At 41.2% G+C, this 70,922-nt stretch overlaps 5 protein-coding genes across 6 annotated transcripts in view; 4 read left to right on the forward strand and 1 right to left on the reverse strand.

Annotated features, from left to right (window-relative positions):
• The first annotated feature begins 1,633 nt into the window (after positions 1-1,633).
• pus3 (pseudouridylate synthase 3) lies at positions 1,634-4,508 on the forward strand. Its single transcript, XM_079333844.1, has 7 exons — positions 1,634-1,763; positions 2,080-2,507; positions 2,633-2,910; positions 2,986-3,169; positions 3,326-3,435; positions 3,533-3,705; positions 4,133-4,508. The coding sequence occupies exons 2-7, from the start codon at positions 2,088-2,090 to the stop codon at positions 4,390-4,392; spliced, it is 1,425 nt and encodes a 474-aa protein (XP_079189970.1). The 5' UTR covers positions 1,634-1,763; positions 2,080-2,087; the 3' UTR covers positions 4,393-4,508.
• Positions 4,509-4,854: 346 nt separating this feature from the next.
• On the forward strand, positions 4,855-9,686 carry dcakd (dephospho-CoA kinase domain containing). The gene is made up of 5 exons (XM_079372308.1): positions 4,855-5,168; positions 6,218-6,349; positions 7,100-7,303; positions 8,072-8,159; positions 8,444-9,686. The coding sequence occupies exons 2-5, from the start codon at positions 6,238-6,240 to the stop codon at positions 8,727-8,729; spliced, it is 690 nt and encodes a 229-aa protein (XP_079228434.1). The 5' UTR covers positions 4,855-5,168; positions 6,218-6,237; the 3' UTR covers positions 8,730-9,686.
• Positions 9,687-17,936: 8,250 nt separating this feature from the next.
• On the reverse strand, positions 17,937-23,382 carry LOC306817340 (C1q-related factor-like). Its single transcript, XM_079334140.1, has 2 exons — positions 22,612-23,382; positions 17,937-19,458 (listed from the first exon to the last, which is right to left on the reverse strand). The coding sequence occupies exons 1-2, from the start codon at positions 23,245-23,247 to the stop codon at positions 19,279-19,281; spliced, it is 816 nt and encodes a 271-aa protein (XP_079190266.1). The 5' UTR covers positions 23,248-23,382; the 3' UTR covers positions 17,937-19,278.
• A 5,706-nt stretch (positions 23,383-29,088) lies between these two features.
• LOC306842308 (vinculin) lies at positions 29,089-54,785 on the forward strand. The gene is made up of 21 exons (XM_079372479.1): positions 29,089-29,462; positions 39,539-39,609; positions 41,998-42,148; positions 43,870-43,978; positions 44,412-44,534; positions 44,662-44,822; positions 47,373-47,463; positions 47,553-47,700; positions 48,042-48,195; positions 48,280-48,455; positions 49,064-49,254; positions 50,308-50,507; positions 51,076-51,204; positions 51,315-51,464; positions 51,625-51,733; positions 51,825-52,127; positions 52,218-52,342; positions 52,460-52,642; positions 52,727-52,930; positions 53,043-53,147; positions 53,267-54,785. Exons 1-21 carry the CDS (start codon positions 29,295-29,297, stop codon positions 53,411-53,413), a joined length of 3,198 nt encoding a protein of 1,065 aa, XP_079228605.1. The 5' UTR covers positions 29,089-29,294; the 3' UTR covers positions 53,414-54,785.
• A 2,397-nt stretch (positions 54,786-57,182) lies between these two features.
• adkb (adenosine kinase b) overlaps positions 57,183-70,922 on the forward strand; it is a 111,929-nt gene continuing 98,189 nt past the window's right edge. The window contains exons 1-4 of one of the 2 annotated variants that reach the window (XM_079372790.1): positions 58,374-58,436; positions 59,231-59,493; positions 60,233-60,307; positions 60,420-60,473. In XM_079372790.1, the coding sequence (XP_079228916.1) occupies positions 59,465-59,493; positions 60,233-60,307; positions 60,420-60,473 (158 nt within the window). In that variant the 5' untranslated portion in view covers positions 58,374-58,436; positions 59,231-59,464. Of the gene's footprint in view, positions 57,325-58,373; positions 58,437-59,230; positions 59,494-60,232; positions 60,308-60,419; positions 60,474-70,922 lie in introns of those variants that run through there. The other variant, XM_079372789.1, reaches the window with a different exon arrangement.

Raw genomic sequence — 70,922 nt, forward strand, 5'->3', positions numbered from 1 at the left:
CAGACACCATGATTAGTGCACAGGTGTACCTTATACTGCCCACAATAAAAGGCCACTCTGAAATGTGCAGTTTTGTCTCACAGCAAAATGCCACAGATGGCGCAAGCATTGAGGGAGCGTGCAATTGGCATGCTGACAGCAGGAATGTCAACCAGATCTGTTGCTCGGGCATTGAATGTTCATTTCTCCACCATAAGCCGTCTCCAAAGGCGTTTCAGAGAATATGGCAGTACATCCAACCGGCCTCACAACCGCAGACCACGTGTAACCACACCAGCCCAGGACCTCCACATCCAGCAGGTTCACCTCCAAGATCGTCTGAGACCAGCTACTCAGACAGCTGCTGAAACAATTGGTTTGCATAACCAAAGAATTTCTGCACAAACTGTCAGAAACCGTCTCAGGGAAGCTCAACTGCATGCTCGTCGTCCTCATCGGGGTCTTAACCTGACTCCAGATCGTCGCCGTAACAGACTTGAGTGGGCAAATGCTCACATTCGATGGCGTCTGGCACGTTGGAGAGGTGTTCTCTTCACGGATGAATCTCGGTTTACATTGTTCAGGGCAGATGGCAGACAGCGTGTGTGGCGTCGTGTGGGTGAGCGCTTTGCTGATGTCAATGTTGTGGATCGAGTGGCCCGTGGTGGTGGGGTTATGGTATGGGCAGGCATCTGTTATGGACGAAGAACACAGGTGCATTTTATTGATGGCATTTTGAATGCACAGAGATACCGTGATGAGATCCTGAGGCCCATTGTTGTGCCATACATCCATGAACATCACCTCATGTTTCAGCAAGATAATGCACGGCCCCATGTTGCAAGGATCTGTACACAATTCTTGGAAGCTGAAAATGTCCCAGTTCTTGCATGGCCAGCATACTCACCGGACATGTCACCCATTGAGCATGTTTGGGATGTGCTTGACCGGCGTATACGACAGCGCGTACCAGTTCCCACTAATATCCAGCAACTTCGCACAGCCATTGAAGAGGAGTGGACCAACATTCCACAGGCCACAATTGACAATCTGATAAACTCTATGCGAAGAAGATGTGTTGCACTGCATGAGGCAAATGGTGGTCACACCAGATACTGACTGGTTCTGAGTCCCCAGACCCTCAATAAAGCAAAAACTGCACATTTCAGGGTGGCCTTTTATTGTGGACAGTCTAAGGTACACCTATGCACTAATCATGGTGTCTGATGAGCATCTTGATGTGGCACACCTGTGAGGTGGGATGGATTGTCTCAGCAAAGCAAAAGTGCTCACTATCACACATTTAGACAGATTTATGAACAATGTTTGAGAGAAATGGTAATATTGTGTATCTGGAATGAATTTTAGATCTTTGAGTCCATCTCATGACAAATGGGAGCAAAAACAAAAGTGTTGCGTTTATATTTTTGTTGAGTATATATATATATATGATAGAAGATGTTATTCCATATATATATATATATATATATATATATGTGTGTGTATTAAGATTCTCTTATCTATTTAGAAATGCTAAATAACGCCTTATTAGCGGTGAGCCGTTTAAAAATATCTAAAACAAGTTTAAAGTTTCGGAAACTTGTCGTGAGGCAATCTAAGGTTAAAAACTACATTCCCCATTGTCCTGATACGGGAAATGTGTCCGTCCTTAAAATGAGTCCGACGTCAACTAAACTTTAGACTAGAGGAACGTGTGCGTTAGCAACTCTGAAAACGTACGACAAACGACAAATATATCAGCAACACTGAGACTTAAAACAAAGGTAAAACAAGGTTTTATCAGAATTGTATTTAAGTATACATCCTTTCTTAACTGTGCTGTTTAGACGAGCTAACAGCGAGCGTGTTTTTAGCATGTAGCCTGTAAACGTGACACAGTTCAGATAGTTGAATGACTGTATATAGTGGAAAAGAGCACATTTGAATGGTTAAGCAATATGGTTAAGCAATATGAGTCTTGCTTAACCAATATTTAAAAAATAAAATTGAAGATAGCTAATTCCATGTTTTGTGTAAACTTATATTTGTATTATTTACTTAGGTTATTAAGTCATTCTGTGTCTCTTCTCGTTCATTCAGCAAGCAGCATGTCAGAGACTTTAATCCAGCGTATAAAGCAGCTGGAGGCAGAGCTGGAGAAGCTCAAGTCGCAACTGAAGGAAAACAGTAAAGCCGGAGATGACACAGACCTGATGGCCAGTCTTTCTGCTGATGCACAGTCAGACTGCAGATCTGATTGTAACACCAACACTAGCAAGAAAATAGGTAAGAAAAGTGGCAAAGAGCGTCCCTTCGACTTCTCTGCTCATCCCCGGCGCCATGTGGCTTTGCGACTGGCTTACCTGGGGTGGTCCTACCAAGGGTTTGCAGTCCAAGACAACACAGACAACACTGTGGAGGCCAGACTCTTTGAAGCTATGCTAAAGACGCGTCTGATTCAGGACCGACAGAGCTCCAACTATCATCGGTGTGGTCGCACCGATAAGGGAGTCAGTGCTTTTTCCCAGGTCAGATCTGTGAGACTGAAATTGGGCTGTATTATCTCCATATAAGGGATGGTGATTCAAAACAAACATACAAAATATCTAACAGGTCTATTCCCCTTTCTCTTAATCGTGTCTCCTCTCCACAGGTCATAACTATCGATTTGCGCTCCACACATTTTAGTGAAGGACTGGGCATCACACTCCCTGAAAATGTAGATGTCACGACCAAAAACAAGGCTTCTGGCTCTGAGCTTCCATACGTGAAGATGCTTAACAGAGTCCTGCCCCAGGACATCAGGATCTTGGACTGGGCACCAGCAGCAGAGGGCTTCAGTGCACGCTTTGACTGCCAGTCCCGCACCTATCGATATTACTTCCCCCGGGGATGCTTGGATGTTGCGTTGATGGCAGATGCTGCAAAAAGGTGGGTGGAGATATTAAATAGCATACCGATGTAAATCCCAGTTTTCGACTTACAGACACATTGAACACCCAACAGATATGAAGGCACTCATGATTTTCGCAACATATGCAAAATGGATGTGGGAAATGGAGTCCTGCAGTTTGAGAGGAGCATCTTGTCGGCATCAGTGAAACCTGCACAGCCTCTGCATGTCTCAAGCACGGACCAATATGACATCTTTATATTTGAGATTAAAGGACTGGCCTTCCTTTACCACCAGGTAACAAAAGACCGACATTTGAAATCTCTGATTAATATATAATTTGATATATTTTGCCTTTTTTCATTGCTATTCAAACACAATCTCTTGTGGAGTTTTGATGTTATTAGTAAAGTCTCTAACTAAATTGAATTTCCTTATATTGTTGTGCTGTAGGTACGGTGCATGATGGCGTTGCTTCTCCTAATAGGACAGAAACTGGAAGCCCCAGAGATCATTGATAAGCTGCTGGATGTTCAGAGTAACCCAAGAAAACCACAGTACAGGTGCATTCACAAGAAATGAAATTGAGTATTGTGTCAAACATTGTAGATAATGTAAACTGTAAGAATCTTTCCTAAACCTCTCTCATCTTGTCTCTAGCATGGCAGTTGACTATCCGCTGGTTCTATATGACTGCCACTTTGAAGGTTTGAGCTGGAAGCAGGAAAACGAAGAGGTGAATCATGTCCTGTCTGCGCTTACACAACACTGGACCATGAGTGCAGTCAAGGCTCACGTCCTCCATGGCATGATCCAGGGTTTGGAGAACATAGGTGAGAAATCAAATCAGATGAAAAGGACCTAAAGAGAGTTCTAAAATTCTCTGTTCACTAGTTAGTCTGTTAAATCTCAAATAAATTAGATTATACCAAGCAAGCATTTGTGACAATGGCAAGAAAATACAAACATCTGCCCATTGCCCGAAAACATGTTAATTATTTGAACCATTTCAGTGTGCTTTGTTGTGCTCTAAAGCTGCAGAATATCACTTACAGTAGAAAAATCTGACTTTATTCAATATTCTAGTTATATTTTCATGCACATATGAAAAAAAGCATATGAGCGTATGAAAATATAATGCATCTCCACATAGGGGGACATACCAAATCAAGTATTCCTTTCAATATTTTGCTTTACAGCAATATATGATGCACATCAAAGATCATCTGTGTGTTTCTGTTCCTTTCTCTCTGTCCATAGGTGGAGTTCCCTCTAATCACTGCTGTCTGATAGAGGGCAGCAGGCAGAAAAACTACCGGCCCCTCCTGGAGCGTCCATGCTGTGAAAGTCTGGAGTCCAGGATAAATCATTTTGTCAAAAGAGGCAGACTGGAGCGAGAAGAAGGGGAGAATGGAGGCGAAATGGTCCACAGAGGAAAAAAGTCCAAACACTCCCACACTTCGTGTAGTCAGCCTGTTCCTTTGGAAATACCTTCATCAAAACAAACTGCAGAAGATTAGTGTTTTCTGACAGGAGAATGGACTTGAAAAGTTGTATTTACTTTAAAAAATACTTGATTTATATTTTTTTAATGTAAATATTCAGTTTACTTTGAAATAAATACATTTCGGAGAAAGTGGACCCCTCTATTTATTTTAAATTAGGCTGGAGGGTTGATTATGTTCTTCATAAGTGAACAATTATTTGGTCTGTGAAATGTTTGTAAATGTAGAAAACATCTGATGATTCCCAAAGCAAAAGATTCAGTCCTGCACTTTTTCGCTTAGTCACAGAGGAGCAAGGGAACTTGGAAATGTGTCATTTAGAAATAAATAACCGTGATTTCCTTTAGTTTAATAGTTAACAGTAATGCTGTCAAATAATTGAGCTGTAGTTTGAGAACTTTTGATTTTTGGGCCTCAAGATGAAATAGGAACTTGAAAGAAGTGAGGCGGAACCAATGTTAAGTTAAGACAAAAATCGGATGGTTTTTGAAGTGACGCTAAGAAGCTCGGTCGTTAGCAGTAGACCAGTATAAAAGTCAAGAGTGACAGACAGATAGAGTCGGTATTAAAAGTGCCTCTCTCTTAGTGTCGTCTGACTGATTATCAGACTGGACGCAGCAGAAACAATGGATGCGGCTTCGTGTGTTTGTACGTTTGTGGTCGCTCTGACTCGAACCTGAACAAGACCTGTGCTAAGGTTAGCCTGTTAGCACGCCTGCTTGTTTACTGTCAGCCTGCACGGATCTCCACTGTGAACACAGCTGATTTAAGGAGTGTCACTTGTTTACAAGGTAAATAAAAACATGCACAAAACAAAGTAGAGTAAGAGTATAGGAACAACCTGTGTTCACAAGCATGACTGTTCTTAAAGATAGTAAGTGTAGTCTGGGTTTATTTTGGTGTGTGGTCAAAAAATAACTTTAATGGGGACATATACCCTTTTTTTAAAAAAACATCTTTTCAAACAAGCCCCCCTGTGCTCTAAATGAAACATCAGTGCTGTGCTTTGGTCCATATATAACATGAATCAATCAGCAGAGGTTTGTGACCCTGTAGAAACTAGATCTCTCAGAACGTTCTATTTTGGTGTGTGTCTCTTTAAATACAATGACCCCGCCCCCTGAGTTTCCCCGTAGACATCACTCCTTTGTAGAGACAATAAAAATGGCAGACCTGCACAAAAGTTTTGCTCTAGGCTGGGTGGAGTCCATAGGTGGAGATACCATGGGAGGGGAGGGGATTTTCTTTTTACCAGAATCCAACTTGTGATGTCACAAACTGAGAAAATTTGAGACTGAGCATTTTCTCTGTGTGGTAAGACTTATGCTGACCATAAACAAATGACTGGATGGATGTATTTCACATTTTGTGGGTCGATAGACGCTCTGGCTACCTAAATAAATGTTCAATGTTTAACACTGTAGAAGAGGATTTTTCATAATATGTCCCCTTTAAAGCTGATTCAGGTCTGTCAGATTCTCAGGGTAGTTCAACACCTCAACAGCAGGGGGCATCAAAACTTGGGGTCATCTTTTATTAAAGAGCATTATAGAAGTTCATGTTAACTATTAATCATCCAAGAGGACTTTTCTCAATCAAAACAAGCCAAAGCTTTGTTTTGTTTGTTTTAATTTACTTCCTGTTTACACTCATGCTAATTAAAAAAGTCTGTTCTTTTGTCAGCTCCATTTTCTCCAAGTGTGTTTTTTTACTTATAGTAAGAGATGCTGTAGCATTTCTAAACTTTGCATTTACTCGTGATCCATCCATTATTATTCATTGTCTTTGAGTTATAATACACAGTGCCAGTATAATGACGATTCTGACTTTTATCTTTCAGTGTTTTTTTTCTTCTCTAAGATGTTCTTGGTGGGGCTAACAGGAGGTATAGCCTCGGGGAAGAGCACTGTGTCGACCATGCTGCGAGAGCTCGGCTGCCCTATTATTGACGCTGATGTCGTGGCCAGGAAAGGTGGGTGAAACTCTTCCAATCTCAAATGACATTTTGAGATTTTTTTTTGTTTTATTGGCCAGATATGTTTAACACAAGGAATTTAACTTCGGTAGATTGTGCTCTCTCTGTACAATGTAAACATTAAATATTAACATTTAACTTAACAATATAAACAAGTTATTAAAGACTCATATTTACAAGATTAAATAATATAATAAAATACAATTACCGGATAAGAACTCCACACTAGCATGAGCTGTTCTGCGTGAGAAAAATGCCCAAGGTGGGCAGATTTGGGGAAATGTGCTTTCACCGCTATGTCCCACCTTATTAGCCACTGGTGTGGATTTGTTTATTGACGCTCCGCCTGGAGGAAGTTCATTAAGACGATGGTTTGGAGGGCGAGCATGAATCATTTCAGTCATCTGTGCTGACTGCAGGGACAGTGTTTGAGCAGTGTGCAGAAGATTAAAAGGTCACAGAAGTAGGTGCGTGTGCAAGAGAGTATAAGACGCATTGGTAATGACTTTAAGGTACTTTATTTATTGAAGGATTTTCTGGACCATCTTTTCCCCTTCTATATATCTTTTGCCGCCCTTCATATTGACCTTTTTGCACTATCAGGTGTTTTCCTGTCACTGTATGAGCTCACGGATACAACTGAATTATTCAAATAGAAATTGTAAGAGTTGACTCACTTGTTTTATTAAGAGAGAGGGGGAAAAAAAGGAGTTTTGTGGAAAATCTCAAATTCTACTTCCTCCTCAGTTGTGGAGCCACACACCCCCGCCTACACCCGCATCGTCTACCACTTCGGGCCAGAGATCCTCCTGGAGAACGGGGAGATCGACCGCCAGAAGCTGGGCCAGCTCATCTTCACCAACGAGGAGAAAAGGAAGCTTCTGAACTCCATCACCCACCCGGAGATCCATAAAGCGATGCTCAAAGAGATCCTGTTCTACTTTCTCAGGGGTGAGTATTTGGCTCGGTTATCTGTTTAACAGTGAAACCGAGGATACGCCACTGAAAGGGAGCCAACGCTGTTTGGCAGCGCAGCAATGGGCTTTAGGGGTCTTAGGCTGCGTCTCACAAAGCACTCTGTGAGCCAAGCAGTGAACGATTTGAGAATATGCCGAACACTTTGGAAGGTAAGAGGTGATAAAGGGAGTAAAAAGTTTCTGCAGAAAGGACTTTTTCTTTAAATCATTCAAATCACAAGTTGAAAAAGTATGCTGCAACATCCAAGACTCGCACTCATTATCGCACATTTCTTCACAAAACATCATATAGAGAGTACACCACTCGTAAAGATGTTGAAATACCTTTTGATATCAATGTGACTTGAGAAGCCTCTTAAATTATACACACATTCTGACTGCTGACAAAGAGCTGGATGGGTACCCGTGCATTGATGTGGTATGATTGCTGTCACTGTTGCAAGATCTGGCTCAGTTCACTGAAGCTAGCCTAGCATAGGTGAGCTAACAGTGGCAGCAGGTTGATGTGCAGCCCATCCTGATATCCTACGTCTGCAGAAGAGTGGAAGAGAAACCCTGTTTTTCTTTTTTTTCCCTTCTTTGAATTTAAAAAAAGCCGTGCAGTTTGGATTTCTGAAAGCCAATTGTTTTTTTTTTTCTACATTTACACTCAGAGTCATATGGAGTGATTATCTATCGATCGATCGAAGAATGCGTACTGGACTTTAATGTGATAACATGTCGTCCTCTTCTGTCTCACTAGGGTACCGCTATGTGGTGCTGGACGTGCCCCTTCTCTTTGAAACCAGGCGTCTCACTCAGTTTCTAAATCACACAGTCGTAGTTTACTGGTAAGACCACAGCTCTGTTTAACACATCTTTGATTTCAACTGTTGGACAGTTTGTTTGAAAGTTACTTATTTTAAAAGCGTGAGATATTTTGATGCTTGTTTTTTTGACGACAACAACAACAGGACATCAGGCCCCGTTTGTTTGGGGTGTTTTTTTACTCATGCGTTACCTCTCTCCAGCTTTTTCATCTGTCCCTATTTTAGCATGACTCACCGCCCCTGGATTTTTTAACAAGACACTCCGACTGTTCCATAAATATCTCCCATTGTCTGTTCCTTTTCAGTGACCCTGCCACTCAGCTGCTGCGTCTGATGCAGAGGGACGACCTGACCCAGGAGCAGGCCGAGCAGCGCGTGGCTGCGCAGATGCCGCTCAATGAAAAGCGCGGCTTGGCCAATCACGTTATCGAGAACTCCAGCAGCCGAGAAGATACTCATCGGCAGGTCCTGCGGCTGCACACAAAGCTGGAGGACTCCATGGACTTCCTCTTAGTGAGGGTCATAGCTATTGCAGCCACTGCTGGTCTGGGTGGGATGCTGCTGTATGCGGCTAAGATACTTCTGTCCTAACAGAGAACAGATGAGGTTTTAGAAGAGGTCCAGGATATGTGGTCCAGGGATGAGGGCGTGAATAGACGCAGGCAAAGGCACATTCAATTTACTGTGAGATTAGTTTCGCAGCACCCGCCTCGACAGCTCGGAGGTGTGACGTGCTCTGTTGGCAGTAAACGCGGACTTACATTATCGACACGCAATGACACGTGGTTTGGTGTGAAGGGTTTCTATGTGCAATTCATCAGGTTTTACTCAGACACCTTAAAACATGAAGGCAGTACCTTCGAAACTCAGCTGATGTACGAGCTCCTGAATGTTCTCTACAGAATTCACTCTTAAGGGCCTTAAAGTGGCTGAGTCCTTCGATTTGATTCAGCAGGCAACATTCAGTAAAAAAAAAAAAAAAGTCAAAACCTAAAATTGTAAAAAGCAAAGAGATTTATTTTGATATAACCTAACCCATTATAAAGTGATAGATGTTAGGTGCTGCATCGAGGATGAAAAATGTACTAAAAGCAGAGGTGAACATCTGTACTTTACATTGATTTCTGCATTCATTATTTACCTGGTACAACTGCTACCTTTTATTTCTAGAATGAAAACACTCGACATATCTATACGGTTAGTTCTTATATTGGATGGAGTGTTCCACATTGGTAGAGATTTAAAAAGCGCAAAGATATGACCTTAATATATTGACTGTATGTGAATGACCTGTGTAATGAAGATTAGTAGCTGAATGTATATGACAGTCCATGTTTAATGGGAACAGGGTGAACTTCCATGAATTAACAGACTTTCTATTTATCACTGTATTTTCTTACACTTGAAGCTGACCTATGTAAATACCTGATTCTCTCTGACGTTTCGTTTTGTTCGTCACTCTCACTTTGAACCCAAATTCAAAACGTGTAACATTAGCTGCTCAGCTGAACTATAAAGGATCAAACATTACTGTTTTAAAGGAACAAACATTGTCAAAGGGTGTCATTTTTTTTGTCATGGTTTATTAGATGAGTTGTAGTTTTATTTTGTGATTTAGGTTTATTCCCTTACATATTTTATCTTCTTTGGACACCAGATATGAAGACAGTTCTCATGTTCCTGGTGAAATATTAGCTCTGCGTTTAGATCCGACTTTAAGGTATTTGAGCTGGAGTTTGTGTTATTACAACCAACCATGAAAATCTTAAATTTAAAACATGTTGAGTAAACTTTTGAGTTGGAAAGGATTCTCTATTCTCAAATTATTACATTGAAAAAAGAATTGTATATCAATAGTTATCAAGATTCTGGCTTTTTCAATAAGGGAGGAGGAATATTTCATTAAAAAAAAATATGTCCACAAATCATATCAAACCAACAAAAAATGGGGAGCTTTGAACGACTTATCTTCTTTCGTCAAGACATTACTTAAATGATGAATAAAAAAAGTTGAGGTAAAGGTGCAACCTAGCAAAACATTAGCCTTAAGAGGAACGTTTAGAGAGATTTTAGAATTGAAAGCCAAAATATCCTGACTTTTTATTCATATTCTAAAAACACTGGACCCTAAATATTGCATAATGCAACTTGGTTATAGCTATACAATAAATAGATTGGTACATTACTATTCAAGAGTAACCTTGATAGATCTATATTTATCCCAAAATTGAAGAATAAATACAAATATATTGGCTGCTTTTCAGTGCATCATTTTGCAACTTAGCATTGTTGGTCAATCCACTGAAACAAAAAAATCCCACACAGAAATGTAAACAAAGAAAATAATGAACTTGAATTACTTGTCTGCTGGGATGTCCTTGCTCTTGTCCACATTAAATCTTGTGCATAAAAACTTGGGCCCACGGGGCACGCGTGGTGACATCATCCTGGCACTAAAGTCCCACTAGCCTGTGTGGCTGACTTGGCCCCGCCTGACGCCCCTACTGGTCCGTTCTTTGTTTTCATCAAGCAACAGCAGAATTAATGCAAAGTGACTCAGGCTGCGGTGGGCGGAGGGAGGGGGGTCAGTGAACCAAAGCGTTTGGATGCATATTTCATACACAAATCAAAGGCACAAACAATCCAGTCCTTTACACACACATACTGTACATTTGATTGATGCATACAATCACACTGCATTATAATGAATCCACGGTCGCCAATCTGCCACATATATCAAGAATAACACCATTGTATTCTTGGGTTTCTTTTTTTGAAACACAGCTCCACAGGGATTCAGGAGGGTACCACGCTTTATTGGGCAGCCAGCTGTTCAGCAGAGATTTCCAAGTGTGCCTTTTGTCAGTCTCTTCCTGTGACACAGACAGAGGCCAGATGCAAAGCATGGAAGGAGGACTATATCTGTACCAGAAAGTGTGAATGCCCACTGGCAGAGAAGGGTGGCGAAGTCTCCGTCTGAATATAAATTGAGTTTAATTTCTGACTGTGTCAAGCTAAAAGGTGAAAGTCTTAAGTTGCCTTGTTACACTTTGTTAGAGTTCATGGATGCAGGCACAACCCAGCCGCTTTATTGTGTCTTGTGGGTCCTCTCTGGCAGCAGCGCAAATAATTTTCTGATGGCAGGGGGTAAAGACTTCTATAATCTCACCATCATGTTCAGAGAGCTGGCCTACGGCACCGCACTGTGTCGACATTTTGGAATCTCCTGTCTGAGTGGTTTTTCATCATTTACTCCTCCTACAGCCGATAGGGAAGGTAAAACAGCTCGAGCAAAGGCAGGGAAAATAAACAGCTTTGCATCAAACTCTGCCCTTCACTCTGGATAATTGATTGCTAACCTAGTTTTTAGTCTGAATTGTTTACTTTTTTTCCCCCCACAGTTAAAGTACATCCCATCCTAGAGGGCATAAGGCTTTATGAATTCATTACAGGTTGTAAAAAGCAATTCTGTCGTGCCATTTAAGCTAATTATATTCTCATGCAAAGCGATACACAGTTAAATCTGCACTTAAGTATTTCAGTTTAGGAGTATGCAAGTGTTAAGAGGAACAATGATATCTCAAGTCTAATTTGGATCTACATATTAAGCCTTCATTTCTCTGTTTAATGTGCATTATGGGTTATATGTTGTGACATTTTGGTAAGTGCAACTCTGCTTAGATGTTTATATTTATATATATTTATTCCTACATTGACAACAAGGGGTATTGTAACATATCGTGATATCAATTCAAAAAACGTTATTTGTCCCCGGAGGGCAATTCATATGTGACGTAATGTATCGTATCATATAATATTATATGCTATTGTATCATATCGTATCGCATCGTAATGTATCTTATGACTTCGTATAGTAATGTATCCTATCCTATTGTATCGCAGTGTATCGTATCCTTACTGTATTCTATTCTATTGTATTGTATCATAGATGGTGAAATTGTTTATTATCGAATTATATTATATTAGGACTCAGGCTTTTCCCTTGGAAAGAAATGAAAATTCTGAGACACATTAAACAGAGGAAATGTTAATTTAATTAAGACTTAATATTCTTGAAAAAAAAAATCTCTTGACATTTAGACATTTAACATGAGAATTTGTGAGTTTTTTGCCAAAGAGGACAATTTATTAATGCTGGAGCGATTTTGATCATAAGCCGAAAAAGCCCAAATTGATATGAAGTGGAATGATAAAAACATCTCACACAGCCACTAGTGTCATCCACGCTATCTTAACACACACGTGACACCAGGTCACATATGCATCTGAACACTAACGGGTAAAAATAAAAGCCTGAGCAACTGTACCCACTGTAGTGCTCTTGAACTCTGGCATCTGGTGTCACGCTGAGGAAGGGGCAATCGCAGCTCCTCCGTAGCCCCTTGTCAGGCTGCATCCACGAGACTGCGGTGAGGTGAAGAGACAGGCAGCACGCCAGCGGAGCGTCCCCGGCCACATGACTCAACCTGTCCCTACATGTTAGCCTGGGCTCAGTCAGGGCCATGAGGGAACAAGGGCGATGGAATTGAGTCACTGACACACTGGACAGACCCCAGATCAAATGGGGAAGGAGGTATAGAGAGGGCATGTTGTCATGTTCTCCTAAGGAGTGCCAGGACGAGGGGTAGACGCAAAGACAGCATTATCCACTGTAATGCAAAATCACAGTCTCTGTCCCACATCCACCATTGAGTCTGCCACACTAGCTAGATCTGTCCACTGAATTAGAAATGAACCAGATATACAGGTACTTTGTAAGAAAATCATTGACCCACTTGTAAAAATGGCTGCTTTGTGCTGCAACAGGCCACAACTTGTGAGCAACCTTTAATATATATATTTTTTTTCACTCTGGTTCTGCTCTTTTCGTGACCTAAGAATAAAAAACAACATTAGAGCCCTAAACAGAAAATATATTTATAAACAGGCTCCAATCTACTTAATTTAGTGTTGTATATTTATTGGGGCTGTATTCAATGTTAACGTACATAAAAGTGGTCCAAGTGCATAGTTAAAACATCAATGCATATCTTTGTTATATATCCATGACCAGAGAGCAATATTCTTTATTGTATTACATGATGGGATCAGTTCTACATTTTGGCCTGTCAGGATAAACTACAAATAGCAGTGGGCTTGTGTTCTACAAGTTGAGTCTACCTCAAGTATACTACTCAGAAAAAAGGGACATATTAACACATAAAGAAAGGCTGATAAAGAGCTGACAGCCTCTAACTTCATAGAATCTAAAGTGAGTACACCATGGATGTTACTGCCTGGCATTCCTGTCCTATATTGAACTAATATAATCATTGTGTAGTTCTGGAATTTCCATTCCTCTCACTTAAAAAAAAGAAAATGTGTAAACTTGTTTTACTTTATGTATTTTGCTTTACCTTATTGATTAACAAGTAGGAACATAGTTTAAGGAATTGTCCTTTTCTTAAAAGACATGTTGTCAAACAACACCTTATGTTATCCTCAGATAAGCTCTCTTAGTTTGGGGTAGCTTATCATCACTGTGAAAATAAAAACCATAATAATGGTTCAGGTTTAAAAGAAAATTACTGTTGTTCCATTGTTCCAACCATTTACCTCAAACGTTTTGTGTCCCTCTGCTGTAGAGTTTTGCATTTGTATGTTGTGTAATCGTCTGGCAAATCATATTAAATCACCTCTCAAACATTAGCAGAACAACTTAATGACAGTTAAAACAGCACTCACGAATACCGTATTGCCCCTCTAGATTTGTTGGCTAATCCACCATACAGCAGAGCAAACTGAGGGTAAAGCAGTGGAAACTGATTAGACTATTGTCCTTTTAACAATACAACAGAATTGACGGTCTTACAAAGCTACAGTTAACTTCCTTATAATCATGCCTTAATTGTATTGCACACTGTAGGCCGACATGTTTCCATGTCAACAGAGCTCTCCTTCAAAGGCATGACAGGACTGCCGACTTGTTGTTGCATAAAAAGGAAGATTCCTACCTAACACAATGATGCATAAACATGCAACAGCCGACCGTGAATTCACACTGTCACAAACAATGACATCTTTTCAAACCCTTGATATAATTGTCACTAAAATTTCAGCAGAGGCTAGAAGAATGCTGGATTTCAGTTTGTAGCCTCAAGGAGTAGTTCAGCAAGAATGCACACAGCACTGTTTTTTTTAGTTTTTTTTTTTACTGTAGGAGTCCAAGTGATACATACAGACTTGTGTTGCTTAAGAGGAAAAGCAGACAAGCAGGACATATTCTGTTCATTGATTTTAAGCTATGCTACTAGAATATCTATAAGGAAGGTGCAAGCAGTCCTTCATGGATTGCCATGATATCTTTGTAAAGCCTTGAAAGAGTAGATGTTCAAAAAGGAGTAACCACAAGGAACAATCACAAGAGGCCAAAGCGGAGAGGTAAGACAATGAAATCCCAACAAGATGGAAGGTACACAGACACAGGAGCTAATCAGGTGTGAGAAACAAGACACAGGTGAAACTAAAAGGCAATCAGTCAAAGTGGAGGAAAAACACAAAGGGAGGAGGTAAAAGTAGTCTGGGGAAAAGAACTACAAAATAAAACAGGACACACTAAAGACCAACAGAGAACTCAGTAATATAACAGTAACACACAGGAAGTGAGACACACAAGGAACTAAAGATAGACAAAATAAAACTTAACACAAATTAAACTCAGGGCTATGACTTAAAAAATGAAAAGTCTTAAATTCAAGAAATGTGACAGAGGGAAATATATCTAGCTGTACCTTAATAGGCAAAGAAACAATGTTTAAGAGACAATTTTTGCTCCAGGACAATTGATACTGGTCTACGTGAAGAGGTTAACATTTTTAGTTTTGGATTGAATGCTATTTGGTAAACAAATTCTTGTCCCCAAAGAGGGTTCATTTCAGTAACAACCTCTCCTACAGTTAAGTATTCATCTTAAAATACTAATTAAAACATGATGAACTTGAGTCTTCTAAATATCTGCATATTAGCATGATACTACGCATGTTAGCATCACTGCTAACATTCTCAGAAAGATAGCATGGCAGTAAGCTCTTGGTCTTATATTTCTTTCTTTGGTTTATGTTTGCTTTAAGCACCATAAAATGGTCTAAAAATTACTTAATTAGGACACGTGGCACTAGTTTTACAGCCAAGTTGTTGTTGTCTTTGTGTTACAGTCGAAGAAAACATCTTCTTAAGTGCATGCTTACAAAAGTAAAAGCGCTTGTGCAAGCTTGTGTGGGCAGGTGGCTATACTTTCGTAGGAGGAAATGAACAGGAGCACAAAGGGCAATTTAGCTTAACACTTGAAGCATCTATCTCTAATTTGGATCTCCCCTGTTGAGCTAAGTGGCGCTGTTCAAGATAACATCACCAAGGGTTCATTAACATCGCATAAGACTTTTCAGGGGAGGGTTCTCTGCACAAGCCAAGTGTTCTTCTGTATATTCGAGTCTAAACACATGCAGGGGAACACAAACCAAATCTCACACACACATACGGACCTACAATCACACACTAGCATTCTGTTGTAGCCTGATAAGCCTCACGTCTCACCAATTGGCCCCTGCAAATGTCAAGCTGAAGCCATCTCAGTTTAGTGATAGGGAGTGGGAGCGAGTGAGTGAATCTAAATTTCCTTCAGTTACGTTTGAATTCAGTGGAGATTACCTAATTAAAACAAGTCTGCAGCTGAGACATAATCTTTTAAATCCCTCTACTTAAACATGATAAAAAAGAGGTACAGTAGAAAATCTTAAAATATCCCCACACAGCCAAGTCCAAAAGACGAAGCTTACGTCAACAAAAAGCAGCTTACAGCACTTGAACGCTTATCTTCAAACCCTGAACCTGCTTAAAGTCAGGGACAACTTGAGATGAAAGAGTATAAAGGTTCCCTCATTGCATACTGCCCAGATGCTGTTTCAACATTTTAATAAAACACCAGTGTCCTGTTGGGTAGGTTGTTCAGCTAAAGTCACGATCCAAACCAGACAGCCCTGAGGAGGGGGGGATTGTGCCGCTTACACAAGCACAATAGCATGAGCTAAGATCACCCAGTTTTTCAGGATGAGGCAAACATGGTGCCTGCGAAGATTATTTCTCTGCACAGAGGTTTCCACAGATGGTTTTTGGGTGAACCCCCCCGTTGCCTTTGACCTTGGTAAAAAAAAAAAAAAAAAAAGTAGATATAAGGGGTTCCCATTCAAAATGATGCAATAGCTAGCATTTGTTGCTTACACTACATGACTGCATGACTAAATTAACTTTTTTCTTGGGGAAAAAAAGGCAGGTCATGCTTTTTTCCTACTGCTTTACTTATTTATTTTGATGGTAAAGAATGTTGAACTTGTGGCTTAAGGTCTAAAGCTTATTTCCCTGTATATATGGAGTGCTTTTGTTGTGTTTGTGTTTCTCCTTGAGGATGTAAAGAAGAGTCCAGATGTTGCAGCCTCTCATGCAATGTACGGCTCCAGTAGTTTCAGCAGTGAAAGCCTTTTCTAGCAGACCGGAGGCATTTGTCTTTGACATTGTGGCATGAGGTCTCTAATTTGACGATGTGCTCATACGCCCTGCAAGGAGGAAAAAGCCTGTGCGAATGTTCAGCTGCCCTGAGGCTTTGGTGACCTCTGCTAAGGCACGGACCCTCTGTCTTAATTGTATCTGGAGGGATTCTGCTGCATAAGTTTAGACCAGAGGGCTTCATGGCCTTCACTGTACAAAACGCTTAAACAGACAACAGGATGCTCTTACCCTGTACAGACATTTCAATGGACTATTACACCAGTTCAAAAGAAAATGTTAGATTTAATTGAGATTCATGTGGCATTTCAGGATGTGAAATTGGGCTCATACTCAGTTTTTGTAACCTTCAGTGGGTGACTCAATGTGCCTTTTGACATCGTTTCCATGTCAATATTTTCAGCACGCAACACTATTGCTCTTGAACTTGTTTTTTTTTTTTTTCCAAACTAACTAAACAGTTCACCCCCTATGTGCTCCACGTCAAAGAGGAATTGTGTCCAAAGAATTTAATGTTACTAAAGTGAGCTTTTAAGACAACAGAAAATATGTATCTCTTTTTACAGTTTAGGCCTTGAAGCTACTGTCTTGTCTCTGACACTTGTGCCGTCGTCACAACAGAGCCTAATTTGCCCTGGATTACTTTCTGACACTGATCTAAGCTTTGTCATAATATGTTCTAACACCAATCCGCTGACTTTTTTTCCACGCTGTTTCTGAGCATCGCTTCACCAATTAGAGGGTAAAAAGCACAGCTCTCCTATGATTGTGAGACACAATCATCTTTCGCTACATTTGGCATTTAACACAGCTGTGATTTCCTGTCCTTTTCCCTAAGTGATCATCTCCTCATTGATTGCCTCTCGCTGGCTCTCTTGGGAGTAACATGAGCAGGACTAATTGCTTGTTTTACTGGAAAATTGAGGGATAAAACTACCTGATCAAGGAAGAAATAAGGTGAGCGACATCAAGCATACATAACGTGTGAGGAAATACAAAAAAAAAGTTTTTAATGAAAAGTCATGGACATTTAAAGTAAAAGAAACACCAATAGATGCTCTTTAAGCCCATGAGCACACTCTGCACACACTGTTTAAAATCACTGTATTTCTCTTTAACATTGGTGGAAACACACAGAACATTTTAACAAGTGTTGCATGCATTACTTTAATGAATGAAAGTCTTTACAAATGAGCACATAACACAATTAACTACAGACTACAGCTAACCTCATTAAAAGACACACAATATGGTGTTTGTACAATACTTTGACTGTGATTAGACACAAATCCAATACTAAACTTACAGTATATACACAAGCATAACTGTTAAAATGACATGTTATTCCAAAGCTTCACACGGAGACACAATACACTTTAGGACAGCTGCCATCCAAAAAAGCATCATCTTAATTTGGTGTCAAATATTTGCCAAATTTCCGATTTTTAGGTTGAAATATGTCTTTTGAAGCACAACATCTTATCTACAGAAGCCCAAAGCAGATATGCACTCATACATTTCATTTACTCCATTTCTTGTGACAACGACTCATTTCTGGCTGTTTTCTGAAGATCTTAACTTGTTCATTCCCTCAGCACGAGATGACTGCTGGTTTTCCTGTGTAAGTTTGTTTCAGTTGTTTTATCTGAGGGAACAAGACTTGGATTGTAGTTACAGTTTTCCTGCAAACTAACAATAGACTGGTCGTCACTATGACAGGCCGAACCATTACAAGCCATGCTGCCATTAACCAAACTGATGGAATAAGTAAGGCCTTGTTAGAGCCCGAAATATAACAACTACCCAAAATGTTATTTTAAAAAAAGCAACAAAACCCAAAATGTAATAACTGGTCGATAATATAACAAAATGCTGAACCCAAAACGTTGTAACTTTTTGCCCAAAACGTAACAAATTGCTAGATTATTCTGAGAAAAACGTTTTGCCTGCCCCATAATGTAATAGCTATATTTTGGGCCCATCAGGCCTATCTCTATACTTGTTTTGTGCTTTTCTAACTCTGGGGGACACAAGATAAATAAGTTCAGAGATCGACCAAGTTATCACCAAAAAACAGAGATGCATATCAATTATGGCTTCTGTACTTATCATACAAACAGCATGAGATCATTTTTTTTAACGTTAACATTTAACCTCAACATTTACTTTTACATACACTGCAGTCACCACAGCTGTTAGATTCCCATACTTGAAATTGACATGGCAGTTTAAAAATGATGGTGAGGCTTCTGCACTGTCAGGACTGCTACTGCACCACAACATGACACACGAAGATGACTGTCACTGTTTCACTGCTCACATCCATCACCCTTGCAGCATAGGCACCCTGTTTACAATGGAACGTATGGATGAGGTGGATTGTTACCGCTAACCACAGGTCCACAGCATTAGTCACAATATCAATGCTGACCTATAGCATCTGTAAAAAAAAAAAACAATCTGACGGTGGATCAGTGGCTAAGGGCAACATCAACCTTACAGCGAGAGCTGTGCGAAAGTCAGGAAGTGAATGTCCTCTGGCGTTGACCTTCCACCTTTCAGCCCACGTCTTGTCCGCTCATCAGTCGGCATATAGGATGAACCCTGAGAAGGTGCTATATTTGTTGCTGTTGCCCCCGTGAGCTTTGCCCCCATCCAGTTTTATGAAAACCTCATCGCCTGCATCTAAATGAAGGATGGCACTGTTACTGGCGTAGTCATAACTCTGGTCCTGGTCTTGGGCAATGGCGCTGGCTCTGACCTGGAATATGACACACAGGGAAGAGGATAAAGTAAAAAAGATATGCTTGATGCTAATAGACATGCATTCATACATTTAATGTATTAAATTTTCCTGTGATAAGGAGTAATATCCAGCTGTCTCATCAGTATCTACATTTATGAATTTCTTATCCCCAGAGTTGCAAAAGCACAAAAATGACATAGAAATAAGCCGATAAGAAAATCAATCTGTTATAATGGAAAAACAAGCTTTGCTACTCAAGAAACCAACTGAAATTTGCCGGTTGCCACTGATAAAACCAGTGTTGTTTTCTCGAGAGAAACAGGATGAATAAGATATTCAGAAAGCAATGACTGGTTATAACGTGAAAATGGAGTACATAACACGCATGGATGCATGCCCGTTTAAGGCTTCCATAGATATGAAATGCATTCACTCGTAGGATATACAGTAATATAAAACACAAGAAAAAATAATTGACGTACACAACAAAATGAGGCGCTGCCTCACTTCTTCCGTGTGTGAGTTGATGGAACACACTTTATATCAAGGGAATATTTGTAAGCACTTTGGACTGTATCTGAGACTTTTTGTGGAATGTGTGTCCCCTGTGACGAATATTGTGTTTTTCTCTCATGACTCAACTGAAAGGGTCAGGATGGTGTCAGTCTGCCTCTGAGGAAGGATGGCCGGGCATGCAATCCCTTTGCCTTGTGTTCCACATTTACTTTTTTTTTTTTTTGGGTGAAACACTAAGAATACCACATTATCGCATATATGACTCATCGTGTCAACATAAAGTAATTACAGAAGATGTTAGAAGTTCATTTGCATGTACAGCTAGAAGGCAGAAACTCCCTCTAAGCTTTACTGATGTATATTGATCTGGGTTGCCAGTTTTAATTTTACACTGTTACTTACCCAGACACTCCATGCAGTGTTAACCCAGCTTTAACCAACAGGTGGATAGCTTTTCTTAACAAGGTAAAACTCTTTATCATTAAGGAAAGAAGAGTTCTAATTAGTGAATGGGGGTTAAATTGGTCACCTATGAGGCTGCAGGGTTCAAAAGACTGAGCGAGAGATGACAACATGATGATGGATTTGTGACACTTGAGGGCAACGCAGCTTTATTTCTCATCCCTCCCTGTGTCTAAACTCAGCTCTACTAGAGCAGCAAGATCTGACAATGACCGAAAACAGCAATACACTTTAACTGTATCCTCGTTTGTGCATAATGTTAAAAATAGGGTCTATCTCTTATCACTTCTTTGGTCATTCCAACTAGGAAAGCGCTGAGTTAGTGGCTAAAGCCGATGGATTCCACTTTTCCCGGTTTGGTTTAATGTGTAATGAGGATTTATCCTAGTGTAGGTGATTTATCAGCAGTGCTTTTGTTCTTAATTGGTCCTTACAAACCAAGTAGGGACTCTTCTTCTGTTTTTTGTGTTTCGTGCACTGTTTTGTTCTTAACTTTGGTTATCTGTATGAGGATTTAGAAAACTTTTGTGGCGTTTACATTTTCTTTAGCAGAATTAAATACCAAGAAATCCATTCCCTTTTGATTTTGTCATGTTTGTCAAACTCAAAGTTGCTTAAAAAAAAAAAATATATATATATATATATATATATATATATATATATACACACATACATATATATAGCGATAAATAAGATACATTTGTATAAGCTTTTTACATGTAGGATTTATAGACAGCAGCAGAAAAGTGAAGTGGAGGAAGGCACATCAAAATAGTCCCCATAATGCAACAGTCAGCCAACTTATGATTCACAGTAATTAAAGTATCAAGTAAACAGATGTGTCTTAAGTAGACTGTTAATTAGAGTACCACTCATTTATGCCCTTTCATTATATTGTCATTAGTGTATTAGCTGTAAAATGAAATATGACATTATTTTACACTTTTGTTGATATGAGTGTCATTGCATCTTTGATTGCAGTACAAGTTATTTTGTTCCCTGCTGACGATACAAAAGCAACAGCAATTTGAAGCTTTTAAAACACGAAACATCAAAATGTGTTAGTGTAATATGTTGTTTACTGAGTGGCCCTTGTATTGGATTAAAAAATAATTTGCAGGTGTTTGTGTCTGTTTCCAGCCTGTTGCCGCCTGTCTGAGATGTTTGCAGGGAAATATCAAGGTTCAGGTTTCCATGGTGCTTGATCAGTGTCATCACCTTGGGCCTTGAAGACATTACAAATTATCCATGAATATGGCAAAAGTCCTGATTTGAGAGTGAAACGCCTGAGCCTGACAGGCAGTCTGATAACGCACACTAGCACATCATGACTCCATGAAGTTTGTTGTATTTCAAAGGGCACCAGCTTTGAACTAGCCACTACCCCGGGCTGTGTTCTGATGTGTGCAGAGTTGAGATAGCGCTGCACTTCTTCCACTCACTTCAACATGTACATCATCAGATGTGTAATATACACAGATACACAATCTGGCAGCATGCCACTATGAATTGTCATTATGCTGGACTATAAAACCAGACCAAGACAGACCTAAAATCACTATCCACATGAATGCATGACTACTCAATTTATCCTGCCTGCTCCCTGAGCATTTTCATGTGGATTCTTTTAAAGTATTATTCACAGTTTATCTCTCATAATGTCAATAGTCTTCAATGACTTATTATTTGTAGTTTAAGATTTCTTGTTATGTGTTTCCATTTTCTCCATGCACTGGAGTCATTCGTATATACATACCAGTCTAAGTCTTTTCCCCAGATGACCTGTGCAGTATCTGGTTTTAGTGTGTATGCCAGTCAATGCTCTGTTATGATACCATAACCAATCCACCCCCAAAATGAACTGATTTCAGGTAAATTATCCTGTGACGAATAACAAACAACGGTGCAATGCCAGCAGAAAATGTAATTCTGTTTGTCAAATGCCAAAGTTAGCAAGTGTTCGCCCCAGATCCTTTTTGACAAATATGTATAGTTTTTATATCACACTAGAAACAGAGGTGTACTATATATTGCCCACTCCTCTAGTCTATCAGTATCAGAATCTGTATTGAAGAGGAAAAAATGGCATATGGAACACCACAATAAACTGTAAATTGTAAAAAAAAAAAGAAAAAAAAAAAAGTGAAACTCGGTTTGTGAAGGTGTCTTAAGATTTAAAGTGTTACCCACCAGACCATTCTTGATCAGGTCAGCCCACATACTGGTTCCATCTCCTCCCCTCATCAGCACATTGTAGATGAAAAAGTATGTTCCAGGAATCTTACAGGTGAACTTGCCTGTTGCCCCTTCATAGTTCCCTCCAATGTTAGTCACCACGTCATCAAATCGTAGAATATCGTAACCTTCTTGAGGGTTTCGAAGTCCTGCATAAAAAGCCACCCGAGGGGAGGTGTTGTAGGTGGTTGTACTGACTGACCCTTTTCCCCCTAAACCTAATATACCTGTCCGTACAATGTCGACACCATCTCCTGGGGGGCCTTTAGGTCCTGGTGGGCCTGGCTCTCCAGGTGGTCCTGGGGGTCCAGGCTTGCCCGGCCGCCCTGGTTTTCCTTGGGGGCCGTGAGCACTGTAAGTAGGCAGGGGTGGGCCTATGCTGTGGTCGCTCAAATCTGCATCGTTGTCCACCTGTAGGCCTGTGGTTGCTGTATCTAATCCTGTGCCTGCTGTGCCCGTGCTGGAGAAGGGGTCACAAACCATGCGGCAGGTACCCAGCATCTCAAAGTGGCTTGCGCTGTCATCTGCTCCACCCGTGCCAACAGAGCTGACCAGCACAGGTATGAGAACTACCAGAATCAGGACCAGCATGACCCCCACGGCAGCTGCCACCAGGGTCTTACGCCCGATGCTCAGCCGGGGAAGGGGCTGCGCAGCCACCGTGGAACTCTCCGGGGTGGAAATGGTGACTGAGGGGAGTGCGTCCACCTGGCAAAACGTAGACACACTGAGGATCTTGGATGGTGGAGATGGAGAGCTGGTATGAGTGAGTGACAGAGCGGTGTAGGAGTAAAGGAGAGTGGAGCAAAGGACTGAAGTGATCAAAAGGAGAGAGGGATTGAGAGAGTGAGGAGAGAGAGTCAGAGGAAAGGAGGAGGGAGAGAGTAAGACTGCTTATGAGAAGAAGAAAAAAAGAAAAGACGCAAGGGGAGGAGAGAGTGAGCAACATACACTCACCAACAATCTGAGTCAGGGCTGAGGAGGGCACTTTCCTACTGGCAGCCAGGGTAGACATTAAGAAGGAGTGTGATATTTAGGGCACAGAACATGCAACGAAAATGATTTGGAGGAAATATCTAGATGAAAGGATCTCTGTTTATTTTTTAAACACCATTGTCATGCAAACATTTTGATCAAATTAAATTAGTTGGCAATTAAATTTTGTATACCAAAAATATTTTGAGTACTTTAAATTAATCCAAAATCTTTAAGAATCACTGATATAATTATTTAAAATATAATGTTTGTGTTGTTTAATTGATTGTTTCACAATACAAAACACATTTTATTTTGCATTAGTAATCGTAGTAAATACTTGTAATCCATTGGCTTTGATAGGATATTAACCCTAACCTTTGGTTGTGACAACAAAATAAAACCGACACAAGCAGAGAAGTCTGGCAGAAGATGTTCACAAAAAAGATATTTAGCAATTCTAAACTCAAAAGGGATTGCTAAAATGTTATTTAAGACGCTGACCATCGTAACTATATTTTGCTGTGGTAATATACTTGTGCTTTAGCCACCTACTTTTAAATGCCATAATGTTTCCTTTCTGTTGCAAAGATTTGTTTTAATACTTTGTTGTAATACAGCTAGAACTGCAAACTAGAGTAGTTAACATGGCCAACTAGTTTACAGCTATGTAACACCTTTAGCAGTCATGTAACACTTTTCTGCCAGTCGTGCTTCTTTTTTTACCATTTCATTCGGAAGTTAACGTCAGCTAGAAATACTGTTTTTTTAAAGAATTAAAGTTGGATCTACCACATTTTTATACAGATAGCTTTACTCTCCAGATGAAGTAGTTGCTGCTGAAGCTAAAATAAATGTTGTTGGTCCAAATGCTTGTGTACTAGTTAGCATGAGCTACTGTTTATCTAAAGTTTAACTGTTTAAGACAACAACTTAACATTTACTGTTGATTTTTCTTTACTTATGCTGCTCATTTAAAAAAAAAAAACATCATAATCATCATCGTAAGATTATTTTGATACTACGTTTAAGTTTCTAGCACTTGTTTCAGCGAATTATCATTTAATAGGTCTTCTGCTCAAAAAAATGCTGTATCTCTGAGATGGAAAATTGGCCACAATTTCGGATACATTTTTGGTTCAGTTTTTAAAATTTGTCATTCTTTTAATGTTTGGAGATGGCTTGTTCCCATATTTCGTATATACACTAAAATTGTGTTTGTTTCTGTAACAAATACAGTGAAGGCATTTACTGTTTCCCCTCTCCATGGCTTAGTGCACTCTCATTGGAAATCATCACAAAGTTTAAAAATTAAATATCACTTTAGCCATATTCTGTATCAACTCAAATGATTCCACATATATAATTCCACTTGAGTTGGCTGAATACACTCATACTCGTTGAATCTCAGTTTGTTGGCAGGGAGGCTTCTGCTCGATTTGCCAGTTCTCTGTACAGTCAACATTTTATAAACTCCACTGAGTTGAAGTACTGATTTTAAGTAGGTTTCTCGATGTTTCCATTGGGGATGCATGTGTCATGTAAATGGAAAAGGTCACACATAAAAGATTTTTTTTTTTTTTAATTTCTGTTTTCACAAGGCAGTGTGTAGTATATTTAAAACATGATTGATTATTTGTCAAATAGTGTTCGTCTGTCAAACACACACTGTACAACTTGCAAATTCTCCCTCCTACCAATCAAACAACATCCAAAAAACAAAGTCATATTGAAGCCAGTTGCTTAAACTTGGCTCATTGGAATCATCCAGTTATATTTGATTTTCATGAGTAGTATAAGCAGGCAGTAGATTTTGTGACTATTCTCCACATTTTTAATGCTGCTGTTGTCATAGGACACGACAATAGTACTGAGTCAGACACCTCAAGCGCTGCTTTCTTGCTGAGTATTTCTAGATGATGACATATACCAAATTAGAAGGACAACAAAAAATTCAGAGGACATATTTCATATTTTCTAATCATTTAATGTCAAATAGATTCTTCATGTGATACATATGATTACCAATTTTTCCATTTCAAACAAATACAGGCTAAGGTATTTCACTTCAGGGCCTGCATGCAATGTGAACCTCTCTTTCTACACAGAGAAACATATGATAAAAAATTGGACAGAAAATTAGATGTGTACTCACATATTCAATTCATGTGTGTTTTAACACTTGAAGCATTTAAATAATCTGAAAACAGTTGTCAGTCTTCTCTGTAGTACAAATACTTTATTTGTTGCATTTAGTGCCCTCTTGTGGTTCTCAAATATATCCCAAAATAAATGAGCGATATCAATTCACCCAGCATTTTTATTCCTTTCTAAGATCCAAAGTTATACTAAAGCTTAACACATTTTCAATAATGTTTCTGGGCCTCAGTTGGACCTTTTGGCCTTTACTTGGATAAATAAAGAAGTTAAAAACAGTAAAGTGATTGATAAGAATTAATGAAATTCACAAAAGGCAAAGACAAAAAAGAAGCACTGGATCAAAGAAACCATCCCAAGAAGAGGGTCCTGTAGAGCTGGCTAGCAGCTCCAAGAGGAAATGATCCAATTCTGTAGTGCTTTGAGCAGTGATTTAAAAATAAATATGTCCTTACAGGTGAGATTTATTTAAAAAGCTGTTGTTGCAAGAAGAGAGCTAATAAGAGAATAAGAACAAGACAGCAATCACCTCAAAACACATACAATTTAAATTAAAAGCCAGCTTCTCCTAACTTTAGTCTATGAAATTAACCTGCATCTATGGAACCAGCATCAATAAGAGGTGATAAGTGAAATGCCCTTTATTTGTCACATAATACAGCGCAAGTTTATTTAAGAAAAAACATGGTAGAAAACCAAATTATCCAAATGTTGCTGGTTGTTGTAAAAGAAACTTACATAAAAAAGTAATAATAATCCAATGACTTCTATGTGTAAACATAAACAAATATATACATTGTACAAAGGAATAAAACAAAAATTGAAAACTAAAGTGAAGTATAAATTGTGATTATTGTTCATGAGCCATCCTTCATTAGTCTGTAATGACGGTATTATTTCTAGACATGACTCTCTCTCTCCCTGATTTCTGACTCTATCCACTGTCTTATCTCTAAATAAAGTTATGCAAGCATCATGTCCTTTAAACAATGAAATATGGGTGACTAAATCAGTGAAGTCTGGTTAAGCCTGGATCTCAAATGGACTCTTTGAAATTCTTTAAAAAGTCATTATCAGACCACTTAATGACTGCATGATTTTAGGGGTTTCATAGGATTGAGCATTGAAATAAGGAAAATCAGTGTAACAGTAAAAGATAACCTCTTTTTTTTAATCTTTGCTGATTTGTCCATCTCTTTAAAGGAAAATCCTACAATTAGAAAAAGTGGCTTGTAGCAAAAAGTTATTTTGAGAAATAAAATGTATGCGTGGTCCAGTTTAACTTATGTCTCACAGACTGCATTTACTTTCCTAATCCAGATGATGGCGCTAATTTCTTGTTTTTGCCGAGATGGTTTAGAAAATGAAAAGAAAGGCACGTTGGAGAAACTAAACTGGGCTCAGTCATTATGAGATTTGAGAATGCACCAAAGAAGAGCAAAAGACTCTTGTGCACTTTAAATATGAAACTTCTGGTTTCGAGAGAATCGGGACAATATGCTGTCTTTGTGCAGCAGCAGAAACTTGTCTTATCAACCCGGGGAAGGTGTAGACCACCCATCTTGAGCAGTCCTGCTCACATTCCAGAATAGAAACAGGGGACTGCCCTGTCAGTAACTCAAGAACGGGCTGTCTTTGATGTCTATATCCAGGATGAACTCTGCTGGAGAGTGTATTTATCTGTCTTTTGGGGGAATGTAAGGTGATATACTTTTTGCCCTTGTGTTTATTTATTGGATATTTTTCATTCAAAAGAAATATAACATTACATTCCTTGACAATTAAATAACAATAAAACCTTTTGAACTGGTATAATAACCCCTTGTGTAAAGGGAAAGCATATCAGCTCCTTGTGTGTTTACACAAGGGTTCAAACAGAGTAACTTCCTTGATTCTTTCTATTTGGATTCTTCCTTTTTAGGCAATAGGCCGTTGCCTTGCAGTCCCTCTTGGGATTCTGTGGGAATTCCTTAGCTGGTATGCTTGGCCATTGGTTTTCATTCCTTAAATATTGTTTTTTGAGGATATGAGAATAGGATGGAGACAGAACTGATAACGGGTGCGAAAATGGAATTGAATAAAATGTTGCAACATGTTGCCTTGGGGTAATCTTGACCATGCTCTGACTTGAGTTTGTAAACAATTGTTTGTGGGCGTGGTTTTGTTATTACAGCTCAAATTACAAAGTAATCTAGTTTCAAGACTGCAGACAACAATGACAAACAGGCATCCACATCACAATGATTCACATTTGATTTCACATATTGCTCAGCTTGTTTATATAAATTGCAACAGCCTGACTGACACATGTGTTTGTATATATTAGATGTATTTTTGAATTTACCTCAGGATCATTAAGTAGCTATAAATCATCTATTCATCTGGGAGCCCTGGGCAGAAAAAGCAGCTTATCATTCCCAGGCTGGCCCTTGAACATTTTACATAAAACACCTTAAGGTTTAATAATACAGGCTGATTTTTCAGTGTTAATAAAATTGACTAAAAACACATTTTAAATGCAAATGTTGCCAAGTTTAAGGGGTTTACATTATTCAGTTATAGATCATTATTTTTATCAGAAGTTGACATAGCCAATTCATTAATCATATATATTATTAGGTGGAGGAAGTTTAGGGGAATTTAACATATAAATAAAAAAGTTCATGAATAAGTGTGTTTATGTAAACCACAAAGAGAAACCCTCCTCTTTTAAAATGTAAAGTTGCCTTGTTGACACAGTCAAATTGTTAGCTTTACAGGTCAAATACTTTGTAAATGTTAATGCCTTTGTTACTTCACTTTTTAAAAGACAAATTAAATATATATATATATTTTTTAAAAGGCCTGGTATAGAATGTAACATACTATTTTGTGATAAGATGGTTTCAAAAATACCCAGGAAAAATGTATTATACTCTTTATTGAAGATTAAAGGGATCAATTTGTAGTATCTTGTAAATGTTTCTAATCTATTGGTGTATGAAGAACGCTTTTCCATAAGTTACAGCTATGTCTGTGCTTGCAGTGCCAAAAGTATGTCTGACTAGTTTACCTACAGTCCCTGGAATCTACTTCTCACAAACAGTAGACACATATTTCCCTTTTTAGGGCATGACAATCTATTACGTAATTTAGGGAGCGCTTGGATCTCTGGCGAACTGCAGTAGGCGAACTGGCTTGGGTTGAAGTGGGAGGTGCTGATGATGCAGAGCGGCAGCCCAATCTACCAATCAAACGATGAGGGAAGTTTCCTTTTAGCGCACTGATTGGCCACAGAGGCGGATAACGTTGGTGACTCTCTGAGTGGGAGTTTTTTTTTTTTTTTTACGTTGAAGGTTTCACGGGAGTAGTTGTAGTCTTCATACAGGACGGTAGTACTGTCCTGAAAAAACGGCCTGTCGGGATTGTTTAACACGCGTGTAGCAGGAGTTTGGGGGATAACTGCCTTTAGGTGGTTGGATATTTTGTTTCGTTTCTCTTTTGGATAGTGGTCTAAAGTTGTCAACATGCCGGTTTTCCACACGAAGACGATAGAAAGTATCCTGGAGCCGGTGGCTCAGCAGATATCCCATCTGGTCATAATGCACGAAGAAGGTGAAGTTGACGGGAAAGCTATTCCAGATCTTACTGCGCCTGTGGCTGCCGTGCAGGCGGCTGTAAGCAACCTTGTTCGGGTGAGTTAACCCTTTCAGAAAACTGTACCAGGTAAAGTCTACCCAAAGTCGGTGTCTGCTGCAGGATACCTGTCGCTCTTTGTCCCACACCGTCCGCCCCCACACAGCCTATACTTGGACTTTGATTCGCACCTACATGTACATTAAAACACCTTAAACTTACTCTGTTCTATAAGTAAGGCATGGAGGACTGCTTTATAAGTTATTTAAAGTTGTTTGAGTCGGGGCAAAGTGCAGTGACGCCCTTTTCCCCTTGAAAATACGCCCTGCCTCCTCTGCTGCCGACGTGCCTGACGTAGGCACTGCTGCTGCTGTGCCAAAAGCAGGCTCTGAATCATCTATATTTTCATCAATGCAATTCATTAAACTTCATTCTCAAATCTGGCTGTGAATGAACAAACTTTAAATACAAGAAGCTTGAGTTTAGACACCTCGGTTAACTGACCCAACATAAGAGGGAATTTCATTTGAAATTTTTAAAAGAAGTCTGTTTTAGAATAAACTCCTAAAGCCTACTAATTTCATATCAGATTTATTGGCATGCTTATAATATTGTAGTGCTGCCTTCACTGACCAATCAGATTGTTTGATTTGACTTGGAATCCCAGCTCGATACACCTTTCCTGTTAAATTCTTTCTCTTTGCCCTTATACCTTATGGTGATGGCAAATCTGTAGCTCTTAATAAAAAGTGAAGGTGTGTTTGCTCCTCTGTGATTATCAAATAATTAGATCGTAAGAAATATCAGGACATGCACAAAATTGAACATGCATAATCATAGTTTCTATTTATACAGGTTCAAACCCCAAATCCTAGATCCACAACATTTGACCTAAAATGTTTAAATATTGTTTAAAGAACCAGTGTACTGGAAAAAACCCATTCACTTTAACTTTGCAAACTAAACCTAAAACTTCTCTCCTGTAATTTGACTCATTTTTGATGCAAAATGGCAACAACTCATACATTTTCATACCTTCTTAGTGCCCTTGATTTCTACCCACACTGCAATTAAAATGTCTCTTTGGGGCTATTAATTATGTATTTACAGACTGTTCTTAAAAACATTACATTACATGCACCCTGATGACCCGCTGCAGCTGTGGTTTCATTTATATTTAGAATTTAAAAGGAACCCAACAACACTGATGTTCTTCTCAGTGACTATCAGGGTAAGGAAGTAAAAGAAACGACAATGTTGTTTCCTCTAATTTTAGCCTGAACCACAAACCAATACAAGAAAAGTTTCTTCGAAGGAAAAAAGAAGGATATGAGGTGGCTGTCAGATATAGTGGCTTGAAATGAGAGGAGGAAGGGATAAGAGAGACTAATTTAAGGCAGACTCGGATCCTGTGTGTCATTCTGCTCAGGCCCAGAGCCCCTGACAGTTGGTGGGAGATAAATTTGGACAATTGCTCTGGTGTCTCCTGTCAGCAATGATACTCCTTAAAATTTTAGCTGCAGTGTATTCAGAAGGGTTTATGCTCGAGAGCACGGATTCTCTACTGGGGGGTCGGGACCAAATAGTGGGTCGCGGAGACGTTTTAAGTGGGTTGCAAACGGGGAATGTGACGGGGGGGTGGGGGGGTGGTGGGGGGGAGTGTCAGAAAGTCTATGAATTACTCTTAAAAGATGCTGCTTTTGTTCCTTCTCTTTATTCCGTCACGTGTTGTGTACGGTCTGAGTTACAAACTGCACTTTTTTTAGATTCAATAAATCTGATTGGTTGAAAAAAAACCATACAAATTTGATGTCAATTTTCCTGAACAAGTTGGTGTTGGGTCGTTCAGCTCGACCAGTGGAGAACCACTGACCTCGAGCAGCTCGTTCCAGTTTCAGCCGTCCGATCTTTAAAGAAGGTCTGCACCCCATTGTGTTCAAGTCTACACCCATAAAACTTCCTTCCTCTCAGGAGCATTATAAAGGGGCCTTTTGGCGACTTGTTGTTTGTGTCTGATGTCATAGCGGCTAACTGGTGAAGAAAGTCGAATATGGCCACTAAAGAGCAAAAGAAAAATAGCCACTGCATGGGATGCATTAATATTGAGAATGAGTTGCTTGATAAGTTGTAAATGTCAGCGAACGCATCTATAATAGTCAGTGCCATTTTGATTAAAAGTTCTTCTGCTGCCACAAAATTCTGCTCTAAAAATACTTAACTTAGCATTTTTTGGATGATTAATTACACGTGAATGCAACGTTGTCAGCATTTCCCTTACACATGAAATGGCCTGTGTAACTTCATCAAGCTGTGTGTGTGTGTGTGTGTGTGTGTGTGTGTGTGTGTGTGTGTGTGTGTGTCTGTGTGTGTGTGTGTGTGTGTGTGGGGGGGGTGTTCTGATTGGGATCAGATTTTTCCAACAGTGGTCTGAATGAATGGATAGGCCTGTAATTATTTCCAGTTACCGTAGCAACATTACAACATGGACAGTGTTGTGACTTCATAGAAGTTAAGGATCAGATGTTCTTCTGGTTTCGGTCCTGTGAGTCATACAAAGCTCGTATGAGTAAATGCATGCACTGCATGGCCCTTGTCTTTGACTTCTGATTTGTTACTTGTTGGTACAATTTATTCATTGTTTTAAACAACAGACTTTAAAGGGAGGCTCATTGTCGGAAAAAGCCAGGGATGAGGCTGTCTGTTACCATTAGCTTGGACGTTTACGAAGCTTGGTTGTGTCAAAGAAAAGCTCTTTAATCCACCTCATTGACTGTGTGATCCAGAAAACCACATGTTGCACAGAGGTCGCCCCCCTCCTTCCTGATTTCTCTTCAAAAAACTCTCGAGCCAGGAGCTGGAACTCAGTTCATCAAGTTCGCCTTTGAATGGGAACTTCTCATAAACTCAGATGGAAGAAAGAGGATGTCTAATGAGATCTGCTGTACTCCCTGTGATACATATGCAGACCTTTTAAATTATTCATTTGAAAGGGCCCTAATCGTATTATTCCAGATGCATGGAGATAAAAGTTATACTGACCCAGATCTTTTAGCTTAGCTTTACCACAAATCACTGTGCAGTCAAATATATCTGTTATACCCAAAATCCTTCACTTGAGCGCAGCATCTTTGACTTTTGGTGTTTTCTGATGGCAGAACTGCAATTAGAAATGCATTTTAGGAATGTGAAGAATTCCCTGCAAGCAGGAATGCATCTGCTCAGTGGGGGGTTAAGCTGACCCTTTCAATGAACATTTTTTGCTGAAGAGTTGAGCATGATTATGAATTAAGAAAGCTGCAGAGAAGGCGGTAACACCACTGTTTGTCAGCTTGACCTCCGTCTGTGATATCTGTGCAGCTTGGACTTGTCTTAACCAATAGAATGTTGCTAACCGGCCTTGTGGGTTGACTTGGGTCACTAGTGTAAAAAAACAACAACAATGTTCAATGTCTTTGCAAGACGTCCTTGCAAAAGCTATGTATGCAATAAACGGGCATGTTCTTGCACAAGTGGCTTGTGCAATGCTGACGTACACTCAAGAAAAACCCTCACTTGGCAACACTAGCAAATAGCAAGGCTTAACATCTGTTTTCCATATCAAGACACTGACAACCTGCGACGCTCCTACGGGATGCTAATCGCCCACTGGGCCGGTTTACATCCGAGCAGTAGAGCGGGGAGATCTGGCTCATTACTGGAGCTTTAGCCCAGCTTCTGCCCCTCGATTTGGACCTGGGTGGAATCCACTTTTAGTGAAGTAGACGTGCATGTAGAGTGGTTGCAGCTCAGGCACAACATTCAACATGCATTTGTTGGTCTTAATCGTTGAAAATCGGAATAATAATTAGTAAGACACGAGTGTATTTCTGGGGCCATCTTGCAGGACTGACATTTTATGAATAGTTTAATCGACTAATTTTTGCAGATCCCTCTTTAAAATCTGATGGAGAAGTGTTCAGTGTTTGCGCTGCCGCTTTTAGTGGCAGGTTTAAAGAGTGTTTGAATTCAAATCAAACCAGCTAACCCTAACCCTATTCAGTGTAAGGAAATACAAGCTAAGTCGACACACGACTGTTTATCTATTATAAGTGAATCTGAGAGTTTAAATGGATTTCCTTCAGGGTTTAATAGAAGAACAACACGCCTCTTTGTTGTCAGCATTCTTTTGAGTTGACTGAATGGAGCCCTTTCTTTTTTTTTTTATTTTTTTATTTCAGGCCTGTTGTACTTCATTATTTTTACAGCTCCTTTTTTTTATAGGCGTGGGATAATGAGAAGAATGCCAGGGATGTACGCTCCTGGAGCAGATAAAGTCCTGTCAGACTTCCTGTTTGCACACATTACAGGGCTCACATGCTGTACAGTTGATCTTAGTATTAGAGAGAAGAGCCAGCGTCTTCAGTGTTTTTAAACTTACAGTGTACCGCTGTATGCAACAATACCATCACTGCGAGGAAGTTGTTCCCTTGAGTATAGTGACATTTCTCAATCACCCGCCACTTGAATCTTTTATAAATGGGAAGTGAATTAGTTCATTAACTGAGGCGCTTAAGGCAAACAGAAGAACACCTGGTGCTCCAGCTTCCTGCGACTCTTCCGAGGGAAATCGATTCCTGCAGCTCACACTAAGCTTCTGAAGTCTTCGCAACAACATGAGACCAGCAGACGCTGAAATGATTTCCAGTGCAAAGAGAGAATCCAGTCTTTTTGACCCTCCTTCATATTGCACCTGTAGACCTTTTTTGGTCATCCGTCAGAATGAAAACGGTCAGGATAGGAGGAGGGGGGGGGGGGGGGGCGGAGGAGTGTTGACTTGATGAGGAAACGCAGGAAGCCAAGTCAGGAAGACCCCGGCAGCTGTCGGCCCTGCTCAGGAAGTGTGGTGTGAGCCAGAGAAGGGAAACCCCTCGCTCTTTGCGGTGACGTGTACGATGCACTGGAGAAGGGCTGCCACCTATTCAAGAGTTCTCAGGATGAAATGACTGGCAACAAACAATTTGTTCACAACTGTTGTTTTCATTTCTATTCCTGAAGAACTGAATGTTTAAAGTGAGGTCCAAAAAACACATTATCACCATTGCTGCTGCAAAACGGTCGATGACAGTTGTAATATTTCAAATGCAACTTGATAGTGCCGCAGTGCACTGAGGGATGTAGATCCCTTGCTTTATGGTCCATTAGATCTCCTCATAGCATCACTGGGTGTAATGTTCCTCCTTTCTCCTCAGCAGAAGTAAAATAATCTATTGTTAGCGGTTTCTTTAGCAATCCTTGTTCTGGTGAAAAACATCAAATCGCTTGTGACAGTGACGGGCCTTGTGTTCGCTCACTGTTATTTTCAACAGAAGGATTCTCACCGATGACTGCCGCTCCCCCAGTAACACTGCATTTGCTGCTAAGCCCGTGTAACACGAGCTGGGTAGCTGTGATATATCTTCTCTGGTGGCTAGAGAATGTTTAGTCAGAGCCAAGCGGGCCGTTTGATTTGTGACTTTCATCACCTTGGCAACCCCATGTAGAGCGACTTCCTAAACAAGATGAATAAACCATGTCGGTCACCACTTGACAGATATACGATAAAGGCCTTGACCTTTGGTTCCGACCTTTCTGCTGAGCCTCTGAGTCATTATTAGTCAAAAGTCATTTGATATGTGAGAGCGCAGCACTCACTGGTTCTGGGAGTATTGATCACGAGGAGCTAATGGAGTGCTGTGCCATCACTTTGTGTGAGCGCGTCTCATCAGATTGAAATACAAAGTCACTTAATGCTGGAATCTGTGTCAGAGTTGCACCTCTGCGCTGAATGTCTTAATTCACTTGTAGGTCATTGCTAAGGGCAGCAGTCCGAGCGCTTGTCAGAATTTTTCCGACGGAGAATCCTGGTGGTCACCGTTAGCAGTGCAGCGTTGTGCTGAGACTGCCCAACATGTGAAAGGCAGGCAGTGTCTCGGCGGCCTCGAGCCTGTCAGAGTGGCCTTTCTTCTCCCAGCAGAGCGATGGGCTGCTGTCAACAAAGCTGAGTTTGTTCCGAAAGGAGCAGCCACTTTATCAAGCGACTTCACAACACAGGGTTTCCACACAGCGCTCTCGGGGTGGTAAAAGGAGTGTCAGTGTTTCCACTCTCGCCAGAAACGGTAAACGAGACAAGTCGGCTTAGTAGAGTGCTGTGCGGAAAGCTTGGAAGAAGATGAAACTGAATCGGTCAAAGATGGTGAAAAGATGGTGGAAGTGAAAAGTGCCCCTCCTTTTAGGGGTTTGTCAGAATCTATTTAAGGAAGCGGATATTATGTGTTTTAGTTTGACCCCTGGGAGTCGACGCTGATGAAGAATGAGTTGACACTGACTGATCCTTTTGAGCGTGAGAAAGAACTGATCAACTTAAGAAACAACTTTGACTTATTTTACTCCCTCTCTCCAATGTTACAACATCAACTGAGACTGGAGGAAGTAAGACCTTAATTTGCAGTTTGAGTAATCTTAGCGCAAGTCCTGCCAATACTCAGACATTCCTCGTCAGAGTACTTTGAATTAATTACTTATAGATTACTGAAATGTAATTGGTTATTACAGGCATGCATAAAGTAAATTGGTTCCAGATTAAAACAATATAATTATTTGCTGCTTTGCTCAGCTTTATATCAACATAAACTAAAGACATTAAAGTTCAGAAAATGAGAGTTTTTTGGACTCGATCTCAATTTTTTCAGATACGTTTTCCGTATATGGTGAGATGACATCTTTCAAGGAAAACAATAAACATAAATCAGTAGTTTCAACAGTTGCACGTTGCCGCCCCCCCATCTCAAGCTTGGTTACTGTTGGTATTATAAGAATGGGATGTGGAAACTTTGGATCGAGGCTTATAGCACAAAGGGCCAGGCGTCATGGAGCGCTTGACAACAGTTGGGTCACAGTTCTATTTTTTGCAAAGATTTATCTGGATCCATGCTCTGCTACAGACTGTTTTTGAACTTCAGACAATAGAAAGAGGCTCTTCAGGGGGAAAGGAAGACCACGATGACCTGTTGGAAACAGGCCTCCAACACATTGCTGTGTGATGCTATGAGGAAAATATGACTCAGGACTTGTTAAATTCAGCATGCAAGTGACTTTTGACTCTACATTTCTGGCATCTGGTGTAGTCTGTCTTCTTTTCTTTGTCAGCTTAGATCATGTCTGAACAGGACTGCAGCTCATGTAAATCGAAGTCGTGTGTTCTGCTCTAAGATTAGACACGTTTTCATTTTAAATCTTTAAATCTACTTCATCCCAATATCCACCATATCTCAATTTTACAAATGATTGGAGTCCCACATTTGTTTTTTTCTTGTTTTTTTTTCTTCAACAACATTTAAAAAATATCAAAAAAAATAAGTCCAAACAAATCACAGACTATCAGTTTTTATTGTACGTTTATTTGTTTTTACTGCTTAAACTACTTTTGATAAACTATAACATTCTCACTGCTGGAGGGGACATCAGTGTGTCATCACCGTACAAACAAATATGATTGAGCTTTAAAGTGGTTGAAGCAGTATGAAGTCTGCACTCAAATGTTTTTTTTTTTTTTTTACTACAAATAAATGTTCATACTTTTGAAATTCAAGCGTCTTGGAATCTGTAGCAAAACTAAAGAAAATGACAACATCTCTTCATGACTATACTTGGTTTGTATATTCGTTCTTAAATGGACGAGAGAGTGGTCGTAATTGCGGTGACATCAGTATCGTTAGTGGATGTGTGGTCTTTTTTGCCACTTCCTGTCCCCTCAGTTATGTTTACCACTCTGTCATTGGCCTATTTCCCACCCCCAGTCCAGTTTGCCCCTGCTGGCCTTTAGCTGAACGAGACAGAACAGCTTTAGTTGTTGTTGGCTTTTGTTCAGGAGCGTTCATCGGTGGAGTGTCAGGGTGGCATTACCACGTCTTCGCTCTGAGATGGACAGCCTCTCATAAGCCCCCAGTTTTAGTTTGGCACAACCTCTGGCCCTGATTTAAACACTTACTTACTCTGAGGGGGGGGGAGGGAGGAGACGTATGTCTACTCTGCTCCATTACAGCCTCCACATCAACCACCTGAAATGGCTCTGCTACTGCCTCATGTTCAGACGCATTGACGAGCTCTTTGGGAATGCTAACCACACTAATACAGCACCAAATTTAGAACGCAGATCCCTGAAATAAAAAGAAAAACTTCCAGTGTAGCTGCTGAATTATTAACGAACAAATCTATTCACTTAGTTTGAAAATTGTCTGTAAGTGGTGCCACGACAATCAAGAATTCCTAGAGCTGAGGGTAAGGCGAAATCCGTCAAATAATCCCTCTGTTGGGACCAGGACTGTGTTGCGACAGTGAGCAGAGTTAAATAGGACATATTGCTTATTGATGTTTGAGAGTATCGATCATGTAATATTTGTTCAATGTGAAATGGAAAAGAAAAAGTCGAACGTCTCCCGTCTCATTTATACCAGTCAGCTCGATGCGTGTCCCCGTATGAACGCGTGTGATCCCTCACCCATGGCCGTTGAACGTGGGTGAGTTGTGTCCCCCTACAGAGCTGAGGTCATGATGGGGGAGGTGAGTCATTTTGGCATTTGAGGCAGAGGAGGCGCTCAGCTGCTTTGCACATTATAACTGTGCTGAGGCCTGGCGTGTCCGCCCCCCCCCCCCCCCCCCAGCAGCTGCCTTGTTGATGTAATGGCTCGCTGGACGAGTAACGGGACATCCTTCTGCAAAACTGTGTGATTAAAGACTGAACTCCCGGAGGGGGAAAGTTGTGGTAACAGAGTTTCTACTCACGCATATATGACATACTATCCATGTATGAAATGTGTGCTCCAGTCTCACCAAAGCCTCCACGTTGATCTAAATTGTACTTTTACTGAACCAGAATGAGTGTGACGACTCCTTTTCAAAGTTGGTGCCAGCGCTGAAGGTGTTGACAGATACAAAAGCCTTGTGACTGATGAACTAGTCATCAGCGTAGAGGTTTTGGTGGGGGCTATTTCCTGAACCTTGTGGAGACTGTTAACCACTTCTTCCTGTTTCACTTTTGGAATATGGCCGAGTAGCTTCTTGGCAGCAGAGTTTGAGTGAAACGGCTACGAATCAGATCTGATTGGTTAGTGTCCTCATGGGCACACTTTTTTTTTTATGACGCATCCTTTCGGATTTTTTATTAACAGTACATGTTATCCATCTGATTGAGAGCTGCTTTGTTTTACCAAGAAGGTTAAAACCCACCTCGGCTCCAGCTTTCAACCTGTCATTAGGTTGACTGAAAGTTAGGCTGAGTTAGCATTTCCAACATGGCAGCGGCAGTAACAGATGGGTGACACCACTCAGACTCCATCAGTTACAGTCCATGCGTTAATCACAATTAATAAGGCCCTAAATTAATGCTTTTTTTTTAATGCACTCTTATTTGTCCCTTTTGGTACACTGTAGGTAAGCCTTTGTATCATCTTCCTGTAGCCACAGTGATGAAAAGAATGATTCTGCTGCGCCTTTAAAAGGCTCATTTCACCACCAGCAGGCTCAGTTGTCGAGTCAAAATTTGCTTGTTGTCAAATGCCCATCATGCCCACCCTGGTTTCCTCTTCCAGCCTTTTCATACCTCTAAATATATCTGTATGGCTGTGATTGTACAGACGCTGTGTGTTGGTTTATATTGAAAGTGTGGTGGATCAGTCACCTGCACAGGTGTCTTTGCACAGTGTTACGACCCGGCTCGTGAAGGGAAAGGGAAGCAACATAAAACCAGTTGTTGTTGGTGAATTAAATTAAAGTTATTTATTACAAAAGAAGCAAATTGTGGAACACAACAAAAGGTGAGGCAAGCTGAAAGGGCCAACGAGTGCTGCTCAAATCAGAAACATCATAAAACAGAAGGACTCTAAATGCATGCTGGGACATGCTCTGGCACCCTGTGACGCTGATAGAGATGAAACAAAAAGAAGGCGTGGCTACCGGGGGAAGTCCTTTTTAAAACGTGGTGTTTTAATCAAATTAAAAATGAAAAGTCCGGTTCAGAAAGGAAGTTCTTTGATGTGTGTGTATATTCTCCACATTGATTTCACTTGTTGCATTGAATCACAGTTGGTACATTTGAATTCATGGAGTGTGTCTTTTCCAGGTGGGGAAGGAGACTGTACAGACCACAGAGGACCAGATCATGAAAAGGGACATGTCACCAGCTTTCATCAAGTAAGCACAGAAAAACCGTCTTTTTAAGACCTCCACTTCTTTCACTGTCAACCCCTTCAAAATGTATGAGGATGAAACCGTTCTCTCTTTACAGTATGTGGAACCCACTCGCCTCTCTTGGGCTCTCTCTCTCTCTCTCTCTCTCTCTCTCTCTCTGTCTGTCTGTTGCAGTAAAGGCTGGTTGTGCCCAACCAAAGGTCAGACATGGCATGTTAAGTGCCTTAGAGTCTTGCCCCAGTGTAACATAAATACTTCATTGCACTCAGAGGAGCTCCTTCACTCAAAAGGAGAAAGGCCACAAGCTCTCACACGCCCTCATACAATCGAGCCCCATGGCTGCTGCTGCTGCTCCTGCTGCTTTTGGTGAAAACGTAAAACAAAACAAAAAAAGTTAACATACTGATTATAGAAAAGGAGATATGAATATATGAATATGAATATTGTTTCACATATTTTTGCCTCCCTGGATTTAGCTGTATCATATCGAGTTCTCGGCTCCCATCTGTCCTGATAGAGACGCTCAGAGACCCTTATTACCTGAAACTGGGAGAGAGAGGCGGGGCCGAGGCGCCCCTCCAAGGTCAGGGATGAATTGCACTGGCAAGGCGCAGGTCATCGGGCTCAACACATTTGGCGCCTGGAAGTCACATCATCACCCTGTCGTCCTCCATCAGCACATGTGCTGGAATGCGTCTCCTCCACTAAATATAGTGTCTGTCAGGGTCCGGTTATTGCATGGCAGTTTTTCTCGCTAGCAGGCTGAAGGACACTGCTGGCTGGATGGCTCTGCGCACACACACACGGTCATGTGAGCGTCGATGTCATGCTCGTACATTTGGCTTCATCCTGCAGGAAAGTTGCTGCTTCAGAAGGTTAGAAACTGAGCTTGGCCTCTCTTTGAGGAGAACAGCTTTTATGATCCCCTGTTACCCCTGCAACATGTCAACAGTATATCCCGACTTGTTGCCTGTTTCTATGTGCAATATGACTGTTCTGATACAATGCAGGTGGCATGTCTGACGCCAAATCAAAGGACTGAGCTTGAGGCTTTTTTTTTTTTTTTTTTTTTGCTGCTCATGAGTTCACAAAGTGCATCACACCCAGGAGGCTATCTATCAACATGAACATTTTTCTGAAGAAACCAAGGTTAAATGGGACCTGAGCCTGCCAGGACAGAGCTCTGCCTCCTGTGGTCAAAATCACATCCTCACAATCTTGCCTCACGAGGCCTTAAAACCAGCAGAGCGTATGACTTTCTCTCTGTCAGCCGTTGGAACAGTTACAGTAAGAAGTGATTCAGCCTTGACAGCATGCATCCTTCATATCCGGCTAGCTCAAAAAAAAATAGACTGTCAACTTTAGTGTCAAGTATTTACTCAGCTTTTTGTGGTCGAACTTTTTTTTCTTCTCTCAAGCTCATCATACATCACATAGCTACTTCTTAAATGTAAACAAATGTACTCAAACTGTCCCAGATAAAAAACCAAAACCTCTAAGCGTAACACTTTCAGAGCTCAGTGTTTCGACTCGGTGGGAGTTGTAGCAACGGTGGTGAAGTGGAACAATGTTTCATGTGCATGCAATTTTTATTTATTTATTTTTAATTCTTGTTACTAAAATAATTATTTACATTTATTGGACGAAATAATCAACTTACAATCCCCCTCATTGTCGTAACCCGACTCACGGATAATAGCGAACGACGAGAGAGTCAGAATTGTACCCAAGAAAATGAGAACAATTTATTTCTAAACTCGTAAAACCCCTCCCCCCCCCAAAAAAACAGCAGTGGTCATATTTAAATGTGACCACCGCTGCTAGATACATAAATTGGAAACACTGGGGCTACAACAGCGCTGTTATGCAGATAATGTGTGAAGCTGTTTGGTGCTGATTGTGTGAACAAAACGCTTATCACACAGGAAGGAAACGAGCCACAGTAGTGTTAAGAATGATTTTGCTTTTTACTTAGCATTGGGTGCAGTCTAATATAAGCAGCTGAAACAGTTTGAATCCATGAATTCATAAAGATGAAATCATGAAGTGAAGAAAAGTATGAAGACCCCATTGAACCCCGGTATGACCTTGATATAAGAATATTCTTCTGCTATTTATATACCATCCACTTTCACTCTTGTGGATGCTTGTAATGTTATGGATTGAATATACAGTACAGGAAGAGGAAATGAAAAACAAAGTCGCTACTTCATGTTATGGCGAGCTCTATCCCCAAGCTTCCATCTGTTCGTGCTTCAGGCAGTTTGCTGTTTCCATGGATGATGTCCATCTGGCTTCTGAAGGGCTTCATATCAACAGCATGACTTCTAAGGAGATTTTTTTTTTCTTGACTCTGTTTCATATCTTGTCTGTTTCTTCTTTCTTCCCCAGAGTGGAGAATGCGTGCACAAAGCTGGTGCAGGCAGCTTCTATGCTGAAAGCTGATCCTTACTCCGTTCCTGCTCGGGATTACCTCATCGATGGCTCACGGGGCATCTTATCTGGGACTTCTGACCTGCTCCTGACCTTCGACGAGGCCGAGGTATTCCTTTTATTCGCTCTTTATTTTCTTCAAGGTACGTCCTTAGCAGGGGTCTGTTTGTTTTCTGTAGGCAGCGGCTTAAGAGCATTATTACGTTGGGATTACACATCTCCTTGGGTGTGGTTGACCATCCAGAAACAAGTAAACAGTTTCTTTACTGATGGAGGAAGAATTGATTTTCCCGCTTCATGTCGTTCACAACTCTCCAAGCACATTAATAAAGCATTGTTGCAAACTGGTGTGTGCTGCTTCTGTGTGCTTTCATTTGATTTATTTTTTTCCCCTGAACTGACCACATGTTTACACGAGACTGAAAACATATCAATATGACCTCACACCCTCTGTTCCCAGCTGGTTTTAAACATTAATACAGACAGAAAGTGGAATTCTTCAAGCTGACCACCGCATGCACCACAGTGAGAGCTGAAGCTCTAAGCAGGATCAGACAGATGATTCGACCCATTATTATTTGAAAAACCAAATGTTGGTCAGGCTGTAATAGATATTAAACTGCATTTTTGATTCACAGCATGAGATTGTCTGAAAGACTATTGGACACTACTAAGCCCTTTTCCACACATGTACTGGACACCCTTCCCTGAAATGCTCCTAAGCTGTTCTTTAACACATGTCCCTCACAGCTGGAGATTGTCCCTGTCAGACGTGGGGGGGTGGAGGGCGGGTTTTGGGATGCAAGACATGATGTGAAAAGAGCGCCGCTGCCATCAGTGTAATGTTTCTAACCTATACAACAGAGTTTGACTCTATGATTTTTTTCCCTTTTTATCAGTGCTGCGTGTAATAAGTCACATTCACAGCAGATACAAAAGTGTGGCAAAAGAACATTCTGGCATGTGATAAGAGTATCTAGCAGCACTAGGATTAAATTGATCGGACGGTAATCGCACGATATAAACGCCACCAGTCATTTGACCTGCTGCATTCACACACCAGCTCACCCTCTGACTTCATGCTGAAGAGTTTCGAGGAGGCCGACGGGTGTAAGTCTAGATACATTCAGGGTGACAAAGGCGGTTTTTGCTTTGACACATGCAGGGAACCCACCCACAAAAAAAAGAATCTGGACCTTTTCTGGAGTTTTGTGCATGTGTGAAAAAGGGGAAACAATTTAACTGGATACAATTATAGACCAAACACAGCTTGTAACTATTCTCAAGCTTTTGTCATTGATTTTCATTAAGTGCATTTTTAATGGTTTCTTCATCCTCTGCTGTAAGGTGACAACCCCCCCCCCCTCCCCGTACTGTAAAGAAGATAGTGAGGTGGATCTAGGTGCCAAGCCGAAGCATCCTAAATCTCGAACCAGGCATGGTGTATTATCCATCAGCAACGCCCATCTGTCTTTTTTTTTCCCTCTGAGGGATGGAGAGGAAAATAAAGAAAGTTGCTGATCAGCTCTCTTGGAGCAGACATCAGGCGTCCCCGCGCTGTCTGCAGCAGTCAGCAGGACTCGGCAGGAGTCATCCGTCAGCGGTGGCATCATGTTTTCAAATGCTACTCAGGGGATGGCCCTGCGAGTCCAGTCTGTGCAAAGCAGGAGAGCAAGAGGACAAAGAGGCTGGAATGTCATTAGGCAGCTTTATCAGAGTGTAATCAGAGGGAATGTGAACAGACGGCGCAGCGGTGGGGGCTGAGTTTGCATAATCACTCGTCTTTGATCAAGTTTGTTTTGCTTTGTTTTCACCTGAACATTGTCACAGGTCCGCAAAATAATCCGCGTGTGCAAAGGCATCCTGGAGTACCTGACAGTGGCCGAGGTGGTGGAGTCTATGGAGGACCTGATCACATACACAAAGAATCTAGGACCAGGTCAGTCAGCCGATTTAAAGGAGTCACATCGATGTCGAGACCTGACGTTGTCCCAGAGTTTAGCTTTCAAGGCTAACTTTTTTTAATTTCCCCTTGAGTCCAAATGTAGTTCTTTTCTTTCACACTTGGTTTGTATCGAAGAGATGCAGAGTGTTGCTACTAAAGTCATCAAATGTATCTCTTGCTGAATGATGCTTTTTTTTAAAAATGGAGATGTTAGAATGCAGAAAGGTTTAAAGACTGATGCAGAGCTGGTATCAGTATGTGGTGTCTGACTTAGTCTAGGGAGAAGAGATGGATGGAGCTCTCTCTCTGTCTCTCTTTAATGTTTTGAATATGGACTTCAGGACCTTTTTTAGAGTTACATGTTGTTCCTTGACTTAATGTACTTTGTCGTTATTTTCCGTCCCTTTTTTTCACTTTTGCTGTCCAGGGATGACGAAGATGGCGAAGATGATCGACGAGCGACAGCAGGAGCTGACCCACCAGGAGCACCGTGTCATGTTGGTCAACTCCATGAACACAGTCAAAGAGCTGTTGCCCATCCTCATCTCAGGTATCATCCCAATCATGCTGAATGATCTCTAAAAAAACCAACTCCGTTCCACACGTTTTCAGGGCAACGTTTTTCAGTTCACATTATTCATCTTTGGTATTATTCTGCCTTTTTTTTTTTTCCTTAGGCATCAAAATCTTTGTGACAACCAAGACGTCTGGAAGTCAGGGTGTGGAGGAGTCTTTGAAGAACCGTAACTTCACTTTTGAGAAGATGAGTGCCGAGATAAACGAGATCATCAGAGTGCTGCAGCTCACGTCCTGGGACGAGGATGCCTGGGCAAACAAGGTGCGACCAAAAAACATTTAGTTTCACACAAGTCTTTTTTTCTGTGAACATAAAAGTCTTATGCACACACAGCTGTCGTGATACATCTATTGTAAAACTTCAGACATTTCTCCTCTCTTCTAGAAGATGAGTCTTTAAACTTTTAGTTGGACTTTATTTATTCAAAGTAGCCATCAGATGTGATGTAAGCAAATACTCCTGTGCTCTCACACCTTTTGTCAGGCTGATGCAGGCCGGGAAGATTATGTGGTGGAAATGTAAACTTTTCACTTTTCTCTGTTTTAGGATGATTTGACTGTTTTGCTGTAGGTTAAACCTTTATTTTAGTGATTAAACGACAAAAACTTCACCCTTTTCTTTTTTTCTCTGTGTAGCTAGTTTAGCTTTTTCTTCTTCTTGTGTTTGTTATTCCGCTCTGCACGTTCTCCTCCTCTGTCCCTATGCCACTTCTATCTTCCTCGACACTTCATTTCCGCTGGTATGTCTTTTTTTTTTTCTTTCAATGTTTATATTTATGTCGTTCTTCCTCTTTTTTTTTTCTTTTTTTTTTTCCCTTTCCTTTTCACTGTTTTCTTCACCCCCTGTAGAAGGTAAGCCTCACCTCTCTCGCACCTTGTTTGTGCGGCAGCATGTCCGGCAGATGTGTGTGTGCTGTCTGCTTTGTGGTGCCATCGTGTGCTTACCCACAGTGATTTCATCGTGACGTTAAACTGCCGACTACGATTAGAACAGTCGATGCAATTAGACGTTTGAGTACGTTTGCACTGCTGATGGAATGGTGTTGATCTGGGAAAAAAAAAAGCAGATAGAACTGTTGAGATGTTGACCTATGCAGTGTTTCTCTTCCTTCTTTGTATTTACGTTGCTTCATTACATACATAACAAATGAGTTCTCCTCCTGTGTCCTTTAATCCTCACTACACGTGTGTCCTCCACCTGTCTGATTATTGACTGACCCGACTGAGGCAGTATTGATCCTCACGCTAATAATGAGAAACCTGTTTTCCTGATCTGTACTCTTCACAAGGAGAGCACATACACAAACTGATACATGAATGGCTTTCATGGATTTCATTTTTACTGAACTTAACAGATATGGCCTACTTGCTTACAATTAATTACAATAAATATGTCCCGTACCTTCACCTAATTCTTTCTACTAATATGAAGAATCCCACCACGTCTGTTTTTATGAGCATCTCCTTTCCGTTTGATTTGATTTCCTGATGAATGTGTGCGCATTTAGTTTAAGTGCACATATCCCACCGCCATCTCTCCATGTCTAACGTAACTCCACTTAGTTTTATAAACACACAAACAAAGGTTTGCTGTGTGATGGAACACTTTTTTTTTTTTTTTTTTTCCCTCAAGTTCTGGTTGAGCAGCAGCTGCACACGTTTGAGAAGTAAACTTTCTACTCCCACCCAGCTCTGCTAACACGACTTCACACCTTTACACGCCTCCCCTCCGCATCCACATTCCCAGCTACTCACACAAAACAGCCTTTTTGTCCTCTTTAACTTTGACTAAATGATACATGTGAGGGCGGAGACCTTTTTTTTCTCTCCGTTGAACATTTTGAAGATAAACAGTCGTGGTTTGTGCTTCCGCAGGATAATATGTCATGAAAGTGGCCGTTCACTCAAAAAGGAAGATTCAAGCTGCACTATGAATTGTGACTTGATGTTTTTTTTTTTGATTTTTGTGCCATTGTACTCATTCATCCGCTTCGTCCTCCTGCTTCATGCTCCGTGGCCTACAGGACTCTGCTTTGTGTTTAGCGACTTCGACAATGAGTCCACTCATTGTCGAGTCAGCCAACGCTGGACAGATTGTTGTATTTCCATCCGCTCTGGTTGAGATACAATGAAGAGTGTTTTGGATTTTATAACAATGTGAAGGAATGATTTAAAAGGAGCATGTGCCACAGGGTTGTGCCTGTCTGATAGTTAAACACATTTAGAAGTCCTGGTCATACTCCTTACGTTGTTTTTTAATACTGATGTTTGATGTTTTCTGACTTCTGAGTGAGTCAGATTGTACTGACATCTGATCCACCGTCTGTATGCGTCCATGTGAGGGAAAACAATTCATGTTTACTTTGCAAAAATTCAACCATGAAAAGGAACTCTGAATGCTGCTCTCTTACACTGAGCATTCATTAACAAGTGTTTCAGGTCTTCAGACACTGCAGGGAGAATTACTAATGATGACATCGGAGCGCTATGCTTTTCTTCTTCTTCATTCTGATTGTAAATGAAGGTTGTATATTGGTGCAAGTCAGAAAAGAAATCAGTGATACTGATATTGGCCAACTCGCAAATATATCTGAATGTAGTTATACAGCAACACGTTTGCCTTAAGGAACATATTAAGAATATAGAACATCAGAATATTAACACTTGAATCTCTAAAACATGTTGTTCTTCACAGAGAGAACTTGTAAACATGCAGGAACTAAGAACGCTGGTCGACTTTTCTGTTAGTCTTCTTCAGTCGCATCGATTCCCTTTTTAAGTTATTCATTTATTCTGTCTGTCAAACCCAAAGGACACAGAGGCCATGAAGAGGGCTCTGGGCCTCATCGACTCGAAGATGGCTCAGGCTAAGAACTGGCTGAGGGATCCGAACGCTCAACCAGGTAACGAACCCCCGTCTTCTCTATTTTGATCACGTTGTCTGGTGACTTCAGTGACTTTGTCTTAATTTTTTTTTTTTTCCTGCTCTCAGGGGACGCAGGCGAGCAGGCCATCCGACAGATCCTGGATGAAGCTGGGAAAGTTGGAGAACTGTGTGCTGGGAAGGAGCGCAGAGATATCCTGGGCACGGCTAAGACCCTGGGCCAGATGACCGACCAGGTGTCTGAGATGAGGGCCAGGTACACTGTACACTGCACACTGTCATTTACATTGCCTTGTGTGTCTGTGTGTGTGTGATTCTGACAAGAAAATCTCCCAGATATTTTACGCAGCACAACGCGCTTTTCTTTAGATAATCCTATCTTCCCTGTGATATAAAATCTGCTCGTCAACAGAGACCAGTAGTCGTGCTGGATTCAAAGCAGCTGTCTGGTGTTAACCTGCAATTTACTGGAACCTCTGGTTGAGTTCGTCCATTCAGGGTTTAGAAAGACAAAACAAACAAGGAGATGTGCATGTGTGCTCTTTTAAAGGCATGCTGTAGCTTATGGTATCCATGTGTTTTCCTCGTCCACCCCAGAGGTCAGGGCACTTCCCCAGCAGCCATGCAGAAGGCTCAGCAGGTTTCCCAGGGGCTCGACGTGCTGACTGGCAAGGTGGAAAACGCCGCACGCAAGCTGGAGGCCATGACTAATTCCAAGCAGGTCATCGCCAAAAGGATCGATGCTGCACAGGTGGGTAATTAACCCTGTTGGGCTTAAGACCTCTACATTCAAGCACTTGATGGTCTATGTTTTTTTCCCCCCCTGCCCCTGCAGAACTGGCTGGCAGACCCTAACGGCGGCCCAGAGGGAGAAGAGAACATCAAGGCTCTGCTCACTGAGGCCAAAAAGATTGCGGACATGTGTGAGGACCCCAAAGAAAGAGACGACATCCTGCGGTCTATTGGAGAGATCGCTGCAATGACTGCCAAGCTGTCTGATCTCAGAAGACAGTAAGTAACTGACTGCTGAAAGGATTTCCTCATCTTATGCTGAGGTGTTTTTTTTTTTTTTCTTCCGTGCAAGTCCAAGCCTGGCTAGGATTGGCCCTTTTTCCCAACTCCATTTGTCTGCCTTTACACTTCCTCTCAGTTGATCATACGCTTGAATTCAACACTTCCATCATCACATTGCATCTGTTGACACTATTGCTTCAAAGTATTGGTTATTTGGTTTTACATCTGCGGGAAGGGTAATCGGCATTAAAGTTTCACTTAAAGTCATTTCCTCCCCTTTGATCAGTGAGCTTTTTTTTATCTGCTGTTTTCCTTTGAACGGTTATCTTGTAAAATCTTGTCATAACATGCACACATGGAGTTCATCTTTCATGCTTCTATTCAACTGGAACCCTTCCCTTTCCACCTTGAACGAGAGGTCTGTTTGTTCTGAAATAATCACTCTATTCACCACATTTCTAAAAGAACTATTCCAGATCTAGACTTTACTGCTGGTTTTAGAAGTTCTCCTCGTCTTTGTGAAGCTGACTATTATCAAGCATCATTTCAGCCTTCTCTTTTTGATAAAACACAAGCTCAGTCTTTAATCCTATAATTCCTTCTAGGGGTAAAGGTGACACTCCTGAAGCCAGAGCTTTGGCGAAGCAGATCGCCACCGCTCTGCAGAACTTGCAGTCCAAGACCAACAAAGCCGTGGCCAACAGCAGGCCTGCAAAGGCAGCTGTTCACTTGGAAGGAAAGATTGAGCAGGCGCAGCGCTGGATTGACAATCCAAACGTGGATGACAGCGGTGTGGGTGAGTTTGGCTTCGACCCTCCTCTGCTTCCTCGTCCCTCTATCTCGGCCTCACACTTCTTCACATTCCTTCCACCGCTGCTGTGGTCGGAAAAAAAACCGCCGACCAGACACTTTGTGCACATGTCGCTTTGCACTGTACGCGACATTCCTCAAAGCTGTCTTTTGTTTCTTCGGTTTTTGGCTTGTCTCCTTAAAAACCTGGACATCGTCTGACGTGTTTACAACGGAGCTGCAGCAAAGCTCACCTCAGAGACATCCTATGAACAAACACAGAAGAGGCCAGTGGATTCATTCCCTTCTGGTGTCAATACATTCAATTATTAAAGTATCTGCTTCCAGTCTCTCATATATGAAGACACACTTCTTGTCTAATGATCTCTGTGTGACTTTTTCCAGACACAAGAACATTTTATTTTTTCTCTCATATGAGCTTTAACACTGTTGAACAAGTGATGCACAAGCACCTCTCATTTCTCCATGCGTGCACGGGCTGCTCCTCTAGTGAGTTTTGTGTAAGATTGATTTGTAAGGTGGCACGCATTTAGGGACTTTCCTTTAGTTTGGACCAAACACAGCGCTCTGTTACAGAGTTAGCTTTCTTTATGCTTACAGCTGTATGCTACAGTAAGCTACATGATAACACAACTGATGTTAAGCTACTGATTGTTGTAACATAGAACCATCCACCAGTTACACCTGCTTTGTGACTTCTGTGTGAAAATCCAACTTGAGTATTTTTAAAAAAGACAGGGCACTGTTTCAAGTCTCAGGGATTTAACAGCAGTACATTTGTTTTTCATCCCTCCACCGATCACATACAGCCTGAACCGAGGGTTGTGATCCTCAAGGATCATGAATCAGCTGTGATCCCTTTCACAACGAGGTCCTTTAAAGGGGTTCCAAGGGGGTGTGTTGAAGTGAAAAAGTTTGAGATCCACTCCAAACAATACATGTTGATGAAGTACATGAATGCGTCTGTGTTGCTTCACCCTGAGTACATCTGCAGGGAGCAGAATTGTTTTCACGTTTGTTTGTTTGTGTGTGTGTTTAGGCCAGGCAGCCATCCGGGGGCTGGTTGCAGAGGGTCGCAGGTTGGCCAACGCTCTGCCTGGCCCGTACAGGCAGGAGATGCTGGGTAAGTGTGAGCAGGTGGAACAGCTCATGGCTCAGCTGGCCGACCTGGCGGCCCGTGGAGAAGGAGACTCTCCTCAAGCTCGAGCCGTCGCCCAGCAGCTCCAAGAGGCTTTGAAAGTAAGATCACACAATCTTTCCTTCACATTAAAACCTGTGGCTGCTTCGTCACAGAGTCAGAGAAACTACCCCCTCTGCTGGTTAGCAGCGAGGGAAACATGCAAAACTCTGAAGGCTGTGCATGCTTGTATTTAAAGTAGTTTGTTGTTTTAAAGTGAGAATACAGTATTTAACGTGCCCTGTCACAATGAAGTTTAAAGATAATAACATATAAAAAGTGCTATAATGAAAAAAACTCAAAATTGCTAAATATTAAACATCAGGTCAAACATGCCCATCACAGATTTAATAATTACTTGAAGTTATTTTTGGGCTTTTATTTCTTTTAAAATAAGTTTAAAGATATTGGATACAAGCTCAAATGAAGACAATTGTAAAAACTGAAAAAGTAATTAGTAGTAACTATATACTGAGTTTATGTAAGCTCTCAATCTAGGAGATAGTTTAGAACAACCACCATCACATTTACCAGAAAATGTTGTAACTCGGTAAGAAATTCCTGCTTTTGTTTGACTAAATCAGAGAGATTTATTTCATTTATTTGAACATCTGTGTGTCCTCTTTCCAGGAACTTAAAGGGAAAATGCAGGAGGCGATGACTCAGGAGGTGTCTGACATCTTCAGTGACACCACCACTCCCATCAAGTTACTGGCAGTGGCTGCGACCGCCCCTCTGGACGCCCCCAACAGAGATGAGGTGAGCAGCACAGTCGCTGTGATCTCACTCCTATGTTCAATGGCGAGATGTTGCCTTATATCTAACCACCCTTTTGGAATAATCGTTTTGCGATTTTGAATCACGCGCAGGTCTTTGACGAGAGAGCTGCCAACTTCGAGAACCACGCCAACAAGCTTGGCGCCACAGCAGAGAAAGCTGCTGCTGTCGGCACTGCCAACAAGAGCACAGTGGAAGGAATCCAGGCGGCCGTCAAGTCAACGAGAGACTTAACACCGCAAGTATGTCACGGTTTAGTGTTTATATCTGTTTCCGTTTGTGTGTGCTCTCCACTCTGCGTCACGAGTCGCACAGCTTGAGCGTTTCTCGCTCCTTCAGCCAAGTTTTAAGCAGTTGACTGACAATTAATGGCACAGACTTTTTTTTATTTTTTATTTTTAGGTTGTGTCTGCTGCTCGTATTCTGCTAAGAAATCCTGGCAACCAAGCTGCATATGAGCATTTTGAAACCATGAAGAACCAGTGGATTGACAATGTGGAGAAAATGACAGGTGAAGATGCTTGAAATCCCCTGATCGCATCCACCTATTTCACCCCTCCCAGTGTTACTTTCTATATTAATCTCTTTCAATGTGTCTGAAGGTTTGGTGGACGAGGCCATCGATACCAAATCCCTGCTGGATGCCTCAGAGGAGGCCATCAAGAAGGACCTGGATAAGTGCCGTGTGGCCATGGCTAACCACCAGCCTCAGATGTTGGTCGCCGGCGCCACCAGCATCGCCCGCAGAGCCAACCGTATCCTCCTGGTGGCCAAGCGAGAGGTGGAAAACTCTGAGGATCCTAAATTCAGGGAGATGGTGAAAGCAGCATCTGATGAACTGAGCCAGACAATTTCTCCGATGGTGATGGACGCAAAGGCAGTGGCAGGAAATATTCAAGATCCAAGTAAGTTGGTCAAAGAAGTAGGTTTGATGCTAATGACTTGTGTGTATGTAGATTTGGTATAAACTTTTTTTAATTTCTTCTTGTCAACAGGTCTTCAGAAGGGCTTTCTGGACTCAGGTTATAAGATCCTTGGTGCTGTGGCAAAGGTCAGGGAGGCATTCCAGCCCCAGGAGCCAGACTTCCCACCACCTCCTCCTGAACTGGATCAGCTTAATGTAAGTCCTCTTATAAACTCACATTTTAATTTGGTAAATCATCCAAAGCTGCTTAAAGTTAAGCATCTAAGAGCCCATGTATTTTAAAACCAGCCAAACTCTACCTCGTTCTTGCAGCTAAATGATGAAGCAGCACCACCCAAACCTCCTCTTCCTGAGGGTGAAGTTCCTCCCCCCAGGCCTCCTCCCCCAGAGGAGAAGGACGAGGAGTTCCCTGAGCAGACCGGTGATATGGTCAACGAGCCTATGATGGTGGCTGCCAAGCAGCTCCACGATGAAGCCCGCAAATGGTCCAGCAAAGTAAGGGAGCAGATTTAAAACGGTAAAGATGTTGTGTTTTAAAAACTTGGTGAAGTTTAATGATGACCCTGTTGTACCTTGTAGGGAAATGACATCATTGGAGCGGCCAAACGTATGGCCCTGCTCATGGCGGAGATGTCACGCCTTGTGCGTGGAGGCAGTGGAAACAAGCGTGCTCTCATCCAGTGCGCCAAGGACATCGCTAAGGCTTCTGACGAGGTCACACGATTGGCTAAGGAGGTGGCCAAGCAGTGTACCGACAAGCGTATCAGGACCAACCTGCTCCAGGTCAGTCCACTCATCTCTATCCGAAGGTTTTGCCTGAATAGGAAGAGTTTATTTATTTTTAATGTCATCATTTTAAATGTTCTGCATTATTAACGTTCTGCCTTTCTTTCAGGTGTGTGAGCGTATTCCCACCATCAGCACTCAGCTCAAAATCCTTTCCACAGTCAAGGCCACCATGTTGGGTCGTACCAACATTAGTGAAGAGGAGTCTGAGCAGGTAAACTTTGTGCTTTTAACGTGTAGCAATTCACAATATTCACTTTTTATCCCTATAAAAAAAACAATATTCCCGTCTTAAACATCACTGTAATGTTTATTTCTATTTCTTTACAACAGGCCACTGAGATGTTGGTCCACAATGCTCAGAACCTGATGCAGTCTGTGAAGGAGACGGTCAGGGAGGCTGAGGCGGCTTCCATCAAGATCCGAACAGACGCAGGTTTCACCCTTCACTGGGTGAGAAAGACCCCTTGGTACCAGTAAGCAAAAAGCTACTGTTGCTCTGCTTCATGCTGGTTCTAACCAGCCGTCCAAGAGGACCTTGAATGGACAGAAATATATTTTATCAAAGCTATGATATCAACGCCCCTCACTCTAATACTGTATGAGCAAAGCTTCTCTTTTAGTCCCATGTCCTGTCTGTAACAGTTGCTGTTCTGGTGGAATGTAAAGGATGGGACTGGGTAAGATTTCTACTGGGGGAGTTGTTGTTTTTTTTTTCTTTAAGTGTGTAAAAAATGTGTTTTACTTTCAAAAAATCCCAGGAATATATATATAATTGGTTTAGAGGTTGGATTTCATATAATTTAATGTTGTTTTTTGGCCTCTTCTAGACAAACCTTCAATACAATTTTGTATGTTTGTACTGATCATTTTACTATCACTTCATTCATTCACCTTTGCTTGGATAAGCACATGAACTTGAGGAGTAGTTACAAGAACAGCGCAGGCCGATGCTCAGCACACGCAAAACCTATCAAGTGGTATTATGCCTGTTTACAATATTATTGCAAGTGAAAGAGAAACACTGTTTTATTTTTTTGACACACCGTTATGCAATTGTAGCAATCTATATTTTCTTAGGGGTTCTTCCAAAGAAATCGTGCCATGGCCTTTGAAAGTATAACTCTTTCTTTGGTCAACAAACGGGCTAGCTTCTTAAAACAGCAGCTTACTCTTTCTAAGAACATTTAGGGATCGTATTTTGCTTTGAGATTACAAACACGCTTGCACGTAAGTATGAGACCTTATAGCCAACATTTCTTCAGCAAGCTCAGTCTTATTTAAAGAGGCTCTTCTTGACTGCTGTTTTCTCTTGTATTCTGTTGTGCATAATAATTTCTTGTCATACATGGAAAGCACAGGTCTGTCAAGGGAATGACCCGTTAAGAGAGAGGGAGAGCACAGTATCATCTGCATACGGTTACATCTTTTAATCTTCTCACATTTTTCTCAACATGTCTTGATACACTAAACAACTGGCTACTTTTTGTGGTCACTGTCGTAGATATTTTGAAATGTCCATTAGTAAGAATGTGTCTTTTTAAGTATCTGCTACCAACTGATGTGCCTTTGTGAAAGAAACTTTATTTGCATCGGATAAAGTTTTCATTTATGGATGTTTTGTATCATTTGTACAAGGTATGATGGTGTTCATTTGTTCAAAACACTTGTTGTACATGGTCCTTCTCTAAAGCTACATCTGCTCATGACTTTAACTTTCAGTGGAATAAAGCCCTATGCAAACCCAAGATCATATCAACATTGTGCAACTTAGATGTGTTTAGACAGGCCTGAACTACATTATTCCGAGGCATTGTTCACAATTTTGTAATAAAGCATTTTATAGCACTTGGATGTGTTTGACCGATTATTTCTGTTCATTGCATACACTCATTTTCATATCTCTATTTAAAGAAAGGATAGGATAGGAGAGGCAATTGTATTAGGGTGATAGACACACCTCATCTTGTGTTTTCTATATAATGATCTCACTGTGTACAGATCAAATAGGAAAAGCACTCATGTAAATAACAATATCCCTAACTTATTGTGAGTAGTATATTTTGTGTGTGTATATATATATATATATATATATATATATATATATATATGTATATGTGTGTGTATATATATATATATATACACATGAGGACGAAATTATTAGCCCCCCCATGAAAATTTCACTTTTATTTAAGTATTTCCCAAATGCTATTAAATAGAGCAAAGAATTTTTAACACAGCCTTTTTAAACATCCTAGTGTTATTTTGGATGCTTATATTATTTTACTTTGCACAGAGAAATGAAATTATATCACAAAAACCAAAAACTACCTGGGTCAAAATTATTAGCCCCCTTAAGAACTGACCTTTTAAATGAGCCATAGAACAAAACACTGTCGAGCAATGATGTGCATTACCTTTGTAATGCTCAAAGCTTGTAAAATCAAGTTAAAATTGAGTATTATCTACCAATTTACAAACAGTATAAAAAGGTCAGTTGGGATTGAGCTGTCACTTGAGAAAGCATCATGGCAAAAACAAAAGAAATCAGTTTGGACCTGAGAAAAAGAATTGTTGATGCACACAAAGCAGGAGAAGGATATTCAAAGTTATCGCAGCGATTCCAAGTGTCAAGAACTGGAGTGAGAGGTATCCTGAAGAAATTCAAAGAGAACAACACAGTACAGAACAAGCCTGGCAGAGGTAGGAAGCAAAAGATGTCAAAGACTCTGGAGAGGAAACTAGTGAGAGATGTGTCTAAAGACCCCAGAACAACTGCCAAGACACTAGTGAACGACTTAGCCAGCTCAGGAATTGTAGTCTCAAAGACGACAGTCACTAGAGCTTTGCACAGGAAGGGACTGCGAGGTTGCAGACCAAGAAAAACTCCACTTCTGCAGAAGAGACGCCTTCAAGCCAGACTGAAGTATGCTAAGGACAACCTGGATTATGCATACTGGAAGCATGTCCTTTGGTCAGATGAGACAAAACTAGAGCTCTTTGGCCATAGAGACATTGCCTATGTTTGGAGAAAGAAGGGAGAGGCGTCTAACCCAAAGAACACCGTCCCCACAGTGAAACACGGTGGTGGGAGTATCATACTGTGGGGATGTTTCAGTGCGTCTGGAACTGGGAATCTCGTCAAAGTGGAAGGAATCATGAAGAAAGAAGGATATGTGAAGATTTTGAAAGAAAATCTCAAGCAGTCAGCAGCAAAACTGGGTCTGGGTCGTCGTCTGTTGTCTTCCAACACTTGGAATCGCTGTGATAACTTTGAATATCCTTCTCCTGCTTTGTGTGCATCAACAATTCTTTTTCTCAGGTCCAAACTGATTTCTTTTGTTTTTGCCATGATGCTTTCTCAAGTGACAGCTCAATCCCAACTGACCTTTTTATACTGTTTGTAAATTGGTAGATAATACTCAATTTTAAGTTGATTTTACAAGCTTTGAGCATTACAAAGGTAATGCACATCATTGCTCAACAGTGTTTTGTTCTATGGCTCATTTAACAGGTCAGTTCTTAAGGGGGCTAATAATTTTGACCCAGGTAGTTTTTGGTTTTTGTGATATAATTTAATTTCTCTGTGCAAAGTAAAATAATGTAAGCATCCAAAATAAAACTAGGATGTTTAAAAAGGCTGTGTTAAAAATTCTTTGCTCTATTTAATAGCATTTGGGAAATACTTAAATAAAAGTGAAATTTTCATGGGGGGGCTAATAATTTCGTCCTCATGTGTATATATATATATATATATGTGTGTGTGTGTGTGTGTGCTCACGTGGTCTTTTTACTTACTGATTGAAGGGATAACAATTAACCATTTAGGTGTTCTGACCGATTAGCTCATGTAGGGTAATTTTGAATAGCAGTGCAGAGAACCATGTTCAGTGCATTCAAAAAGTGCCATTTTGAATAGCAAAATGTGTGTAAAGCAGGGTTTTGGCTTTTGGAGACTTGAGAATAGACCCTATAGACCCGATTGCTCGTTTCTGTCACGAGATCTGGCAACACTGCCTACAACTTAATCTAGGTGAGACAGGTGAACGTGTGAGCACCGCGATAACCATCTCTTTCTCTTGTCCGAATGTGCCAAATGCACCCTGGGCCCCTGTGAGGTAATAAAAACGTGCTAATACCGATCCTTCATTGAATGATAACCATTATTCTTTTTTTCCACCCTCTGGGTTGCATGCTCGCGTCCAAATGATTCACCATCATCTGTGAGAGAGGAAGCTGCAGCCTCTCTCTCTCCCAGCACAGCCGAGCAGTGAGCAGCTCATTCCCGGCTTCTCCAACACAGCCGTGTATGATTTAAACGACAACAAAAAAAAAAAAAAAATGTGCGAAGAAGAACCAAACATGTCGTCAGGGAGGAAGACAACATTACGGTAAAACATGAAGATGTGTGTGTGTTGTCTGATGCGTGATGTTGTGTACGGCTAGTCACGGTAGCTCGCTGTGCAGCAGTCGTTGCACACGTCTCTTGTGCTGTGTTGAAGTGTCAGCAGGGTGATGAGCACTTTGAATGTTACATCAACGGAGGTGTTCAGGTTGATCCGCTGTTTGCATTTAGCTCAGGCGCCGTATTTCAGTCATTACGATGCTAACCACAGCTAGCTGGGGAGGGTGGGCTCAAACACATGACAGGGACCAACGTCGATGCATGTTTTTCTTTTTCCACCGTGCAATTATTGTTCGATCGAAATCTTCGTGTTGATGTTAAACTATCGAAGGAGGGGGTCATAATCATTTTAATAATCACGATATGTCACTTCAATCTAAGCTTAGAAGTTGACAAAGATGCTGCAGGTGAGGAGACAGTATTTCATCATAAACGTAAAAAAAACTATTTTTTTAGTCGTATTAATTTCACCAAATTTTAGAAAACGCAACATATGGATGTCTGTAATGTGTCGCCAACATTACAGCTACCCATATATTATTAGATTAACGGAATATATTTAAAGGCACTGTCAAATTAGAAGATAAAAGACCAGGACATGTGAGGAAAACCAAAAAATGCAGCCAAAAAAAACCTTTTCAAAATGTATTCCAAGTGTAGTTATTAAAACATGAGCCTTCAGTGCCCCGTCTGTTTTGCGTCTTGTTTGTTCTAAGTAATGAAGCGTATTAGAGTTTGGACTCAGCAAGTCTCTTGTTGACATTTTGTATATGAATGATGCTGCGTTCACTTGGCTACAGGAAATATTTTTTTTTGCCAGTGCTGCGCTTCTGCTGCATTGAACTTTATTTGTGTTGCACTAAAAATAAAACTCAGTCACTTGGGATCAGAGGTCCCCCAACAATGGGCTCGGGAGCTAACCGGGAGCTCGCCGAGCAAATCCAAAATATAAAAAAAAGAAAATGCAAAGAATCTACCCTATGCATAAACAAAACCTGGCTTATAGCAAACTGTATGTATTTACAACAACTCTAGATCTATCTGACCGGATTATAATGCACTGGTTGACAGCATGCAGTATCAGAAATCTCATAAAAGGTAAGTATATAATAATATTAATATACACTGAAAAACCAAAACTAAGGGGAGTAGAAGTAGCTCGCGACTTGTTTTATTTTTTGAAAGTAGCTCTCATCCTAAAAAAGTTTGGAGAGTTTTAAACTGTAGATTGTAAAAACCAATTACTGTCAAATAATTAATGAATTTAACTGCTGAAAGGGCTAAAAAGGCAAAGTGGGGAAAAATAAAATGTTCTGTGACTCCCATGTCAAAACATGTTAACTTCTCAGGTACAGGCCACCAGTTCATGTTTTAAATTTCAAATTATGAATAACTCATTTTCAAATTGCTGCTTCATTTGTAGGATTCTGGTATCTTGCATGCTTGGCTCACTGCCAGGCTTCACTGGGACAATTAAATAGGTCACAGCCATTAATGTTAGTGGTAACACTTGGACTTTCCCTCAGTGTGACAAGTCAAAACATAACATACATAAGAGTTTTACTGAAGCTGTTACAAGATGCATGGGATATATTTGGCATGTATTTGCATCCAGGAACATACGTGAGTCTGTTCACCGATTTGCAGTTTTACACTTTACAGTGGGGGACTCAGTGACAGTCTTTACTGCTTAGTTTACTGTAGGTCAGTTAATATTTAGAGGACATTACGTCAATCAAGAACTCATAAATGTTAAATAATAAACTATATAGTCCATGAACACTTAATGATCAATGTGGCCTTTAATGTAAAGAAAGGTGAGTTCCAAGTAAAGGCTCAAATTCAGACAAAATTGAATATTATCATACTTTTTACATTGCTGATTCCCACAGGCTACACCTTCTTTCCAATTGTCATCAAACGCAGCATCAAACACTTTGCAATGATTGGAACTAAGGCAGCCAATCTTAAATATTAAAACGCGCTAAATCCCGCCCCCTCCATCCAACAGCCAGTCAGTTTAGGGCAAAGTGGAGCTGCAGTTCCTGTAGTTAAAAAGCACATTGCTTTGATAGAGAAGAGGTAGCTGTTGAACATTTAGCAATCTGACTGAGTTCCTGAGTTTTATGTTCCTCGACATAATGCCAACTGCAAGGTAAGATCCAAATGATAATCTGCTTTGTGTGTTTTCACAGGAAACAATCCAGTTTTTGTTATGATTGACTTTCTTTAAAAAAACAAAACAAACATGTGCTCATGACAGTCACATGTCAGTTTACAATGGACTGATTGGAAACAAAATGATTTTAAACTTCTGTGCAGTTTCAGTGAGTCTTGATTTTTCTGCCATGTTGAAGCTGAACCGCTGCACAAGACTGAACAACATTTCAGTCTGTGAATTCTGCTGGATATTAAGTCTGTTTGAGTCTTCATATCCTGTCATCTGAAAATGTCTAGGTAAAAATGTTCACGAGTACCATTAAAAAGAAACAAACACTTACATGCTTCAGCATGTAAACAGTTGTCTAACCACACATGATCCTTAAGGCTTTGAATGACTCACACGTGGTCAGACAAATCTGAAGAGGGGAAACTTCTTCAATCACTGTATATATTTATCTGTGTAAGTTGAAGATGGATCGCTTTTTAAGTCATTAAGACAAATTATTTTCTTTCGAGCGCATTTAGTGTTACGTAGCTTTAATTCTCCTGCTTTGAACACGTGTTGTTGAGAGACGTCTGATTATCATTCCTGTTAAATGTTTTTTTTTTTTTTTTAATTCCTCATCAGAAATGGATAATTTGCGATATCACAGCAGACTGATTGTTTCCTCTGTTCATTCACAGCTGGTGAGTGGGAGTCTATAATACAATCTGTTTTTGTCTCCTCACAGTGAAAACACACTCTTCGGGATGGGAAATCCCTTGCTTGACATTTCAGCTGTTGTGGACAAAGATTTCCTCGATAAGTAAGTCGACACCGCACTTTTTTTTTCTTCAACTGATATCTTTGTTTTTTCAGCCTTTCCTTCTGACCAATTTGTTAAAAAAAGTTTTTTTTTTTTGTAATCCTTTCTCAAGGTTTGGACTGAAGCCTAATGACCAGATCCTCGCTGAAGACAAACACAAAGCCTTGTGAGTCAAAACTTTCACTGGGGCACCATGTGCTCCAGTAGTGAGCCGCAAAGTGATAAATTTACGTGGAGCCAAATAAGGGATACACTGGTCATTCATACCGAGTACCATCTTGACACTTAAGCTGTAGCGCTCGAAATAGCTGAGTTATAAATCAACCCTCTGTGGGAGCCTCAGACCCCCACACATACTCACATTTTTCCCATTCTGAATTTGGGCCAAACTACACTGAAGATGCTTCTGAAGTTACAAATACTTAAACTTAAACATTTAATCTGCATCGTTAATTTAAATACATGGCAGTAAAACACCCCGCGTGGTGTTGTTAATCACTTAGAGGAGGGGTTTGCTGAGCTTGCACGCTCCTTTTTTAGGCCCTCACAACTTCAAGTTGCAAGGGAATGCAACAGTAATTGTATAGCCTTCCTCAAAAATGTGGTTGCATGCCCCTGGTAGTAGCGCTTCTCTCTTTTGAAAGTGCCTGAAATAAACACAGACAGTAAAAAAGCCAAAGACTCATTTTAGAAACGTCGACAGAATGAACACCTTGATTGCAGACTGACCCTACACTGCCCTCTCCCCTCTGTTTGATAAAGTACAGATGGTGTCTTTTCAGGCAATTTGTCTGTTAAATCTGGTACACACACACACACACACACACACACACACACACACACACGCACACACACACACCAAAAAAAAGTCACCATCTGCAAGTAAGAAGACAGAGACGGGGACATGTGAGAGACAGGGGCGTGTTCAGATTTTTATTTTTTATTTAATTGTAGTTGGGTTGAATATTTTTAAAAGTTATTATTGAACTTTTTAACTAAAAAAGGAGAACGTCTTATTCAACTTCTTTGCCTTGTCCTGGTCAATTACAGTAAACATGGCGCAACAAAACAAGGAGTAAAAAAGTGATAAATGAAAATGGACTATTGGTATTTAGACGCCGCGTGTCTCTTTTTCAGGTCATTAGGTGCAGGAGTTGATAAGAAAAAAGTGTGTCACAATGTTGAGAAAATCAGAATTAATTGAAAGTTGAAGTAATCCTGCAAAGTCAGGATTTGGTTAAAAACAACATGTACATAACTTCTTAACTTGACCAATCAGGCCGTAGAGTAATTTATTCCATGATGTTCTTTCACAGCATGATGACGATACGTACGATGGCTTTGATACAGATTAGAACACTCAAGAGGAGCTGTCGATATAGTTGTTGATGAAGATACATCAACTTATCACAAGAAATCACAGTATACATTTATTTGTGTAAGTTGAAGATGGATCTCTTTTGAAGACATTAAAATGAGTGAATTGTTTTCTTTTGAGCTCATTTAGTGTTTATGTAGCTTTAATTCTCCTGTTTTGGAAATGTGCTATTAAGAGATGTCTGATTAATCATCCGTTTAATGTTTTTTAATTCCTCATCAGAAATGGCTGATTTGCGATATCACAGCAGACTATTCTGGCGTCACAGATGTGCTCTGTGATCCTCTCTGGTTCGTAGTTACTGTACCAGACAATGTGTTATATTCATTCACTGTCTGCTGATACATAGCGTGACTCCTTTTGCTGCCCTCACTCTCGCAATAATCAACATAAGGACTTTTTTTAGGTCGTTATTTACCCAGAGTCACTGCAGTGATATATTGACTGGAATTCTTGTCTCCATTCTCACCTTCACACCTTGAAGCTGTACAGTACATCCACGGTCTTATCTACGGGCTGTAAGATAACAGTGTTTCACTTATTGAGTGTCTGCCGAGCGGCTCTACTGGAGTAGTTTGGTGTTGAGCACTTTGCTTAAAGGCACCTCAGCAGTGATAACATAGAGGGAGGGACAAGTTCTGCTCTCCAGCTTTTTACAAAGCTTCCATTAAATTCATCCAGTTGTTCTTGGGTTCAAGCGAAAGGGGACCAGCAGGGTCCCAAAACAAATCCAAACGAGTTATTTTAATAAACATTTTAGTAACTACTATAGACTGGACATCTTGTACACCATTGTTACTAACAATGAAATATTCCTGATTTGATGTGAAAAGACAAACTGTATTTGTTGTAACCCTAATGCATAGAACAAATGATACTAATGTGAAATCTGACACACAAATCTAGATCCAAACCAATACACCTGCCGACTGATATTACTGGCTGATGGTAGCCTATCAGCCTATCACATACCATATTGGTATGGTTCACTGTGAACACTTGAATGAAGATAAATTGCAGAAAACATTGTTTTAGCTGTTAAAAGATTGAAAGTCTATTTGTGGCACATTTAGCAGAGTAGTATTAGCTGTACGCAGGATAAATAATCTAGTTTTAAAGCTCCATTTAAGAGTCTATAGGGGGTAAAGAGACAGACTCAGGTGAGTCTATAGGACCTACAAAGGCAATCCACACCATCAGCCTGAACATTTCTATATGATACTTTAAATCCGTCTTATGGCTGTCACTGAGTCCAGCAGGTGACAAATGAGGTAGAACATGCTTCAGAAAAAAGCCTTTGTTACAAATACACAGAGTGAATTTGATTAGTTATAAGGCAGCAGAATGACATTCTTATCATAAAAAAAACCCGTTTGAACGCATAAAGAAGAAGATGAGCAAAGAGATGAAATGTACGACTTTGACCATCAGGGGGCGATGAAAGTAACACGAGTAGAAAGAGACTCAGGAGCTTTAAAGACGTCTGTTTGAGAGAGAACATTGTTGAGTATCTTAATGTAATCATACCATCTAAAGTGTGCATACACTTAATAACAGCTCTCTTTTTCAGCCTGTTATAATAGTAATGTTTTTTTTTTACTCTAAAATAGCTGTCGATCTTGGGGTCAGGCTTCTCGGTGATTATACTTAATACCGCTGTGTATGCTTTGATGCAGATCTGAATCACAGATTTGTTTTTGCAAAAAGACAAAGTCAGAGGGTTCTTCAGCCTTTGCAGAGTTTCTATAAAGTCTAATTTTAGGAGCGCGCATGTCAGCTTAACACTTTCTGACCCTTTAGAAGTGGGGGGGGAAAAAAACATCACTTCGAGTGTCATCAGTGCCAAGCAAACGGAAACGCACAAATTATAGTCGTGAAGCCACAGAGCATTGCGTACCCCAAAATAAAGGCCGATCAGTACATCAGACAGTCTGTACCTTACAATAGGCTACCTTGTCAGTACTTGTTACCTCACAAAGGGACGCATGTGACCTTGGGGCGTTTAACAGCAGCAGATGCAGCGGCAGCACAAAGCAGCATCATCAGCAGTGTTGTTCTCCTCCAGCACAAAGGCAGCGGTGTTATCTTTAGCCCCACAGACACCGTTCCCCTGCATTCTGCACAAGGTCAGGGCAGGATTAACATGCGGCTTTGGTGGTTTATTCCCAGCACAATGCATTTCACCACCGACACTACACGAGCACACGCATCCTCATGTCAGTCAATTTATACGCCGCACGGTACATGTGGTATTTATTCATCACATCATCTATTGCCTAATGGCAGCACAAAAAGTAAGCTTCAGAAAAAGAATCGGAATTCAAAGTGCAGGTCATTCACAAGGTCATCGGTCCATGGAAGAACAAGAGCTCGGCTGAACTGTTCTGACAAACATCATTACTTAAAAGGCCACAATAGACTTACAAGGCTAGTCTACTAACACTATTGTTGTGCTTCTGAATCTACAGAGTGTAACACGATTCATTTTTTTTTTTTTTCTCCCCATCACCCTGGTGGGAGAGAGATCATTGGATGCAGTGCACTGTGGCCATGCCTGAATTCAATTATCTAGTCACAGCAGAGCCCATATAATCCTGTTGTGGCTGAGAAATTGCCTGCTGTAGAAACCATCAACATCGCTGTTAGTACTGGCGAGGGACTTAGTTTTTTCCCCCCTCTCCTCAGAATAAGCCTCGCCCGTGACTTAGGATGTTTTTTTCCTTGCACATCAAATGTTCTACAAGTTCCAATTAATTCTAAGTTTTCATTCTTAAGGCTTTTTTTTGTTTTGTTGTTTACTTTGAAAACTAGTGCAGCAAGTTGATTAACAGAAAGAACTTGAAATGTAAAGATTAGATTTTTTTTTTTTTTATCTTTGGCTTTATGGTTATTATTATGACAGATCAAAAAGACATCAGTTTGGGCTGTGGAAGCTTATGTTCTGCTGTCAGTGCGTTTATGTTGCTGTAATCATTTTGCCAAACTTGTTAAGATGTCAGGTGTCAATGTTTGTGTTTTTTGAATCCCTGCACAGTTTTAATAAGTGTTTAGAACATTTAGAAAAAAAATAGAAGAGCAACTTGAACAGTTAATTGATAATTGAAATCAATAGTTTACTTTTTTTTTTCATCATCATGACTTTAACATGAGCGTTAAACACAGTGAAAAGAAGCATTTCAAAATGAGAGCCCAATAAACACTCACAACAAACTTAGCATGTGAGCTTCTGAGCAATCAGATAAAGCCTTGGATTCATTGCCATGCTACCCCAACATTACACCACACATAGGACCTGTTAGCTAAAAGCTAATGCACGCTCCATTATTTGTTTTCGTCATTGGAAATAGGCTGCCGCAATTAACCGCAGCATAATCAGGATTTGAGCATTCGCAGTAAACGCGTCACAAAAGTCTCAATTTATCGCAATAAATAAATAAAGAAAACATATCTGCTGTGCTTCCTCACTTTGCAAGCATACTTCTGACCTTTCAGAGGGAGGTTTGTTGATAAGCTCTCACATGCTGCAGTCAGATAAATCTGCTCCCCTCAGATGAAAGGATTCCACGTTTGTGGTGAAAATGATTCTTTCTGAATAACAAACACACATGGACAATAAAACTGTGACCTGCAGTTAATTTCCACTCTATAATTTGTTTATTTATTGTACGACATATCATTATTGCAACACTGAACTATGTAACCACACATTGCACAGGGACATAAATGCTGGTAGGCTTTCAGGAGACATTGAGAAAGAAAGGTCCAGTAAATTCTTGATGCAACAGCCTTTGCTGCCCTTAAGTAAACTAGAGGACTAACTTCTCAGCGAACAAAATATTCTGTTTGCCTTGTGGTTAAGACGCATGCCATACCACCACAGTGAAGGGTTTGTTTACGCCCCTCTGGCATTCGCTGTATTTCATACTGTTCTCTCCCCCGACTTTGTTACCTTTCTGTTCTCTACTCTTTCCTGTCTGAAAAAAAACAACTAAACATGCAAAGAGTCACCAACGTCCAATAAGGCTAAATCCATAATCTATGTTGTGCATGAAACGAAGCTAAAGTCACAAACCTATCACAACACTCCTTGTAAGGCAGACGCTGCCTCTCATTGCCCAGTGGTTAAACATAATGCACACTGTAGTGGTTAGTAAGTCACGACGCAGTATATTCTTGCACTGCTTTTATGCAGATGATATTTCCAAGGTGGTTTATGTGAGCTGCTTGTTTTCAGTGCTGGTTTGTCGGAGGAGGCCTAGGGTGGTTTGAAGTCGAGTACAACAGGAAACCAACTAACCAAAGCAGCGTCTTTGACTCCCTCGCTGCTTTTCTTGACGCACATTATTGTACTGAAGAAGAATATGTCATGTTTTAGGTTTTTTTTTTTTTTTTTTTACATTTTCTTCTAAATTGCCCCTGCTGCCATAATGCGGCTTAAAGTTTACATTTTATACCTGCTGTGATTAAAAAAGGGCGTATTAACTTTTCATAGATCCTTATGTAGAAAAATCCCATGTATAAAACACTTCATCATTTCAGTTATGCAAGCTCAAGAATTCGCTGAAGTTCAGTGCAGTTTATACTGTTGAAATCAGATTTTGATTGCAACCTTCTGAAACATTTATAATGTTAGCAGCTATTAATATCTTGACTTCCACTGTTCTTGTTCCAGATCTTGAACTTCAGTAAAAAAAAATAAAAAAATGGATGTACCTTTTATGTCCAGCAGGGGGCAACAGGAGCCTGCTGTTTGAACCCCTAAGAAGTCTCCATAGGAAACAACATGTCAACATAATGAAAAGGCGCCTCTTTCTGCAGGAGATTATAATGTGGGAAAATAGACATTTTATTCCAGGATAACTAGGCATTACAGGTTGTTTAGCACACGCTACTTTTCAGAGCACAGCACCCACCCAAACCCTCTCTGGCTTGTTAACCGTATCATATTAGAGCTAATGATTATTGGTGTGTCAAATGGGTGAGTCATTGTTACACTGAGTGTATTGTCACCTCCAAGGTGGGGGGGTGGGGGTGGGGGGGGGGGGGGGGTGGGGGGGTGAGATCACTGGCTCCTGAATATTAGTCCTGTTCAAACATTTGTTTTATGACTCCCTCCGTCCGATGATAATTAATTGTTTACTTTCTCATCTCTGGATGATGGCGTGACTCTTTTCAGAGGTTGTTTGCTCACAGCAATTAAGTTCATCAGCGCTCATCCCCCCCCTCTCCCTTTTCTCTCTTTCTGTGTGCTAAATGCAGATTAGCAGCGTCACAATCGCATCCAGAATGAGAGTAAACTCCTCATTATGCCGTGTGACCCTCTGCTGCATGAATAATTCAGGGCTGCAGTGTTAGTGGCTGGCTGTTATTAGCATTCCGGATGGTGAGCGGGAAAGAGAGAGAGTGTGTGTGTGAGAGAGAGAGAGAGAGAGAGAGGGCGGGCGGGCGGGAGGCTCGTATCACTGACAGGGCTGACTCAGGGGGATCAGCCCTGGATTGAGACACACATCACACACACATCATCACACGACACAGGAGATCAGTGGAGGTGCCTCTCCACTCACACACCCTGCTGTCTGTGTACATCTTACACACCCCTGCTGCTGCCGTGCAGCTCAATCTGCTTACTGGGAGGAAAACAACAAAGGCCCCTCTCACTGAGTACATGCTAAACACTCTGGCTCCTGGGCGTGTGTGTGTGTGTGTCTGTGTGTGATAGATTCTGCTCTGTAAACACACTTGACTCTATGCCTCTCTTTTTTTATTTTTTTTTAATACATAATGAAGCAAAAGTGAGTGCTACAAACCCCCAGCGGAGATATCTGGTGTGTGAGGAGAAGAACCCCCCCCACCAACACCACCACCACCACCACTACTAACCCTCTCGTGTGTGTGTGTGTGTGTGTGTGTGTGTGTGTGTGTGTGTGTGTGTGTGTGTGTGTGTGTGTGTGTGTGTGTGTGTGTGTGTGTACTCCCATGCAAGCATGCGTGCAGAAGCTGCATGTGCTTGCCATGGTGCCACTTCACTGGATGCACTCATGCTAGACTGAGTGTGTAGACATTACATCCCCCCCCCCCCCCTCCTTTCTTTCACATCCCAACTCCCCTGTCTGTTGCTGAGGCTGAGTGCTGTACTACAGTACTTAAACTCACCTCCGCTGGACCGCTGGTGGTGGTGGGGGGGGGGGGGCGTCCGGAACATCCGGCTTTTTGCCGCTGAGGGCAAAGGTTGCCGGCCTGCATCCATCAGCCAGCCTCTGAGCCAAAGAAAGAGAGAGCAGAGATTAATGGCACTCGACTGGTAATTGAGACATCAGAAACATGTTCAGCCGTCAAACGTACCGCTCTTGATGTTTTATTGATATGCATGAATCCGACGATTTGGGGCGCTTGCATAAATCCGACGTGCTCACCCGAGCTGTACTCATCCGTAAGAAATGTGGATCGAGACCTTTTGAATTATAAAGCGAGGAGAAACTTTTCCCTTTTTCTAAGATTGCCTCATGCCCAATTCTGCTGCTGTTCTGTGATTTTAAATAGGTTAACACAGTGTCAGTTCAAGCATGTAAAGCCTACATGCTGCATCATAAGGGGTGGCTGATGCAATCATAATTAAAGCTCCGAGTTGCAAACGCCTCCCTTCTTGTTGATGGCGGCTGCCAGCAGGTGGTGCCAGAAGGAAACATCACAAGTCAAAGGGAGTGTAACAAACATAATCCACATCCCTCTGTCTCTCTCTCTCTCTCCCTGTGCATGTGGGCGTCCTCCCCCCTCCTTGTTCTCCGACTCCCCCCCCCTCCCCTTTTTTTTTTTTTTTTTTTTTAAAAGAGCGTTTTATAATTAAAATGTGGGCGTCTCAGCCAGCACATACAGCATGTTCAGTTCAGAAAAGCATGCTCAGGGCTATTTTTAGTCATCTTTGATCCCCTAGCAGCCACACAGGAAGAGCCACTGATGGCAGCAGCCGTTCTCCATGTAGGCTAGTTAGTGTACTGTCTGTGCTGATCATTTCTCTACACCTAGCCTGCGCGGGGGAAGAGATGGGGAGGCCTGACTGGTGAGGCAGCAACACTCCCCGTGTGTTTAAAGTTCACACTGGGCCATATGGTCCCCGCAGTAGGGGGTGCTGGTGGAATTATTCACACGGAGCGCTCTGAATCACCAAGATCCTGGTATCAACCTCCAAGATAAGGAGGATGTCTCAAAGGCTTTGTGCACGGGCTTCAAAATCTCAATCCTCAAGAGAACACCAGAAGCCCCGTCCTTGCTTACACACTCCCATCCTTCCCACTCTCTCCCTCGATATGTCCCTCTTTCTCTCTCTTTCATGTCCTCATCTTACACACACACACACTCGCACTCTTCTCTCCTCCCAAATCCACACAGAGAACAGTGTGACAAACAACGCCACCCTCTGCCGAGCCAAGCCGAAAACCTGTGACATTCTAGTGGAAATGATGTGAACTCATCTTCCGAGCCGTGAGCACGTTTTGCCGTCTTCGCCCTCATCCTTGAGTGCAGCCTAATGAGGTTTAAGCAGCAAGTTTGTGCCAACAGTTTTGGTTTCTTCTGCTGCTGGATTATTAAACGGACACGCGTTGGTTGTTTCTGGGTTCTAATGCAATTACTCACCCATTATGACCATGTAATTGTGCAGTCATTAATTGTGCAACCAGTCTATAATGCAAAAAAAAACAAAACGAAAAAAAAAAGGCCTGGGTGTTGCTGCACCCAATGGGGACTTTTCCTCACTCATCGTGGATTTTAGCTACCTGAAATTTGGGGGGGTATTGTTCCGCTTTTTGTGCTGGTGAACATTCATCCCTCAGCGTGACGCGTGCGTAGATGTCAGAGGACGGGAACGAGGCCTCGCTCGCTGTTTGAACCGTGCCTCATTTGTGTTGGGTACTTTTATGCGCCTCCTCATTCTTCGCCATCTATTCCCATCCTGCTCTAATGTTCCACTGATAAGAATGTCCTATTCATTCTGCGTTCTTCACCAGTTGCTGCACAGAGAGAGAGAAAACGAGAGAGAGAGAGAGAGAGAGAGAGAGAGAGACTGAGGCGTTGAATGAAAAGCACATCTATTTCTGAGGGGGGTTGGCGTGGGGGGGTGGTGGGGGGGGGGTCGAGCGTGAGCAACGGTAGGAGATAATTATTGATTTGAAATAAGAAAAGATAAGGCTCAACCTTGAGCAGCCCCAGCGATAGCGCGCAGAACAGAATAATTAATGGGCCTGTCTTGTGTCGGGACAAGCTTTCACACTGAGACGGGCGTATTGATTTTAAACAGATAAACTGCGTAACCCTTTGTGAAGGGTTTGACAAACAATTTAATTGGGGGGGGGGAAAAACAACAATATTCCTCACCCTTTTTCCATCTCCCTTTCATCACCTCCCCGAGCTGTTTTTCCTCCGCATGACCTATGGAAACAATTACTGTGCATCAGGCCTTGTACTGCCTCCAGACTACCAAGGAAGGCCGGTCGTAGGATGCACACACTGATTGGGGAATCTAATCAATGGTGGAACCTGTCTCCTCTCCAGATGCCTGTGTTGGAACTGGGATTACTGAAGCCTTTTAGCCGCTTCTGTCTGGAGAGAGAGGGAAAGATGGATCTGCCTGTTTAAATGTACCTGCCTGCTGTAGCTGAAGTACAGATAATTTACTGTTCCTCTACAACCCTCCTCCTTCCTAATCCCCAAAGGAGAAGCGCAAAGAAGCCCCAGAGTCCTCTCACTCCCTTCCCGTGCCCTCCCCTGATTAGCGATATGCGCTGTTTGATCATGTTTCCCTGCCTGTCCTCGTGATTTGTAAGCTGTTTCAACGTGAACGAGGCAATTAAATAAGGACGAACGGAGGAGAGCGGGTGCCGCGGCGATCATTAGCGGTGAATTACCCCGGTGTGCACTCAAACACTCGGGAGGACTCTCACGCCGACCACTCCCGAGGATCCAGATCCAATCTAGCCATTGATTAACAGAGACTTGTTCTTCCTGTGAAATCACTCGACGGGGATTTTAGGGCACTCATCCGGTCTTATCGAGATAGGCTAACATCAAAGGCGAATGAAGAGGGATTGGTTAAATGGGCTCCCCTTGGCCTCCATGTAAGAGACTTAAAGGAGCAAATCTTGAATTATTGCCTCGTGTAAATAATCTACTTGTCTTTTTTTTCTTCTTCTTCTTTTTGGGAGGAACTCATGAGTCACTTGGGGCAGAGAACACTCATAGTTC

The sequence above is a fragment of the Symphodus melops genome (assembly GCF_947650265.1).
Source record: "Symphodus melops genome assembly, chromosome: 21".
NCBI classification, from domain to species: Eukaryota; Metazoa; Chordata; class Actinopteri; order Labriformes; family Labridae; genus Symphodus; species Symphodus melops.

Coding starts and splice junctions, on each gene's coding strand:
- pus3 (XM_079333844.1), top strand. CDS start 2,088: ATGTCAGAGACTTTAATCCAGCGTATAAAGCAGCTGGAGGCAGAGCTG. Junction 2,911..2,985: donor ATGGCAGATGCTGCAAAAAG/GTGGGTGGAGAT, acceptor AACACCCAACAG/ATATGAAGGCACTCATGATT. Junction 3,436..3,532: donor CCAAGAAAACCACAGTACAG/GTGCATTCACAA, acceptor TCTTGTCTCTAG/CATGGCAGTTGACTATCCGC.
- dcakd (XM_079372308.1), top strand. CDS start 6,238: ATGTTCTTGGTGGGGCTAACAGGAGGTATAGCCTCGGGGAAGAGCACT. Junction 6,350..7,099: donor TGATGTCGTGGCCAGGAAAG/GTGGGTGAAACT, acceptor CTTCCTCCTCAG/TTGTGGAGCCACACACCCCC. Junction 7,304..8,071: donor CCTGTTCTACTTTCTCAGGG/GTGAGTATTTGG, acceptor CTGTCTCACTAG/GGTACCGCTATGTGGTGCTG.
- LOC306817340 (XM_079334140.1), bottom strand. CDS start 23,247: ATGCTGGTCCTGATTCTGGTAGTTCTCATACCTGTGCTGGTCAGCTCT. Junction 19,459..22,611: donor ACCTGATCAAGAATGGTCTG/GTGGGTAACACT, acceptor GTCATATTCCAG/GTCAGAGCCAGCGCCATTGC.
- LOC306842308 (XM_079372479.1), top strand. CDS start 29,295: ATGCCGGTTTTCCACACGAAGACGATAGAAAGTATCCTGGAGCCGGTG. Junction 49,255..50,307: donor CGTGGATGACAGCGGTGTGG/GTGAGTTTGGCT, acceptor GTGTGTGTTTAG/GCCAGGCAGCCATCCGGGGG. Junction 53,148..53,266: donor GTGAAGAGGAGTCTGAGCAG/GTAAACTTTGTG, acceptor TCTTTACAACAG/GCCACTGAGATGTTGGTCCA.